Consider the following 72,089-nt stretch of genomic DNA (forward strand, 5'->3'; position numbering starts at 1 on the left):
TTGGTACATCCACACGTACCATGTCTGGATCCTATGGTAGCTAGGTCTAGATTTAATATTTTGAGGAACCATCACACTGTCTTCCACAGCGGCTGTACCAATTTACAGCCCCACCAACAGGGCACAGGAGTTCCCTTTTCTCCATAATCTTGCCAACACTTGCTAATTCGTTTTGTTTTGATTTTGGCTGTAGCCATTCCGAATGGATGTGCAGTGCTATCTCATTGTGGTTTTGTTTTTTTGTTGTTCTGTTGTTCTTGTTGCTGCTGAGTTTTTCCTTTTTTCTTTTTTTTTTTAACAGCTGCACCTGTGGCACATGGAAGTTCCTGGGATAGGGGTCAGATTGGAGCTGCAGACCTACGCCACAGCCACGGCAACACGAGATCAAAGTCGAATCTGCGACCTGCTTGCAGTGTGCAGCAATGCCGGATCCTTAGCCCACTGAGTGAGGCCAGGATTGAACCTGATTCCTCAGGATACCCTGTCGGGTTCTTAACCCACTGAGCCACAGCAGGAACTCCTCATCATGGCTTTCTTTGATGTCTGTTCCCTTAATGGCAAAGATGTTGATGGCCTTTCCATAGGCTATGGTTTGTGTATCTTATATGGAGAAAGTTCTGTTCAGGTCTTTGCCCATTTTTGAATCAGGTTGTTTTTGTTGTTGAGTTGTAGGAGTTCCTGCTATTTTTCTGGATATTCATCCCTCATCCCACACAAATTTCAGAAATTTGTTATCTCACTTGTGAAGTCATGCTCCCTGGGTCTAAGGGACGGGGAAGGGGTGCTGCCCTTCTGTCTGTTCCACTGTGGGACCCACTGTGCCATGAAGGCAGGCCCTGGAGACTGAAAGGTGTCCTGGATCAGGGAGGTCCAGGCGCAGCAGTCAGGCGTCGGGGAAAGCAGCTGCCCTATCTCACCTCCTGGTAACCACACGGACTCCGGGCTTAGCCCTACCTTCTGCTCTGGCTGGTGGTCTGAAAACAAGCATGAAACCACATGCAGGGTGTTGGAACACGGCTTCCTGATGTCCTGTGGGCCCCCGAGACCTCCAGGGGAACAAGCCAAGGGACCCATGGGGCCAAGACTCATAGGCAAGGCCACCTCTGCCCAGCTCTCCCTGGACGAGTCGCCCAGACTGGACAGTTCTGCTGACCCCAAGTCAGAAGGAATACATGCTTATCAATCTTCGACCACAAAGTTAAGGAGAAGCCTGTTATTCAGCCAAAGTGTGTCCATGCAGGACATGAAGTGAGGAAGGTACTGCCAGCTTGTGGGGTAGATGGTGAGTGAAGACCTTGCTTTCTTGCCATATCTGGGGCATGTGCAGTTGGCCAAGATCAGAGCATCTTATTGGATTGGTCTCCTAAAGAAGGAAGTCAGGTTCTCCCAGGTCCATCCGCAGACCCCCTCACTCTGCCCTGCAGTGTATGGCTCTCCCTAATTCTGATTGACACGGAGGATGGTGGGTGAGGCAGTGAAGTGCCATACCGAGACGTAAGAGAAAACAAGCATGATTTCCCGGTGAACAAACGAACTGAGGGGTGCAAAGTGCTGCAGGGAGTGTCCGTGGATGGTCTGCCCAGGATGTGTCTCTTTGGACTCTGGTCTAGAAGCATCCTCCCTGCCTGCTCCCACTGTGGGTCCCCGTCCCTGTGCAACAGGGAAGAACAAATCTGCCTCCATAGTGCATCTTTTACTTCAACCTTGGCATCCTTCTGCTTTTGCCTGGCGTTTAAAATGTTGCCTATAGCCTGAAATATACAGCACATTCTCAGACCTTTAAGGGCTAACATGTTTCCATTCAGTTAGAGATTAAAAGAAGACTGCTATTTGTCTTGTTGGAGGTTTTCAGGAACACCATGGCCTGACACATGTGGAGAGCTGCAAGAACTAAGGATTCCGGCACCAAGAAGTTTGCAACAACCTGCCATCCGCCCTACACACACATACCTTTTAGTGTAAAAGAAACTGGATTCTAATTCGAGAACGTTGGTTCTTTGGGCTATGAGCCCACCATCTTCTCGGACTGCTGGTTTTCCCAACAAAGTCACTCTTCCTTGTCCCAACCCCTCCTCTCAGTTCACTGGCCTGTTGTGCAGCGAGCAGCAGGGATTGGACCCGGTAACACCCATTTCCGTCATACATTAGCCTGTTAATTGCGAGCACGGGGCTGTCTGTTTGAGAGGTGTGGGAGTGACGGACCCCGGCTGGGATTCCCAGAGATCCTGTTGCAGGCATCTTTAGGATAAGTGCGCTCACAGCCCTCCTTAATGTGCTCCTGAAAGTAACAGTTACAGACGTGAACATCTGCTGCTGGATGTGTGTGCAGACGGCGCTCTCGGCTGCCTGCGGGGGCCAGGATCAAGTTTCGGGGTGTCCACGCTGCCGCAACACCACCCATCAAGCACTGCCTTGGAGAAGCCCCACCGCTTTGCTACTTTTGACTGCTTTTGTTAAAAAAAAAAAAATCAACCTCGGTTCAAAAACAAACTCAGACATTCTTCTGTCACAGACTGTGTCTGTTCCCAATTTCTTGTCCAAACAATGAAAAATATACAAGCACATTTTCCGCGGGACCCTTCCTGACCTTTTCAAAGGAAACGGCGCCCTGTACAGAGGTTGACGCGCTCTGGATGTTTGATCCAAAGTGGGGGCCACCTGTTTCCACAACTCACCGGGCAACTTCTGACCACACTCCCCAAAGCGGGGGCCTTGCAAAGCTGACATCCAGAAGGTTGTAGACCTAAGCTTAGGAAAACAGACATGCAAAGATATTTGAAGTGTTTAAGTGACTTGTGCTAATTCGATGGTGTTGACTAGGGAGATAATAGGTACCAAATTGAAATGGGCGATTAGACGATTAAATGTATTCCCCAGACCCTTATAAATACAGAATACAATTGTGTGTGTGTGTGTGTGTGTGTGTGTGGAGAGAGACAGAGAGGAGAAAATGGAATAGATACATAGATAGGCAGGATTTAGATTAAATAGATGATAAAGGTAGATAAGTATAGATGATGGATTGACAGATATATATGTAGATAGATGACATAAATATAGGTAAGTGTGTAGACGGATAGATGATATATATGAAAGAGGTGATATTATGATCACTTGAGGGTTGGCTGGTTGATAGCTAATAGATGTTCGGCAGATTACTAGATGGGCTGATGGAAAGATAGATAAATGGATGGATAGATAGATAAATAAAGAGATGGTAGGTAGAGATAGATATAAATAGAAAAATGGACAGATAGATACATAGATAGATAGACCTTCATAGATTGCCTACGTGTTTTGTAATTATAGGGGAGAAGATTCTAGAAGGCTTCTTGTCTTCAGCTGCTGCTTATTCTGAAAAAGTCTTAAGCTTTGGTGTTTCAGGGACAACGGGACCCAGCAGATGCTGGTCACCAGTTTTTGTTCTTTTCAATGGCCAATGGGGAAAAGCTAAGATTGGGGCCTTTCTGATAAACTTTCAAGTGCCCTGGTTGGGTTCCAAAAGATACGTTTCCGTCCAAAACCCAGGAACTTTTCAATGTGAACTAACTGGCAAAATGAGTCTTGCAGTTAAGGATCCCATATAAAAGGGACCTGGATGAGGGGGGCCCTCCATCCAAGGACAGTGTCCTCCTAAGAGACAGAAGAAGAGACCCAGACACAGAGCAGAAGCCACGGGAAGATGGAGGCAGTGACAGTAGGAAGGCGGCCACCAGCCCAGGGCCGCCTGGAGCCCCCAGACGCTGGAAGAGGCAGGAAGGACCCTCCCCTGGAGCCTCTGGAGGGAGCGCAGCCCTGGGACCCCTTGACCTCAGACGTCTGGTCTCTAGGACCAGGGGAGGATGGATGCCTATTGTTTTAAGCCCCCCCCCCCCAGGTATGGTCATTTGTTACAGCAGCTTCAGGACACTCATATACTGAAGTTTCCCTGGGGAGGAGGGAGCTGTCGAAATCCTACATTCCTGCACCCACCTCTGAACACACTGATGCAGGGTGTCCAGTTCAGGCACTGGAACCACCAGACAGCACCCCCCACCCGAAGTGTCCCCAGTGTCTGTTGAGGATCTGGGGACAGCAGGTGCAGCGGGTTGGACCTGCCGAGGGTCCCTAGGGGCCTCGAAGTCAGGGTCCCCAAGGCCGTCTTCCTTACGGGTGTGGACGTGAGTCTCCAAGAGCACAGGTCACCCGCTTTCATCCAGGTTCATGAGGTAGAGCTCGGACACGAAGCTGGGTCTGGGGGCCTCCAGGGTCCGGCCCTTTTCTCTCTGCCCCCAAGGAGGCTCTGTCCTTTCCAAGCCTGTGATATTGCTCCCAACCACAGGAGACCCCGTCTCCAAGGAGCCGAGGCACGTGACTCAGGATTCAGCTCTGTGAACTGAGGCTGACCCGCAGCAGTGCCGCTCTGTGCTGTATCCTGGCACACCCGTCACAGAGCCTCTCCAAATGCCCCTTCCTCCTCCACCAAGGGGGCAGCGTGGTGCTGCTCCACCGGGGACCCTCCTTGGGGGCCGAGCCCAGCCCAACATTCATTGAACATGCAACGTGGGGTGGTTTCCACAGGTCCAGCTGTGATCACGCAGGACAGTGCTTATTTGGGAAAACTTGCCATCTCCAAGATGCAGCATTCATGCCCGGAGCAGCCTCCGTATGCCCTCGCCGCTGATTGCTCATCTCAGAAAACAGGAGACCACCTGGCTGAAAGATGACTGTGCATGGGTCAACTTGGGGGGGTGGTATCTGTACATCTCTGGCTCAGGACACGTATCCAATGGACAAACGTAGGGAGAAGAACAGTCACAATGCCTCACAAAGGCTCATGCGCCCTGAGGTCTGTGGAATGACTGGCCAGTGGGGACCTGCTGTCCAGCACAGGGAACGCTACCCAGGATTCTGCGCTCATCCGTGTGGGAAGAGCATCTCAGAGAGAGAACGCATGTGTGGACATGGGTCACAGAATCCCTTTGTCATTCAACACAAATGATCACAACCTTGCAGATCAACTCAACCTCAAAAAAATGAACAAACAAGAAAGAATGGACTTAGCATGTCGGCCTCACGGATTTTAGGATTGAACTGTCCAGCCATTCCTGAGTTGCAGATGGTGAGATAAACATGTGAAGACTATGAATATCAGGCCTGCAGAAGACTCTGGCTCCGTCTTAGCATACGCCGATCTCAGACCCTCTCCGGGTAGCATCACGCTGTGTCTCCTGGTTTTTCCCTTTGCTTTTCACATACTTGGAGCATTCATGATCAGGACGTGTCGCGGCCCGTACTTGATTGATTTGACAGAATACCGACTGAGAGATGATAACAGGTTGAAAAAAAAAAACTCCCCACAATAGTTTGGGGCAAATCCTCAGGTTCACCCTCACAGCCGCTGTTCTTCAACCTCGTCGACAGCAGGTGGCTAAGCTTCACTTCCAAAGCGCTCGGAGCCTCTTGGCTGTTTGGCGGATTCCGTGCCCTGCTGCTGGCCCGTTGACGTCCATCAGGAGCTCTCGGGGACCCTCCTGGCCCCCCTTCACCAGGACCTCGAGCGCAGAACAGTCAGGGCAGGCGCCCTGCATCTGCCCTTGGGGCCCCCGGGCCGTGATTTTGGTCGTTCTGGTCCTGGTGGAGCGGAAGCTTGTTCGTACGGCTGAGATCAAGCAGTGGGCTTTTCTCCGTGATAAATTCAAGCCAATTGAATGGAATTGCCTCAATTGAATTCAGAGCAAGTCCCGGCCTGACCTTCTGCTGTGCGGTGCTCCACCGGCTCAGGGCGAGCGGGTGTGTGACATCATTCGCATGATTTGCGCATATTTATACGATTTGTCATGATTCTGTCTGTGGCGTCTGGGGGCTGCAGGATTTGCCTCCAGCCTCCTGTGAATCATGGATACAAGACTCACATGCGGGGTGTGTATGTGTGTGTGTGGTGGGGCTGTGTGTGTTGGGGGGGGAGTCTGCAGGACAGAAGATGCAAACCCTTCCATAGAAACAGAGAAGCCATATTGGTGACTTAAGGCTGCCGCAAAGTCAGCGGCCCCCAAGCCAATACAGATGACCCAGGGACACCCTGAACCGTGCACAGCCCGTCCACAGGTGTGGCTTCAGTGGTTCCCCTCTGGACACATTTGCAGGTACAGGCATGGAAGCTCTGAGTGTGTCCCTGCCAACCTCCAGGCAATGTCTCCCGGGGGCAGGGGCCACCTGCCTGTCCCTCCAGGATATCTTCAGTCTAAGCTGTGAAAACAGGGTTTCAGAGAAAACCCAGCATTCCCGGCTAGATTCCTGGCAAGACTTGACTTTCAGAGAAATGGCAGAGAACATCTCAGTGTAGTTTCGTCCCATGTGCTGGGTGCCGTGAGTCTCGGATGGAAGATGGAGTGGCTTCCTGCATGGTTATGGGCGGACTCAGGCACCTGTAAAGAAGGCTTATGGTTTGCAGGTCTTGACACCTGCAAAGTGGCAAATTTGTTCAGATCGGAGCTAAGAAATCCTGCATGTGGAAAAGATTCCAAGCAGACCCTGGGAATGCGGGGGAGTGACACCTCAGCAGCAGGGTCCTGCTTGAGTTTGGGGCCACAGAGGGATGCAGACGGGAGTGGATGGGACCTGAGGCAGGGGCAGAAACGGCCGGGGGACGGGATGGGGGGGTGGGGGTTGCTGGGGAACCTGCTGGGGCCCCTCGCAGCCGGCCCATGGCGATGGCAACCTCAGGAGAACTTTGTGAACTGGCTACAAAGGAGCGTCTAAAACCAGATGAGGCATGACGGAATTAGAGCCTTTGAGGCCGGCGTGGCACCCAGCCAGCCCCGCCAGCCACGGTTCCAATTAGATCCTGGGATGACCTCATGCGGAGGGTATGGCCGAATATTAAAAATTCCTGGGGCGAATGGCATCGGGCGGGAGAAGCGCCGCGGACACGTTTCCTTTTATTTCAACACTCGCTCCGCCGGCCGGCGCGCGCAGAGGAGAGGAAATTGCCAGGTCTCGGCTTCATGTTTTACTGAATGGAAGACAGATTTACAACACATGGGAGAAACAATTAGGACGGGGGCTCCACCGACTACAAAGCAAGGCAATAAATTCCCGTAATGAGGGGGAAAAGCCCAGGGCAGGAATAAGCTCCGAGCTGGCGGCCAGGGGTTGGGGGTGGGGGGGACCGGCAGGTTGCCGAGAGGTGCCGTGGGCAACAGATGGCCGCAGATTCCGCAGCCCCCTCCTCCACTGCCTCTGCGCCTGTTATTAAGAGACTCTCCCTGTCCTGGAGCCTCCAGCCAGAGATGTTGCCAGAACACACAGGTACCTCTGTGCTGTCCACTGGGTAAATCAGGGCTGACTTGGACATCGAGGAGGCAAAAGGAGGGAGGTGAGAGGCTGGGTGTTTGCAGGGGCCATTGGGATGAGCCTGAGGAAGATGGGTTTGCTTGCAAAGGGCAGTGCCTCTCAAGTGCACAGCAGCTGCTCAGAGGTCCCTCCAAATCCAATGCAAGGGGAATAGTACGCAGCCATGAAAAAGAGCAGAGCTTGGACACAGGCAGCCACATGGATGTACCTTGAATACACCATGCTCAGGGAGAGAAGCCAGACTCAGAAGGACACATAGCGTGGGATTCTGTGGATAAGAAACATCTAGAACAGGCAAGTCTACAGGCCAAGATGGGGTTTGTGATGCCAGGGGCTGGGGAGGGGGAGGGGCTGATTGCTGATGGGGATGGGGGACTCCTCGGGGGAATGAGAAATTTCTAGAACCAGATAGAAGTGGTGGTCATGTGACACGGTGACAGCATCAAAGGCCCCCTGGATTGTGCCCTTGAAAGTGGTCAGTTTTTAAGTGACTTGAATTTCTCTTTTATCTCTCTCTCTTCTTTTTACGGCTGCTTCCTTTTTGCATTTTAGGGCTGCATCCATGGCATTGTTCCCAGGCTAGCAGTTGGATCTGAGCTGCAGCTGCCGGCCTACACCACAGCCATGGCCTACACCACAGCAATGCCAGATCCAAGCCACAGCTGCAACCTACACCACAGCTCATGGCAACACTGGATCCTTAACCCATGGAGTGAAGCCAAGGATGCAACCTGAGTCCTCATGGATACTAGTCGGCTTCTTAACCTGCTGAACCACAACTTTTTTTAAAAAAAGTGCAGAAAGGGGGTTTCGTGTTTGGATGGCTGCTGGGAAGCTGAGTTCTCAGGATGGATGAGGGGGTCCCGGGGCTGTGTGGGTGATGAGCTGCCAAGGGTGACAAGGTCTGAGGCCACAGATCTGACCAGGGGCCTGGCTGGTAGAGAGCTCCATCCTATAAGACGGAACCCCTAACTCTGGCATGGCTGGGGAGGGGGAGCAAGGGGTCCCAGGCTGCGCAAACATGGGATGAAACACACTCAAGGAAGACAGTTGGAGAGTTAACCCTCCGGCTGCACAACGGAGGGGGTCCTGTGCTCTGGCGGGGAGGGGGGCTGGGGGCTTGTTCCGCAGCTTCCCTGGTTTCCACCCACCACGTGCCAAGAGCCCCCTCCCCCCAGCGGGACTGCTAATAACGTCCCCAGACATTGACCAGTGTCCACTGGGGGTAAAACTGTCCCTGGTTGTAAATGTTTGTCCTGGAGAGAGGTTTGTCCTGGAGAGAAGAGGTAGATGACAGGTAGGTAGGTCGGCAGAGAGAGAGAGAGAGTGATAGATAGATAGACAGACAGACAGACAGACAAGCAGGTAGATTATATAAATAGACATTAGCGGTAGATGAGAGGTAGGTAGGTCGGCAGAGAGACAGACAGACAGACAGACAGATAGACAGACAGATAGGCAGACAGATAAGCAGATAGATTCTACAAACAGACATTAGAAAGATAAAGAAAATAGATAAATATATGATAGATAAGGATATAGATACATAAAACCGGAGATAGATATGACAGTGATAGATGATAATGATAGAGATAGATAATAGATAGTAAATAGATAAATGATATAAATAGACATTAGAAAGACAGAGAAAATAGATAAATATATGATAGATATTGACGAATAGATAGATAACGATAGAGATAGATAAAAGACAAAAAATAGATAAAAGATATAGACCTTAGAGAGAGAATAAATTTTGATAGCTAAATAAATAGATTTGATAGGTAGGTAGACGATAGATAATGCATGATAAATAGATAAATGGTATAAATAGACATCAGAAAAATAGGTAGATAGTTAGAAAGACGGACAATCTCTGATGCCAGGTCAGGCTCCCTCCACCCTACTGACGTGGGGGCTAGAGGATTGATGGGGCGGGGGGGATCCTGTGCACTGTGGGGGGTTCAGCAGGGACCACACCCTCCCGAGGCCAGAAGGACTCTCCACCTCTGGTGGTGACAACCAACAAGGTCCAAGAAGCTGTTAGATGTCATTGCCTCGGTCGCAACAACATCCATCCATTAAGACACCGCTGGGAAGTTATTTTCAGAAAAGAGAACAAAAATGAGCTGCCCTTTGTCATCCTTCCTGTCCTGGGTAGGGCTGGGGACCCCACACGCAGGGCTGGACGTGGGGCTGTTCGGACCCCAGGGCTGAAGAGGCAGGTGGTATCTTGAGCCGGCTTCTGGCAGGCGGTTCACCCCTGGGGCCTTTGCACACCCTCCCCCCCCCCATATTACCCTCCAAGCCTGGCACCCAGGGAGGTCCTTGTAGGTGGGACATGAAATACCCAACACTCTTATGTTGGCTGCATGCACAGCAGGTGGACGTTCTCGGGCCAGGGATTGAACCAGCACCACAGCAGCTCCCCACCCAACCTCTGGAGTGGCAATGCCAGGTCCTTAACCCACTGGGCCATAGGGGAACTCCCATCAAATACTATGTAGCAAATTCCTTCCCTGCCTGGACCAGCTGGGGTGGATCTGTCACCACCAGTGCTGTCAGGCACACCGCAGCCTCCTGTCTGGCCACCGACAGGTGAGGAACGGCAGGCCAGGAACAGAGGTGTGCTGGCTCACCTGTGTGTGAAGCCAGGGGTTGGGGGGGCAGGGCACGTCTGATCCCTTATCCTGATGACAGCCTCTAATGTTTGACCAAACCCCTGCATCTGCACAAGGGCAGTTCCGAAGCGAACGTATGTTCAGACGTGAACAGAATGCCACTGTTGAGGCTGGCACTCGGCCCCGGGATCGTCTAGTGAGGGGCTTCCTTTCGAAGGTGGGGAGACGGAGGTCCCCAATCATTACACGACTTCCTTATCTAATCTCTGAGCCTGGTGCAAAGCCAGAGCTGTAAGCACAACATGGGGGGGGGCAGTGGGGGTCGCTGCCAAGGGGATTCACGTTCTGCATATTCGCACCAAGGTGAGTGCCTGCTGCCTGGTTTAGACCTTGTAGTCTCGGGACGGTACGGCCACAGGCCCCAAGACCACACTTGCTTCTGACACCAGCTGCAAACCTGGGTCCCCAAGACCGCCCTCCCTCTGCCACCACCTGCACACCCAGGTCCCCAAGACACCACGCCATCTGACACCAGCTGCAAACCCGGGTCCCCAAGATCACCCTGCCTCTGACACCAGCCACAAACCCAGCTCCCCCAAACCACCTCGCTTCTGACACCAGCTATAAATATGAGGCCCTCAAACCACCGTCCCTCTGACACCAGCCACAAACCCGGCTCCCCAAAGCCACCTCCCTCTGACACCAGCTGCAGGTGCAGGGGCTCCATGGCTACCCTTAGGTGTAAGACTTAACTTGGAGGGCCCAGGACTTGATGAAAGTTCTTATCGTCATATTTGCGGTTTATTTCAGTGACGGGATACGGATGGAAACACAGCGACTCTGTCCCGCCTGGGAATGGGGTTTCTGGGTACACCTTCTGGGGGACCCACCACACGGTTTGGCCCAAAGGCTGCCCCGCCTCACATTCCCGCCCGCAGGACCCAAGCGTCTTCGTGTCTGCACGGCCTCCCCAACAGTTGTTATTTTCCTGGATTTCGTGAGAGCCTGGCCTGGGGTAGGCACACCACGCCTTTGGCACCTGAGGAGCGCTTGGTGAGTGAATGAGTGACTCTAAATTCCACATGTCGCTTTACACGTGTTTAGGCTGCCAATCTCCAAATGCAGAATAAGACCAGGGGGTTCCAAAACTCCAGGACGCCTGTGGCAGGTTTTAACTTTGTCGGACGGGGGCGGGTCCTTTTTCCTTTCCTGTCCCTTCTGTGGTGGGGCGATTTTAGGGCAAATTCCAGACACGACATCATCTTCCCTGAATTTAGTTTAGGGCGTCCCTGGAGCAGATAATCATATCTTTGAATCGTGGCTACAATAGCCTATCAAGCTTTAAAGACCATCTATCTTCCCCTAAGACACACTGGAAATTTCTTTTGTTGTCTCCAAGACGAATTTTTATTTTTATTTTATTTATTTTTTATTTTTTTCATTCTCAGTGAATTTTATTACATTTATAGTTGCACAACAATCATCACAACCAAGTTGTATCGCATGTCCATCCCAAACCTCCAGCCCAGCCCCGCACCCCCCCAACCTGTCTTCTTTGGAAACCATACATTTTTCAAAGTCCGTGAGTCAGTATCTCTTCTGCAAAAAGTTCCTTGTGTCCTTTTCTCGGACTCCCCATGGAAGGGATAGCCTATGATGTGGGTGCCTCACTGTCTGACTAGCTTCATGCAGCCTGATCGTGTCTAGGTCCATCCACGTGACTGCAAATGCCATTCCTTCTTCCTTTTCAGGGCTGAGTCGTATTCCACTGTGCATATGGACCACGTCTTCTTTATCCACACCTCTGTCGATGGACACTTTGGGTGTTTCCATGTCCAAGACGAATTTTTAGATTTCGTGTCCGCACGTCAGCCATCCAGGAAGATCACCCCATCACATCTGACCAACTCTGACGTCTCTTGGCACAACGTCAAATGTATGAAAGTGAACTTCATGTAACACAGAGGAGGTGACCCTTTGGAAACGAGTGATGCTGTGGCATTTTGCACACGCACGGTTTTGCCATATTGAATGAATTCCCTTCCATTCCTGTCACCGTTGGTGCTGCTTCTTGCCTGGCCTCCTTGCGGGGGGACCCTTCCAGCTCCCCCCAGCCTCCTTGGGACATGACACGATCGGACTCTGATGGCTTTCGTGCCGATGGCGGATACGAGATGTCCCAACTCACCTGGTACATCTCCTGCCTGGACCTGGAAGCATTTTTCTCAGGAGCCGTGGTACCTGAGAGCTGTCAAGGGCATCTGGAGACCAAGTCAGCTTTTCTTACAGGAAAATCTTATACTGGTACAGCTATGGTTTGCTTTATCCAGGTATAGGCAATAGGCGACAGTGATATGCCCTGGACAATGCATAGGAGGTTAACATGTTATCAGCTTTTACATGGGGCGTATTTTGAATGGAAAAAAAAAATAACGGTGCCCCAACACGTTGCGAGGGAGATTTACTCAAAAGTGACTGTAGTGTCACTTCTTGGTGATAATGCACTCTTGGCGTCCCCACGGTTTAACCCAGTTGAGTTACATGATTTGCTTAGATCCAACCCCATGTAAGAAGAAACTGCAATTTCCCAGCCTCCAAGTCTGAAGGGGTTAATGCTCTTTTATGTTGGAGATTACCGTTTTATTACCCACGCGTTGCCCAAGACCCATTATCATAAAATCGAGAAATCCCATCACATTCCTAGCACACCCCCTGGCTCCCCCCCACCACGGGGAAGAGGAGAGATTTTTCAACACCAGCCACTCAGCCGCTTATGGGGGGCAATTCCCTGGGGACCACCGAGCAGTGTTGAGGATTAAAAATGAAAATGAAGGTTACGAGGCGTTGGTGGGGTTCAAGGAAGTCCGGCCATACTTCATTTGTGTGTGCGCTGAATTATCGAGGCCCTCCCCGCCCGCGACCCTCTCCAGCCATCTGCTTGTGCTTCTAAGCAGACGCAGCCCCGAGACGCCTGGCTCTCTTGCGAGGCAGCCTGCGCCACAGAGGTGGCTGCAAATTAAGAATGCCGTATTTTTTTTTTTAATGAGGGGAAGGCTGATGTGGGGCTGGGAGTGTTGGCTCTCCACCCGCGGGGGCTGAAGGATAGGGATCAAGCACCGACTGACCGATGGTCCACTCGGTGTGGCTTCTTCCAGGTGCTAAGTTCCGTCTGCAAGGAGCCATCTCCTGGGATGAGGAGGAGGGATCCGACCCTAATGACCTCACAGTCTCTAGCGTCCCACCTCCATCCACCCATCACAGTCACCTGCTGGGGTGGCTGTGCTCTGGCCTCGGTGAACCCCCCATGAAATCACCAGCATGTCTTTTCTGGCTTTCTCTTGCAATGCTGAGCCTAGGACCAACCCCAGTGGGCCATCGTCAGAAATGTCAATTATCCATGGATTTTTTTTTCACCTCTTAAAGAAAAGCATTTCTTTTCTTTTCTTTTTTTATTATGGTTGATTTACAATGTTGTGCCACTTTCTGAGGTAGAGCAAAATGACCCCCTCATACAATCTTCCATCCTGGTCCATCCCAAGAGACTGGACAGAGTTCCCCGTGCTGGACAGCAGGACCTCATGGCTTATCTATTCTAAATGTCATAGTTTGCATCTACAAACCCCAAGCTCCCTGTGCATCCCACTCCCTCTCCCTCCTCTTTGGCAACCACAAGTCTGGTCTCTGTCTGGGAGTCTGTTTCTGTTCTATAGAGAGGTTCATCGGTGCCATATTTTAGATTCCACATAGAATTGATCTCCTGTGGTATGTGTCTCTCCGTGTCTGACTTAACGTCACTTAGTATGAGAATCTCTAGTCATCCATGCTGCTGCAAATGGCATTGTTTTGTTCTTTTTTATGGCTGAGTAGTATTCCATTGTATATATGTACCACATCTTCTTACTCAGCCATAATAAGGGAAAAAATAATGCCATCTCCTTCTACTTTAAGTGATAGTCTTACTGAGTGGAGTATTCTAGGTTGCAATTTTTAAATTTTTTTAACTTATAGTTGATTTACAAGGTTGTGCCATTTTCTGCTGTACAGCACAGCAGCCCCGTCATACATATACATACATTCTCTTAGTTATACTCTCTTCCATCATGGTCTGTTCCAGGAGATTGGGTAGGGTTCCCTGTGCTGGACAGCGGGACCTCATGGCTCATCCGTTCTCAGCGTCCCAGTTTGCATCTACGAACCCCAAGCTCCCTCCCCCACGCCCTTGGCAACCACAGGTCTGGTCTCCATGTCTGTGAGTCTGTTTCTATTCTGTAGACAGGTTCATTTGCCCATATTTTAGATTCCACACACAAGTGATCTCATATGGTAGTCGTCTTTCTCAGATTTTAATCCAGCCCATGCAGGAGAAAGAGTTGCTTAACCCCCTTGTGCTGTCCCACGGTAAAAGGACCACAGACGGTGGGACTGGGGCCAAAGACCACCCCCACAGCTGCTGCCCCTCTGAGGCCGTGGGGGTTTCTCGTGAACCGATCATAGGAAGACCGTCTCGGCAGCAGACTAAGGCTTTCACTCAGTCCCGGGCTCAGCTCTGCCCCTCTGTGGGATCCTTAAGAGCCAAGTGTTGACATGCAACTCTGGGAATACGCCGTGTGGAGACAGGCATCACTGAACACTGAGTGTGTCGGGACTTAGGGGGTTTTCTTTCAGCACAGGAATCCCACTAAAAGGGTCGGGAGAAAGTTCACGTCAGGGAGAAAATCCAGCTCAAACAAGCAGCTGGAGCTGTGACGCCCAAGCAGAGTGGAGATGTGTTTTTCTTCCATCTGCAGCTGCCCCCATCCGCCCGTCTCTGAGGTGGCGGGAACCCACTTCTGTCCTTCTACCCACCACTTAGGAGGCTGAGAACCAGCTTCCCTCTCAGATGCGTGAGGCGTAAATGATGGCCGCAAATGAGGTTCAGTGCAAGCCCCTGGAACGGTTTCTTAGATATGACGCCGTTAGCACAAGCAACCCAAGAAAACAGAAATCAGGCTTCATCAAGATTAGAAACCTGTGTCATCAGACAGCTCTATCAAGAATCAAAAACACAGCCTACGGACTGGGAGAAAACACACGCAAACAATTTATCTGGTGAGGCGCGTGTCTCTGGAGGCTAGTAAGGAACTCTTACGATGTCCATCAACAGAGGAGTAGATTGAGAAGATGTGGCACATATACACAATGGAATACTACTCAGCCATGCAAAACAATGAAATCATGCCCTTTGCAGCAACGTAGTTAGACCTAGAGATTCTCATACTAAGTGAAGTAAGTCAGACGGAGAAAGACAAACACCATATGAGATCATTTCTATGTGGAATCTAAAAAAAAAAAAAAAAAAGATACAGATGCACTTATTGACAAAACAGAAACAGACTTACAGACTTTGAAAAGTAAGTTGGCTATTCGTCTAGTGGTAGGACTTCGTATTAGCTTGGTCTTCGTTCAGTATTCAGTTTAGTAGTCTGAGTAATTGGTTTAGTATTAGTCTAGTATTCATGCTTCATTTAATGTCCGCTTGATATTAGTTTAGTACTTACTATTGCTAATTCGTTTAATGTTAGTATTTAGTGTTAGTTTGCTGTTTGGTGTTATTAATTCATTTAATATCACCTTGGCCTCAGTTCCGTATGAGGTCTGCTCCCCCTCTGCTTAATTCCTACTCTTCCGGTGGCTGCACAGTATTGGTCCGCTTATCTGATTATCAGCTTGAACACGTGATTCTGGGCCATGAACACAGAAAGATCGAACATCTGGCTATTTCCCCGCCTCCCCCGCTCACCTGTGAGGTGCTTGTTTTCTGGTTCATGGCGTGATTCTTTGCGAGTTGTGTTTACAGCTGGAAGCAGCACACGCTTCCGCGTCTGCTTCCCAGCGGATCTCTTGGCGCCTCGCCGTACAATGCTGTCCTTTTATCCCTCCGTCCTCTGGGTCCCCCACCCGCCCCGGCGGGTCCCAGTGAAAGCTGAGTGTATCAGTACCATACCCCGTCTCCCCGGCGACTTCACACACGCCTGTCTTTTATGTGCGCTGGGTCTCGACCATAAAACCCCGTCCCTGCCCTCCTTGCCCAGGGTGTGCTGTTGAAATAGACTACCAGAGAGGGAATGAAGGTCTAAACGCTAAACCACATCGTGGGTGTGATTTTTGTGCAAACGCCGAACAAAGTAAGAAAAGCGTCTGACCGTGGGGGTGTTTTTCCAGCCCCCTCCTCCCCCTCCGGCCCCGTTCACATGGGCCCCCACTTTCATGATTATGTTGTTTATTTGGGGTGGGAGGCATTTCTAGGGCCAGGGCAGCAAAGACAGGGAGAAAGGGGCAGTGTTATTTCAGAGTGCAATTGAGGGGCCAGCCAGGGCTGCTGGGTCAGAGGAAACACTGCAGGTTTCGAAAGACCCAATGTTTTTAAACTAAAGATCCTCCAGAGTTTCTCCCTTTCTGGGTTTCATATTCGTAGGCTTTAAAAGCTTTAAAATGACGTGCAACTAGAGATTAAATTTGTCGCTTGGGGTTCCCCTTGCGGCTCAAAGCATTCATCCCTTTCAAGCAGACCATGCAGGGGCATTGAGCACAGTCACGAGGTTGGGCAACCACCACCTCTGTCCAGTTCCAAAACATTCTTGCCCCCCCAAAGAAATCGTGTACCCTTCAACCAGCCCTTCCCATCACCCAGGCGTTAGGAGCCACCCATCTGCTTTCAGTCTCCATGGATTCTCCTCTTCTGGACGTTCCATGTCAATAAAACCATGCACTGTGTCCTTCCGGGTCTGGCTTCTCTCCCTGAGCATCGTGGGTTCAAGCTCCATCCATGAAGGAGCCTGTGTCAGAGCGCCACTCCTTTTCATGGCTGAGAAATATTCCACTGTGTGTGGATGGACCCTGCTCTGTGTATCGATCCACCCACCCATCCATCCATCCACCCATCATCCAAGCATCTATCCCTCATCCATCCATCCACCCATCACCCAAGCATCCATCCATCACCCAAGCATCCATCCGTCATCCATCCATCTACCCACCCACCCATCCATCTGTCCACCCATCACCCAAGCATCCATCCGTCATCCATCCATCCACCCATCACCCAAGCATCCACCCATCACCCAAGCATCCATCTGTCACCCATCCATCTATCTACCCACCCATCCATCCATCCATGGACACGTGGAGTGTTTCCATATTTTGGCTATTACGAATGACTCTGCTGTGAACAAGGGTGTCCAACTATCTGTGGGTGACATTTCATCCATCTGTTGATGAAAACTTGAGCAGTTTCCATCTTTCAGCTGCTGTGAACAGTGCTGCCATGAATAATGGTGTACAAGTTTTTATTTGAGCCCCTGTTTTCAGTTCTTTGGGGCAGGGCATATACCTAGGAGTAAAATTGCTGGATCACATGACACATTCCAACCTCTCCTTTTAGGGGAGACTCCAAATGGCTTTTCATTGCAGCTGCATCATTTTACAACCCCACCAGCAGCATATAAGTTCCAATTTCTTGACATCTTTGCTGACTCTTGTTATTTTCCTTAAAAAAAGCTGTAGCCCACCTCATTGACCCCATTCATCTTTCCCTGTAGAGATCAGGAAACCAAGACTCAGGCACTTTCTCATGACCCAGGGCCACCCTGCTTGTGGCCAAAGCCAGGCATCAAAACTCCAATCACCTCACCAGTAAACTAAGAATTAAGACTACGGTGGGAAGAGACACTCATCAACATCCCGTTACTGAAGTTATTTGGGTGGGTTAAATGCCGGAGATGAGTCAATGTCCATGAGAAAACCCATAAACAGAGGGGGAGATGAGCAGGCAGCCAGCTGCCACCTACACGGCAGTTCAACTTGGGGGCCAACTCAGTCCTGAGTCTGACCATGATCTTCCCCAGCAGGAAACACAATCTATTTAGTTTCTCCACACAGCTCAGATGTGAAGGTCCCAAAGAAATCACCCAAGAAGCCCAAAGCTGGACCAGAATCTACATGGACTCTGCCTCCCACATAGAGCTTTCACTTCCACTCCTGCGTCAATGGTGTCCCCATGGGCCAACTGCATGAAAGATGATGCTGCATGGCCCCAGAAGAGTGGGTGATGGCAGTTGGTGCATCGAGGCAGGAAACTTTGAAGTTGACCATCGGTCATCACATGGACCATTGGCTATTCCTTTGCTGTCCAGAACACCGTCTGCCATGGTCAATGGTTGAATGCCGTCTGGGACTTTCGTCCCTGAGATCTTCTGCCTCCAATGGTTCTTCCAACCACACTTTGCATCTTAACACCCTTTCTCCAGCTGTGTCAAAGCCATTCATGAGGTTACTCTGAAGTCACGAAGGTCCGAGGACTCCCCTTTTGATCGAGGGGACATCGCCATTGGTCTGTCCTCTGACCCAATTTTACTTGACTTCAGACCTTACCAGGTCTGCCTCATTTCTTTTTTCTGCCCCTGTGATGACGTCTCTCTCCGAGGTCACCGTGGACCATTTACGACGTCTCTTCTCAAATGGAGATTCCCAACATGCTGCTCCATGTGTACACAGAATAATAGCAACCCACCAGAAAGAATGAAGTCAGACAGCTTTGAGTCTACGTGCTAGACCGCTGGACAGGCTGGTCATCTTGCTAACTTCGCTGGATCTCTTCAGGTATGAGAACCTCCCCATGACACTCCTGCATCTCCCTACTCATTGGACCCAACGAAGGCCAAATCAAGAACGGATTGACCTTATGGAGGCATACTTGGCTTTCTCTTCGATTCTTTATCCCCGTTTATCTCTTATTGGCTCATTGACAAGGACTCACAAGGTCTCTGGTTATTTTCTCTCTGCCCCCAGGTCTTCACAAGCTTCAAACACACTTTTAAGACTTCCTGCATGCCAACCTCTTAAGTTGGGTTGGCCCCAGGTTCATGTGGGGAGAAAGGTGTGTGTCTTCAGAGCATTCTACTGCCTCTTTCTTCTTCCTTTTTTTTTTTTTTTTTTTTTGATGTTGTTCACAGGGCCTTTTTGCTTTGTGAGCATGTGTTCACCAAGCTGCGTGCAAGCATTTGACCCTGAGAGGATGGATGAACTGTTCACACGGGGTAGGGGTGGGGGTGAGGGTTGGGGAGAAAGAATGCAAAAATAGAACTAGTTCAACGTGGTTTGAATAAATGATGACAGGGAATGAATTTAGAATCATAAGAAAGGCAGACATTTCAGGGTCTCAGAGGACTTGGGTGGACATTCTGGGGCATGGGGGCCAGGGGAGGGTGCAGAACCGATTAGCATTCTGTGAGTTCACATTTGAATTTTATTTCCAGACAATGTTCCAGTGTCAAGGCGATCCTTGCCAGCGTGAGCTTTAGGATAATTAAATTTCGCCTGAGAAACCTTCAAAATCTGTCTGCAGTTGACTGTCTGCTCTACCCAACTCCACTCAGATGGACCCTAAGAATGTGACGGGTGGTAGAAATTAGGGGATGCGGGGAGCTCCTCAAATAAAGGATTCGTACCTCTCCTTTCTGAAAGGGAATGTGCTGCCAGCTCTGGGGAAGTTAATGAGACTCTCTGACTCAGTTTACCTTTCAAGAAAGGAGAAGAGATACCCAACAAATGGCCACCCAAAGACCAGGCACCCACCAGGCATGCTGCGTTGAGTTTCTGGGGAGGCTGCCTCGGACATGGAGGTGAGTTCGCAGGGGGGTTGGGAGGGATGGAGTGGAAGGACACCCTGAGTGTGTGAAGGAAGCAGGGTTGGGTAGATGGAGGTGCTATCTTGGTTCAACATGAAAGAGACCCCCCTCACCCCCGCCGGTGGCTGGAATAGCATCTTAGGACCCCAGGTGGTGTCCCGCAGAGGAGATACTCTTTGGTGAGGCAGCTGCCTTCAGCTAAGGGCAGTTTCTGGTGGAGGAACTGAGCTGTGACCCAGGAGCCATCACGACACCCAGACACTGGGAAACTGAGTGGTGGACCCTGAAGGGCGGCCATGGCATGACCCTCCTCGGTGCCCAGGTCCACCCACCCCTTCCCTGGGATCCAGCCAAGTCCCAAAGAAAGCGAAGGCCATCTGGATAAAGCTCCCTGGGTTCTAGCTGTCTCTCTCTTCTGGGCAAACAAGAAGGAAAGGGAAGAGGAGCCATGGCTGGTCTAGACGCCGTTGTCATCCTCCTCCATGAACCATCCCAGAATGTCCCCTCGTGCCCGGCCACTTCTGCTCATGTAGGTGTCGTACCTTGTCGGACCTATCAATGTATCTATCATCTATCTATTTATCTATCACCTGTCAACTGACCTACGTTTTTATATATCTTGATGTCTACCTCCCTCTATATTCACCTATCTTTTATGTGTCATTCTATCTAATCTGGTTGTCTATCATCTATCAACCTATATAGATCTCCCTATTTCTCTGTACTTTTATCAATCATCTGCCAATTGTCTATCTACCATTTCTCCGTCATCTTCATTGGCTGTGTCTATGTATCTATGCATCTATCCATCTATCCACCTGTCCATCTAGAGCAAATGTACATACCATGTGCTAACAGCCATGCGTCACCAATTTCATCCACAGACTCTCACAGAACCGTCTGATTTCAGCGCTCTCTTGTCCACCTTTCTCATGAAGCCGCTCTTGGAGACTTTTTCACCATGTAGAAGATACTCGTGGACAGTGGGTGGCCCTCCGTCCACAGGGGCTCCAGCTCCAAGGGCAGAGAGAACCAACCTCTCCACCCCCACCCCCCGCTCGCGGGCCCCCTCCGTCTATGGTGATGCTCAGATGCAAAGACTGACATTACAGGGGGGAGTCACTGGGCATCGATAAACGTGACCCCAGGTCACAGGTCTACCTTGGTTTCTTTCGGCAAGAGCTGCTCCAGCCACCAGTGTTTTCTTCCAAAGTTCTGCCATGGGCAAATTATAAACTCCAATTCCGTGGTGTCTGGATGTGGCTCAGCCTCTCAGGAGACACAGTAAGCAGTGAGGGATGCCCTCTGGGACTAGTGGCAGGGACCTGATAACAAGAGGGAGCATCTCTGAGAGCCGTAGACTGTACGTTTGTGTCCAGGGTCGCCCGTCACCAGGGTGAGTGATCCTGACCCTCCAGGATGGCCAGGGAGTGCTCTCAGGTCCCTCGTGCGGACTTTCCCTGAAATGTGAGAGTCCTGCTCCATGAGTCCAGCTGACACCCGTGGGCCAGGCAATTGAGTGCACGTCCCCTGGAGCGCACAACCTGGTGGATGCAACAATGGGTTGGGCAAAAATTTCTCGACCCTTTCCCCCCTCCCCTCATCTGGAAACAGTCCCCATCTCCAGTCCAGTGGAGTCCAGTGGAGCCTAGAAAGCCTGTGTGAATTGAGGGTGGTGGTTACGCAAAGGCTGCTAGATATTCCATCGCCTGCGGTCATCAATCTTTTACTCGGCTCAGTAGTTATTTTTCTAATTCACTTCCAGATTCTTAATATTTATGGCTCCGTAGAAAGCAATGTGCACTTTGCCGGGAAGGAGGGGCCGGCGGCTTAATTTCGAGTCATCGTCTCCGCCGTCCTCCTTCCGAGGTGGGGATTTTTCACGGCTAACCCGTGCAGTTCCATTTTCTGAAATATGTAAACCAGGCATGAGAAGCATGGATGGGCACTTACGGCCGAGCAGTTCATCAATGTATTTAAGATCCCCGCTTATCGGCTGAAAGATACAATGTAATAAATGACGGTAGGGCTTGATTAAATAGCGAAACTCAGCCGAGGCATTTAATCAATCTCCAATGCCGTTTACTGGGAGCGAGAGTGGTTATTGCAGTTATGTGACAAGCCATAAAACGAAAAATAGAAAATACACTGGATGGAAAGTAATAATATTGTAATCAAAATGTATCTATTTTATACACAAGACAAATTCACAGAAAATAACTGCAGATGGTCACATGGCGCCTTAGCAGAGCTCGGGTGGGGGTCGTTCTCACCGAGGGGAGATTTTCTGGATGCCCTGAGATGAGGATAATTTTTATCGAACCCAAATCAGGGCCAAGAGGTGATACTGGGGTGCCTCCCCATGATGATCATTGGGAATCTGAACCCTAACCCTGTCTTCAGCTCCAGCACCATCACCTTGCTTAAAACAACCGTCCAAAGGGAGTCCTTCTGCAGGAATAAAGGATAATATTGCTGCTGGGGGTATGGCTTGCTTATTGGTCTAAATCCTTCAAGATCCTGTACGTGCGATGGTGCCAGTGTCCTGGGGCAGCTGTCACAAATGACCACAGACTAGGGACTTCAAACATCCCACATCTGTCCTCCTCCACCCTGGGGACCAGACATCTGAGGTCAAGGGCTCCCAGGGCTGCGCTCCCTCCAGAGGCTCCAGGGGAGGGTCCTTCCTGCCTCTTCCAGGTTCCAGGGGCTCCAGGCGGCCGTGGGCTGGTGGCCGCCTCCCTCCCGTCTCTGCCTCTGTCTTCCCGCGGCTGCTCCTCTGTGTCTGTGTCTCCTCTTGTGTCTCTTAGGAGGACACTGTCCTTGGAGGGAGGGGCCCCCTCATCCAGGAGGACTTCCTCTCAGGCCCTTCCCTTCCTCACACCTGCACAGACCCTGCTTCCTAATACTGTTCCATTACCAATTCTAGTGTTTCAGACATGAATGTCTTTGGGGGGGGGGCATTAACCCACGTGACACACACACATGGCCATGTCACTTGCGTGGCTCACGGTTGTCCTTGGAGGTAACACAGACAAACTCACGATATGTTTGTGTGGTTGGCTTTTCCCTTGTGAATCTGCCCTGGGTCACCACTGCGCCTTCATCCTGGCCCCAGAAGGACACTGAGGGGCCCACACCACACCCAGGTCCATGCAGGTGCCAGGGGCATCAGAGGGGCATGGTGCAGACCTGGGCCAGTCTGCTCCCTGGAGCTTGGAGTCTAGAGCTCCACAGTCCAGCCTAGTCCACCTCGACCACAGCGGGCCCACAGATCTCAGAAAACACTTCGTCTTTGGCCCATGAGTTTCACCGTGATTCCTTACACGGTGTTCTTGTGATAAGAACTAATGAGGACACTAGCTGTGCCCAGGATACGGCCGAGTAGATCCTGACGTGTGGCCAGCTGGTAGGTGTTCCTGAAACCAAGACCTGAGAGAAGGTCTCTGTGGTCCAAAGACGTTCCGTGTGCACTTAACCACACTCTGCGGTGAACTGAATGGCGTCTCCCCAAACTCGCCTGGTGGCACCGTGAACCCCAGGGCGAGTTGGTGTGGAGAGAGGGCTTCTAGGAGGTGAGGAAGGCTCAGTAATGAGGTCCTCAGGGTGAGGTCTTGATCTGCTAAGATTGGTGTAACCTTGCAAGAAGAGGAGACGCAGGACGAGATCTCTTACTGTCTCTGCAGCCACACATGGGCAGGAGGCCACGAGGGCCCCAGGGGGAAGGCGGCCGTCGGCAAGCTGGGGAGAGAGCTGCTCCAGGAACTAATCTGGCCATGCTGGGATCTCAGGCTCCCAGCCTCCAGAGTTGTGAAGACAAAGTGTGCTGTGTGAGCCACCCTGTCTGTGCACCTTTGTGAATTCAGCCCAAGATGATCAAGAGTTTCTGATGCAGGTAGAAAGGATGAAACCCATCTCAGGCCAACACGGCAAAGCTCCCTGGTGGTTGTCCATCACATGGGGGCAGGTGTCCCAAAGCTGACCGGCGGGCGAGAGGTCCTTTTTTCCAAATATGCTTCCCCTTGGTCTAGAGGCAACTGCGAAGAGGCTTCTCGAAGGGGCGTTGTGTGAGGCACGAGGTCCGAAGGGCTTTCGGAAGCGTGGTTCACGAAGAACACATCCCAGGAAACATTCTTTGCTTCGTTCAGCCTTTTCCATGCAAACGGAGCTCTTTTTACGACGGTGGAGCCGGAGTGCCCCAAACATCATAAGATGATTACACGCGCTCCGTTGCAAGATTTTAATAATTACGAAACATCTGAGTACAATTAGAACTTCCTCTATAACTTCTCAATTACTGCGAGCCTGACTCGTTTCCTCTTTGGACTCCAGATTTGCGAAACATTCTTGACGCAATTTAGGAGCAAAATAGAGCCCATCTCTCGGAGGCAGAGAGGCCTGGGGGAGGGGAAGGGGTTCAGGGTACACCGTGCACTGCACTTTCGGGGGCCGTGTGTCCTGAGGGCTTTCTCGGTAAGCACATCTTGCAAGAAGGACAGGGTGAAAGCGGGGGTTTGAGGTTCTGCTTTTTGCGGTTTAAGCTCTTAGCGGGAATGGGAACACTCTGCAGGGCCTGCCCTCCTGAGCACTGGACAGACAGGGAGGGGACGCCAGCGAGAAGGTCTGAGCGGACCTTGCGTGAGGAAGCTGAGCTTCGGATGAGGCTGACACGACAGACCCAACACACACTCACTCTCAGATCTGGCGACAGGAAGGTTCCAGAAGGACTTCCAAGATGTCTTCGGAGATGCCTGCCCAGAGAGTGGCTCCCTTCACCAGGGCAGGAAACATGGAAAGCCCCACCTTGGCGAACAAAGCAATATGTGGATTTCACTCTTCGCTCCAGAGGAGGCACTCGGTCAGTGGATGGACGCAGGGGGGCGGGAGGGGGGCGCTGAGGGATCCAGAAGCAGGTGCTTCCAAGCAGTCCTGGCGGGTGGCGTCCGAGGTCTGCAGACACAACGTTGGGGATGGGTAGGAGGTGCACAGAGAAGGGAGGACCATGCCCACAAGGCTGCACACACGATGCAGCGCTGAATTGGGAATCGTGGAAAGTCACCACCACCGGAAAAAACGAACAGTGATGAGAGTCTAAGCAGAGTGTTGTGTTACTGCAGATGTGATGCAAGGGGGTGAGGTCAAGGGCTCCCGTCGTGGCTCAGCGGTTAATGAACCTGACTAGCATCCATGAGCATGCAGGTTCGATCCCTGGCCTCGCCCAGTGGGTGAAGCATCCACGTTGCTGTGGCTGTAGCATAGACCGGCAGCTGCAGCTCCGATTCAACCCCTAGCCTGGGAACGTCCACATGCGCAGGTGCGGCCCTAAAAAAAAAGAAAAAGAAGGAAAGAAAGCAGGTGAGGTCAAAGACGGTCACTCTACCCCACGATGGATGTCCATGTCTGCCACCAAGAATGGGGACAACCCACAGAGGTGCACGAGGGACAGGGTGAGAGGACAGTTCTGAACAAAGGGCTTGGGAAATGGTGCCCATTAAATACCACACGCACCACTGTGATCTGGGCTCTAGAAAGTTGGGTCTGAAAAGCCGGGTTTAACGTCTCTGTTATTGGATGAGCTGCTGAATATGCATTTGAAGTCGAGACGCGGAGGCTGGGGCGCTCGAGACGGTGTGTGCACGAGGCCCCCCCAATGTGGATATGAGTTGAGCGCCCAGACGTTTAGGAAACAGGCTCCCCCATATAAGAGATTAGAGGGGAATTGAAGCAGGCAGGGTGGGCTATTTCCCTCAACCAGGTTGCATGAAAAGATGGATGTAAATGCAAATCAGGAATTGATGAAATACGGTCGCTATGCTCGTCGGCACGAGACGGTTGTTCCGAGACAAGAGCGGTTCCCCCGAGGACAGCCCTGCTTGGGGATGGTGACGATGCTGCGGGCTTTCTTCTTGTCTCCATTTCCTGCGACTCCTCGCCGGCTTCTGGCTCTCCATCAGCAGGCGGGAGGGACCCGGCAGCTGCTCTGCCCTAGAAGGAAGGAGGAAAAAGTTACTAGGGTCTCCCTTCCCCCTGGACATCCCGCTGTCCTCGCTCGGAGCCCCCACCCTGTCCTCCTCCTCGCTGAGACCAGGACCCTCACATCTCTCTCAGACTGGACGGTGTTTCCAACAGACCCATGGGCACAGCCAGGGAGGAATGAAACAGACAGGGGACCCACTCCCAGATGGGGCGCTCAAGTCAGATCCCTCTCTCTCTCTACTAAGAAACAGAAGCCAGCCTTTGGACACCTCCCTGTCACCCAGAGCCCCACTCTCTCAGACTCCCCTCTCTCCTAGGTTGAAATGCCCATCCCACACCTCCATTCTTATTTATTTACAATTTTGTTCTTTTTAGGGCTGCACCTGTGGTATGGGGAGGTTCCCAGGCTAGGGGTTGAATCGGAGCTGCAGCTGCAGGTCTATCCCACAGCCACAGCCGCGTGGGATCCGAGACACACCTGTGACCTATGAAGCAACCTGTGGCCACACCAGCTCCCTAACCCACTGAGTGAGGCCAGGGATTGAACCTGCATTCTTGTGGACAATAGGTCAGGTTCTTAACCTGCCGAGCCAAACGGGAACTCCTGCAACCTTCATTTTTATGGCTTTCATGCTCTTTTATATGTCCATAAACAACGCACAGTGTTGCTTTGGGTGCGTTAAAAGTCACATGATTAAGAAAGAAGCCTGTCTGAAAAGGCTGCAGACTGTGGGATTCCAGCTCTGGAGAAAGGAAACGGCTCAGTGGCTGTCAGAGGGAGGAGGAGGGAAACAGGGGGAATCATAGGTGATGTTTAGGGCAGAGAAATTCTCCATATGGCTCTACAATGATGGACACAGGTCCCTGTACCTGTAATTTATCAGCGTTGCCCCAGTGATTGCCGCAAAGGCAGCACAACCACGCAAGTTGTTGCATAAAAAAAAAAATGTCTATTCGTTTAAAAAAAAAGTTATATGAGCAATGAGGTCCTGCTGTGCAGTGCAGGGAACACTATCCGATCATGTGTGATGGAACAGGATGGAGGATAACGTGAGAAACAGAATGTATATGTATGCCTGGGTCACTTTGCCCTACAGCAGAAATTGATGGATCATTGTAAATCAACTATAATAAAAATTTTTTAATTTTTATTTATTTATTTATTTTTAATTGTCATTTCCCCAATATAATTTTTTTCTACTGTACAGCATGGTGACGCAGTTACACATACCTGTACACAATCTTTTGTCTCCCATGCTCAGGCTCCATCAAATGACTAGACAGAGTTCCCAGTGCAACACGGCAGGATCTCATTGCTCATCCATTCCAAAGGCAATAGTCTGCATCTATGAACCCCAAGATCCCAATCCCTCCCACTCCCTCTGCCTCCCCCTTGGCAACCACAAGTCTATTTTCCAAGTCCATCATTTTCTTTTCTGTGGAAAGGTTCATTTGTGCCTTATATTAGATTCCAGATATAAGTGATATCATGTGGTATTTGTCTTTCTCTTTCTGACTTACTTCACCTGGATGAGAGTCTCTAGTTCCATCCATGTTGCTGCAAAAGGAATTATTTCATCCTTTTTTATGGCTGAGTAGTATTCCATTTGTGTATGTATGTGTTATATACACAACATAAAAATTTTAAATGAATGGTCCAGGTTGTATCCACTGGGTGTTTACATTCCTTGACAATAAGATTTTATCACACGTGTTTTTCCTGGATGGATCCGTGTGGGTGTAAGCTCCAATCACATCTTCTAACAGTTATAAACCACTGAGCACATAGAGATAGCACGCATTTCGTAGCCCTGTTTTGAGGGCTCAGTGACGTGTGTGAGGATGGCCGGGCAGTCTCGGGAAGGGATGTAGCCCACACATGACATAGGTGGGGATTCAATGATGTTGCTTCGTTCTTGCAAACAGGTGCCTAGAGGGATGTCTCAGCGGCAACCAGGAAAAAGCTCTGAGGTCCACTGGGTCCCAGATGATTTGGGGGGAGTCTCACCTTCCCACCTGCCTCGGTTTTTTTTTTCCCCAGTGAGTCTCTGAACTGGAGGCTCTGTCTGAGTCCCCGCTGAAATGTATTCCACCGTGGAGGCTCAGAGCCACAGGTCCTGAGAAATACGCCGTGTTGAGTTTGTCCAGCGGGGATCCATTAAAGGGCTGAGACTAGAAGAGGTGGCATGTCCCAGTCCGTATGCAGGAAAAAAGAATGGCTCCAGGGTGGACAGAGGCGGAGACAGAGGCAAGGGTGCGCCGGGCGTGGGGATGGGAGGTCAGCCTGCTGCTGGGGAAGGTGGCAGCCAGGCCTGGACTGTGCCAGGTGGAGGCCGTGGAGGGTAGGTCGCCACCTGCAGTCTGCTGTGCGGGTAGAAGGGTGGACCTGGTGCTGTGACGAAGGTCGTGTGGATGGAAGATCCAACTAGTCCCAGGACGTGGCCTGGGCACCGTGGACCTTCACAGAGATGCCTGGGGAAAGAGACAGCGAAGAAGGGAACATCCAGAGTCCAGCTGAAGGCAGCTGAAATCCGTCGCCAAAGTGCACAGCGAGGTTTAGCCTGAGAGCCTACCTACGCGAGCCGCCACACTGGCTTCATTGTCAACGTCTTTCTGAGACCTCTGCACCCTTGCCAAGAATTTTAATGTCCCAGAAATTATCGATGGTAATTCCAGCTTAGAAGAATCTTCGCAAAATTAGAACTTGGATGCATCTTCAGAAAAAGGAAAGCCAAGCCTCACTCATCTCTCGGGCTGCTTTCCTATTGAAAAAGCAGTTCACATATTTGCATAGAATATTCTAAATGAGAACCATCTGCTCGTAATAAAGCTGAAACAATGCACGGTTGCCATAAAACAGAGAATCCGTTTATTAAAAAACGTTTGCATGAAAACTTTGCATGAAGAGATGTTTTTGCATGCGTCCTAAAACAGTCGCTTTAAAATAGTTAATTTTTTTTTTTTTTTGTATTCTACCACATCGAAGAAAGTTGCAGGCATTAAAATCCAACACATTAATTCTGTCTCCCTGAAAGCCTTCTGGCCAATTATAGATCAGCCCTGGGGGCTGACACACAAGTAAATCCACTTACTCTCAAGATGTGGGTATTTTCTTTTTTTTCTAATACACTGTGTGGCACTGACAGTATTGATCTGATGTTATTACATATATTAAAACTCCAAAACTACTTTTGAAAATATAATAATTCTGCAAGTTTTCAGAAACTTAAGAGCATTTTAAAAAAGAATAACCCATAACCCAACGTGGGGCAAAATTTAATTCTGTGTTATGAATAAAATCGTCTTTGGTCCCCCAAGAAAACCTTAGCAAAAAGAAAAAAAAAAAAAAAGCCTGCCAGTTTCTAGCAACTTAAGATAAATACCACGGCAAAGACCCTTCTTAGAAGCAGAATTAAAGGGACAGTATTGTTGGGATTAAATTTCTTCTGGAAAATTTGTGCTCCAGGAAATCTTTGAAATATGTCCAAAGAGTTGATTGGCCCATCTGTTGGAAGTTATCCCTCACGAGATGTCAAGTTGCCGTGGCATGCAGAAAGAGGAAAATGGGACCAGGAAAACATTACTGCATTATTACAATTATATCTGTCCGTCACAAATTAAGAGGAACTAATAAACCCTTCAGATATAGAGGAGGGAGAAGTAAAAGCCATTTTTGCTTTTCACTGGTTGCCTTCACATTGGAACTTCAATGCCCAGAGCTTCGGGGCTTGAAAAAGTCAAATTGAATACAATCCAATTAGGGTTAATTTGATGTCTCATTTGCGGTTCAGCGTGGTGATCCTGCGAGCAGGCTTACGAACTCAGAGCACACACAGAAATTCGCCTAAATTACCGCGTCTTGGGTGTAACCCTTTACACGGCATTTTTTTTTTCCCAACAGGCTTAACTTTTACAAACGTGTAAATGCTCAGAGGGGGGTTCTTGCGTCCAGAGGCCAAGCACCCTTTGACCTCCTCAAGCAAAGGGAATTGCCTCTTTTCCTGGAGAGACACCTGGTTTCCAAAGGGGGCTGTCCCAGAGCCCCCCTCAGGGCCACCGAGTTGGGTGGGGGGAGGGGAGAAGGTTCTCTTCACATCCTTCTTCTGCGTCTCTAATTTCGCCTGCCCTGGGGTCTTCTGACTGCCTGCCCTTCTGCAGCTGCTCAAGGACCCACGGATAGTACTCTTTGCTAGGGAACCATGCTAACAATTTTGTTTAGTTGGGTCACCACTTGTTGTCATCCACCAACACACCCATCCATTCACCAATTCATCTATTAACCCATCCACCAACCCATCCATCTATCCACCATTCACCCACCCATCCACCCACCCGCCCATCCATCCACCTGCCCACCTGCCCATCCACCCCTCCACCCACCCACCCATCCATCCATCCATCCATCCACCCATCCACCCATCCGCCCATCCATCCATCTGCCCACCTGCCCATCCACCCGTCCACCCACCCACCCACCCATCCGTCCACCCATCCACCCATCAGTTCATCCATCCATCCATCCATCCACCCACCCACCTATCCATCCATCCACCCATCCATCCGTCCACCCATCCATCCATCCATCCACCCACCCATCCATCCACCCACCCATCCACCCACCCACCTATCCACCCATCCATCCATCCACCCATCCATCCATCCATCCATCCATCATCCATCCATCCACCCATCCACCCATCCACCCATCCATCCATCCATCCATCCATCAACCCATCCATCCATCCACCCATCCACCCATCCATCCATCCATCATCCATCCATCCACCCATCCATCCATCCACCCATCCATCCATCCATCCATCCATCAACCCATCCATCCATCCATCCATCCATCCATCCATCCATCCACCCATCCATCCATCTACCTGTTCATCCATTCACCCAACCATCCACCCATCCATCAATCCATCCACCCACTCACCCAACCATCCATCCACCCATCCATCCGTCCAACCATCCACCCATCCACTCATTCATCCATTAACCCACCCACCGATCCATCCACCCATCCATCCATCCACCCATCCCTTCACCCACCCATCCACACATCCCCTCATCCATCCATCCACTCATTCGTCCATCCACCCATCCATCCACCACTCATCCATCTACCACCTGTCCATCCATCCATCCATCCTTTGCTCACTGGAAAATAAAGGAAACATCGTCCTCTTCCTCACGAAGAGCCCAATGTGGCCTGGGGAGAAGATCAGCAACATGATTCGAGGCCATGCAGGCAAAGCAACTGATGTAAAGACAGACTCGGGGCCCAAAGAGGCGTCCTCAGAGGCCCTGTAGGAAAGGCAGAATCACCAGCCATATCCTCACTCAGGCAATTAAAGGAGGAACGTTAATCAGGGTGGGATATGTGGGGGTGCAATCGGAAGGCTGATAGGTTTTTTTTTTTTAAATAAAATCTTCCCAGGTTGCATCAGAATTTCTTGTTAAAGCTTCTTCTTTAACTGACGACGCCTAAGCCTTGAAAACTGGGACCTTCCTGTGGGTGTCCTTTCCAGAAACCCCATCAGGAAGGCGACATTGGGAATTTCACAAGATTCATTGAAAACAAATCTAGAGAAATGGCTCGCGTCCCCCTCAAACCATGTCCCACCTGTGGTCCATGTCGGCAAGACCATCCGTGGGTGGGAAGAGGCTGCAGGACCCACAGAAAGGTGGGAGCACCTCTGGGCTTTTTCTAGCTTGACTGGCTGGGTCCACACACCCTGCCTCCCCCTCACCCCCAGGGCTTCCCCCAGAGCTCTGGGGGCATGCAGGGAGCTGGGAGATCACGCAGGGTGTGTGAGAACAAAGGGTGTCTACAGGTCACAACAGTCAGCAGCGTTTCGGCAGTGTCTTGGCTTCTCTGAAGAAAGCTTCCACATGACACTTTTTCGCCTTTCTCTCCCAGGAATCTGTGCAAGGGAAGGGCCCTGCCGCCGCCCCCAGTCCACGTGGCGCAGGGATCGGCTGCTGCCCTTTGCATGAGGTCACTGGCCAGGTGACTTCTGAGAGGCCCGATCACATGTAACTGGTGTGGTTTGCCCTCGGGTGAGAAAGTCACCCCCTGCCTGCCCCTGAAGGACAGTTTTGTGTCCCCTGACAGCCCAGGGCAGCTCACACTGGTCCAGCCCGAATCTCCTTTCCCTGCTGCCAACATGTGCTTTTCATGCCCCAGCTGTGCTGAGGGTTTGTTTCTTTCTTTCTTTGTGGTGTTTTGAGAGCCGCACCTGCAGCATAAGGAAGTTCCAGGCTAAGGGCTGAATCAGAGCTGCAGGTGCGGCCTACATCACAGCCACAACCACGCCAGATCCGAGCCACGTCTGCGACCTACACCACAGCTCACAGCAACACTGGATCCTTAACCCACCCATCATCCATCCATCCATCCTGGGTTCCTGGGTTCCAGCCAGATCCTTCACCCACTGAGAGGGGCCAGGGATGGAACCTGCAACCTCATGGATACGCGTCAGGCTCTTCACCCGCTGAGCCACAATGGGAACTCCTGCCCTGTGTGTTAACGCTGCTTTTCCAGGTGTTCACAAGCCCCCCTGCTCCCCAATCTGTCTAGCGTATGCAGTCCTGTGCCTCGTTGAGTCGTTAAGGAAACTACAGCACAAGAGCCCCTTGGAATCAGAGGCCGGCCGGCCGTTCAGCCACCTCCTCCTGAGCTGACACGGAGTCATTAACGATCCTGCCGCCACACTTGAGCTTTCAGACAGTTGCCGTGTAATGACTCCCGCTTCCCCGCTCTTTCCTCGTGTCGTGATGAGATGGCAAGGCCGGGCCCTGTCAGGTCCTAATGGAATTAACCCACAGCGGGCTGGACGGCTCCCTTGCCTGGCTCGCTGGATTTTCTCATCGCGAGATGAATTAATTTATCTGACAGGATGCAGGTGAAAATTCCAACGAAATGCCTTATGAGGGAATAACTCATTTAACTCAAAGGGCCCCTGTGAGGATCTAAAAATCGTCGGATGGGAATCGGTCCTTAATGCTCTCCTTTCAGAAACTAAGGGGCGCTCATCTCGGGCGAGGAAACAAGCCACCGTCAGCCCCGAGTTTTAAAGAGCACAGTGGGCAGATCCAACGTGTGGACAGGTCTGACGGATAATGATTGCATTTTTTTTTTTTTTTTTTGGCCCCGCTGGGTGTGCGAAAGTTCCCAGGCCAGGGATCGAATGCACGCCCCAGCAGCAATCCTAGCCACGGCACTGACCATGCCAGATCCCTAAACTGCTGAACCACCAAGGAACTCCATAGACTGCATTCTTTTTTCCCCTTTTTTCTTTTTGTCTTTTTATGGCTGCAGCTGCAGCATATGGACGTTCCTGGGCTGGGGTGGAATGGGAGCTACAGCTGCAGGTCTACACCACAGCCAAGAGCGTCACCAGATCCAAGCCTCATCTGTGACCTACACTGCAGCTTCTGGCAACGCCAGATCCCTAACTAACTGGGCAAGGCCAGGGACTGAACCTGCATCCTCACGGACACGGTCCTTAACCTGCTGACACAGTGGGAACTTCTGCAGGGTTTTCTTTGGAAGAGTTACTCAAGACGTCTCACAATGTAGTTGAAACCAGGTCACGTTTCTCCCAGATGTCCTGTCCGGGCCATTCTGAGGGAATTGATTAAAAGGACACACATTCCAGACTTCTGCCTTTATTATGAGAATATAGTGCTTGATTTCAAAAACGAGAGCCAGTTACCACAATGGGAGGAATAAATCCAGAATCTGGGATTAACAGATACTCACTGCTGTATATAAAATAGATAAACAACAAAGACCCTCTGTACAGCACAGGGAACCATATTCAGCATCTTATAATAACCTACGAGGGAAAAGAATCTGAAAAACTATATATGTGGGTGCAAACTGAATCCCTTTGCTTCACACCTGAAACTCACACAACATCGTCAATCAACTCTACCTCAATTAAAAAATAAAATGAAATAACATAGAAAACAGCACAGCTGGATGCGCCGTGGAGTTCTCCGAGGAATTCTCCGTGACACCGTGCAGAGAGAAATAGGCATCTCGCTATCATTCCGTGCCTGTCCTTTTGTCCTTCACAGCCTGGGAATAAAGAAACCCCCCAGAGGAGATCTCAGAGTGTGTTAATTCAGAACTCACTCTGGCAAGGGGGTTGGCCATCCTTTCTCACGCCGGGCAGGCAGTCAAGGAAAGCTGCCGAGTGGAAATGCGTAAAGAAAAAGCAAAGGTCATCGGCTCTCTGCTCCCTTCAGGGACGATGAGTCTGTGGAGGAAGTAAGAAACAGCATCTGCCCGTGTGTGGTGGGCCTCGTCTAATCAGTCGAGGGCGTGCATTGGAGGGAAAGTGGTGGAGACAAGAATCCGAGCTCATCTTTCCATGTCTACATCCTCCCTATGGGCTCTGTCTCTGTGGAGAACCTTGGCTGATACAGAAGATGTCTGGGGAATTTTCTTTCTTTTTTCCTTTTTAGGGCCGCACCTGCGGCATAGAGAAATTCCCAGGCCAGGGGTTGAATCACAGCTGCTGCTGATGGTCTACACCTCAGCCACAGCAACGCAAGATCCGAGCCGCATCTGTGACCTCACCGCAGCTCACAGCAACCCCAGATCCTTCACCCACTGAGTGAGGCTGGGATCGAACCCACATCCTCACAGATCCTAGTCGGGTTCTTAACCCACTGAGCCATGATGGGAGCCCCGTCTGTGGAATTTAAAGCAAGGGGTGTTTCACTACTGCCAGCACCCCATGTTAAGGCCCCAGGTGCCTCGCATCTCAAGAGGTGACCTCAGCAACATAGAATCATATCTGCACGGGGGCGGGGGGGGGGCCGCACAGCCCCCTCCCGGCAGGTCTGGAGGAGGTGGGTCCTTAAAGAGTCGAGCCGTTTCCTGACCTACCCCCACTTGAGCAACTGGAGAAATTCCGGCCTATTTCCATGCCACGGATTTCCAGGGGTGGAGGTGTGTGTCCATAGGTATTACCTGCAAGCTTCAGGGAGCACCCAGGGTGACGATAAGGCAGAGCCTCTATTCCCCCCTGCCCCATGGGTGAGGTGGACCTATTCTTCTGTATTTGGTTTTTAAGACAAATCTCTCCACGCAGTGCAGTGCCTTCTGCAGAAAACCTCTCCCTCTGCCCCTCTCTCCCTCCCCCTCTCTCTGTGTCTCTCTCTCTAGTTGGCTTCCTCTAATGAGCTGGAATGTAGAGAGCAGATTTCCAACATACGCTTTTAACTGAGACACAACCAGCCACCATCGGGGGCCCTGATATCTTGAGTCTATTTACCCACTTCCTCCGTAAACACAGCTGAAAATATATTTCATTCAGACATGTGCATTTTTTCCCCCTCCTCCGTGCCTCCAAAAAAAATGTCGGGTGCAAATGAAGCCGTAGGAAAATGAAGTCTCCTGTACGAATAGTTTCGGCCCTCAGCCCCCACCGAGCGCCGCCCCCTGACTGTGCGGCTGGGGGCTGGGGGGGGGGGGTCCATCAATTCTCGCGCGATGTCCCCATATGCACCAGACGCGTGTCCACGAGACAGCCACCATTTGAATTAAACCTTTCCTCGTCGGCGTACTGATTTTCTCTCCCTCCACGGACCAATAAAAGAAGAGTCGAACATTCGTTTCTCTACTAAACGCCGGTGCTTCTGTTCAAAATAAAATGCAGGCAGGCTTGAGCCACGCAGGATGTACATCATCCTCGGAAGAGGTGGGAAATGGGAGCTACCTGATAAAAAAAGATTCCAGCGACTGCATTTTTCTTAGATTGTGGACCAGAAATAAGCGACGTGCACGTGCACGCTTCTCTTTGGCTATAATTTTTGGAGGTGATTGCTGTTCAGGCATTGTTCCCCCTGGACGGAAACTACACATTCACGTCCAGCATGATGCCCGCATACCTTTCATGAACTCGAACACGCACTGTAAATAGGACTCCTTGAGACTGTAGGAAATCTTGTTTTCACTTTTTGTTCCTTCAACAATGCGGGCTCTCGGCTCTGCCACGGTTTGGACTTGATTAGTTAAAAATAGCCTGGGAACATTTCGAATTAAATGAAAATAGCAACTGTCACTTCCTTTTCATGATCGCCTAGCATTTGCATTTGTAGATTTCCCTCCGCATAAATTGGAAGACTCGGGCGGCCTTGTCAATAAAAATCGTATCAAGAAATGAATTCTAGGATGCAAATGATTTACCGGTTTGGGTTTAATTTTAGAAAGGCAGGGGAGCAAGGGGAGCGCCAGGCTGCTGTGGATGATAGGCTCTCTTGCCGTGACTGCTGGTTGTGTGAGGCCGTGGGTCTCGGTGTGTGTGTGTGTGTCGGAGGCGGGGTGTGAACACGCACATATGGGCGGGATGTGGGGGGCGGGGTCTGAAGAAGGACCCCCGCTCAGGGTGGACACTCACAGAACTTGAAGAAACCTGGCCACGCGGCTTTTGCCAGCCCCGCGCTGTACTCACCCCCACCCCTGGGCACAGACGGAGGATCTGGAGTTCCGTTCCTCTTTCCTAAAGGCATCTCTACAGGACACCAACCACCTGCGGCCTCGGCTCTAAAATTTGTTTTGAAGATGAGAATTTGTTGCAAAGCAACTGATACTTATTAGAGAACGCGGTGGACACACTGGGAGTTTTGCGTTTGTTTATGCAGAATTGCCATCGCAGAGCAAAACTAGGTGAGTGCAGAAAGCAATGCACACAGGAGGAATGAGACCGGCAGAATGCACGTGCCACAAGCACACGGCGGCACAGTGAGACACGCATTTCAGGGTTCTCCTCGCACCTCCCCCACCCTCCACCCCTGTTCACGTGGAAGGAGCCCCCCCATCCAGGTCTGGGGTTTCCCCTCTGAAACCACACAGCCCTCTGTCCGCATTGTCGCAATCACCCAAGGCAGCAACCCTTCCAACACCTGATTCCACGAGCAAACTCCTGGTCCTTTTTAAGACCAGGTGCCGAAGGCACCGAAATACGTGAGCCTGTCTCAGCCATTGAGTATGGGAAATCCACACAGCTCCTATTTTTCTTAGATGCCTATCTTTTTTGACATGGCCATAATCCCATTTTTGCCCTCATGTCTGTGCTTGTGCGATGATTTTGCACAGTGCAGGTGAAACGGAGTTTCAACTAAAGAACAACCCCCCTTGGCTAAGAAGGCAGCTGCAAGCCTTTCCAGCTGTGCTCGTCACTATATCACCCTTCTTGTAATAATGTAACAACTATGTGCCCTATGTCCAAGCCAGCAGCCCTGCTAATCAGGTACCCAGCATTGCTGATCAGTCCCGCTTCTGCAACCTCGCTTGCTCAGTTTCTTAGGGAGGAACACTGTCTGCCTGGGGATGAGGGAGGTCCAGGAAGCTTACGTGGGAATGTCAAGACCTCGTAGTGTATAAAAGTTACTGAGAACAAAGACCTGGCGCTCGGACTCTAGCGGTGACTCCTCTGAGCCCGCACCGGTGCTGAATAAACCTTGCTTTTCCATATCTCCGAGTGCTGTTTGTCTCCTTCCGTTGCCACCGTTTTTGCGGTTTCCACAGCACAGGGATTTTCAGAAATGCATTTTCAGAAATGGGAGTTCCGGTTGTGGCTCAGCGGGTTAAGGACCCAACGTAGTGTCCGTGAGGATGCGGGTTCAATCCCTGGCCTTGCTCGGTGGGTTAGGGATCTGGCATTGCCTCAAGCTATAGTGTAGTTCACAGAGGTGGCTCAGATGCAGGGTTGCTGTGCCTGTGGCTGTGGGGTAGGCCTGTAGCTGCAGCTCTGATTCAACCCCTGGCCTGGGAACCTCCATATGCTGCAGGTGTGGCCCCAAAAAGAAAAAAAAAATGTCTCCTGCTTATGAAATAGGGTTTCCATTTAGAGTTCTGTTAAGCTTCCCGCAGGCCCATGGCATTTGGGATATGGATTACTACAAGGTGTGACCCCACTGTTTAAGGTACCCCAACAACGTAGAGCACCCAAGCACAGAAGTCACCCCGCCTGCAGAGGGTTCCCCATCTCTGCTTCACCTGTGTTCCCCCCACTGCATAATTTTCATAGGGGCGCCTTTTTAAAATTTCTTCTTTTACGGCCCCACTTGTGGCATCTGGAAGCTCCCGGGCCAGGGACTGAATCCGAGCCTCAGCTGCAACCTATGTCTACACTGGATCCTTTAACCTGTCCCTGTCCCGGGGCTCAAGAACTCCTTAATCGATGCAAATTGATGGGCAAGACAGGAAAACCCAGGCCAGGCTTTCCAGGGGCTCCTGCTGCAGCTGGGGCTGGGGGAGCCAAACAAGCAACAGACTCCCTAGCTCGCTTATTGGCTGGAAGGGGTGGTGGTCCAGCGGTCAGGCCAGAGGCGGGGCGCTGTGTGCTGTGTGCGCTGGGGCGGGCTAAGTACCCGCTTCTGCTCCCCACCTGCTTCTGCTCCCCACGCTCTGCTTTTGCTCTTCGCTCTTCAGAAGTGGAGGTTGGGTTTTTCGTCCTTTTGTATTTTCTTTGCCCCAACTGCACATGCATGCTACTATTTTTAGCCCCTCAGAGTTTCTTTGTATTTTGTTGCTAGAAGAGCTGTGCATCCAGCTGCCAGCACTGCAGCCCCTGCAGCCGAGGGTCCTGGTTCCCAGGTCCTGGCTTGTCTCAAACCCACTGTGCTGGTGGGGGATCGAACCCTTGCCTCTGAAGGGACCCCACCCACTGCAGTCAGATTCTTTTTTTCTTTTGGGGGGTCACACCCTGTGGCATACGGAAGGCCCCAGGCTAGGGGTCTCATCAGAGCTGCAGCTGCTGGCCTGTACCACAGCCACAGCAACACGGGATCCTTAAACCACTGAGCGAGGCCAGGGATGGAACCCGCATCCTCATGGATGCTTGTTGGTTTTGTTACCGCTGAACCACAACGGGAACTCCAAGGCTTATGTTTCGAGTCCCTGCAGCTTGGGGAACCAGGCCGCCTAGAGGGGAGGAAAGATGCTCTCTGTTCCTTAACTGACAAGAAAGTGGGTCGCTGAGCTGCCTCCTGCACCTGTTTTACATAATAGGTTACTTTTAATGGCTCCTTGAAAACAATGTTTACAAATCCGGTAATTGCCAAATGTACTGCGCTAGCTCTTCCTTCGAATACGCTGATTTTTTTTTTTTCAAAGTCTGACCTACTCTCTTTTCCCTGAATTCCTTTCCTTGATGGAAAAAGAGGTCCTTTTAAATGTGATAGGGCATCACCCAGTTGTGTCAGGACCCATATCGTTAATGAGGTGTCATGGACGTGCACAGAGAGTAAAGATGCTGCATGAAGTCTTTTTCTCCCGAAAGGTCATGAGGTTCCTTGGCACGCCCTCAAACCTCACCTGTCAGTTTGGGGAGGGGGGCGTCAGAGACGCTGGAGGACAACCGTGATGGTTTGCTGGGGTTTTTTTGGCCGGGAAAGACCTGGCCCACCTGCTGGATGGGCACATGGGGGTTCAAAGGGGGCCTCATTCCAAACTGGTGCTAGAAGCCACAACTTAAGGATTTATAAATGGCCCGTAAGGGTCCTGGGCGGCTGTAACAAATGACCGCAAATGGGGGCTTAAAACTCAGGAACCCATCCTCCCCCATCCTGGAGACCAGACCTCTGAGGTCAAGGGTCCCAGGGCCACGTTTCCTCTAGAGGCTCCAGGGGAGGGTCCTTCCTGCCTCTTCCAGCTTCTGGGGCTCCAGGCGGCCCTGGGCTGGAGGTCGCCCCCCTCCCGTCTCTGCCTCTGTCTTCCCGTGGCTTCTGCTCTGTCTCTGGGTCTCCTCTTCTGTCTCTTAGGAGGACACTGTCCTTGGATGGAGGACTCCCCTCATCCAGGAGGACCTCCTCTCAGACCCTGCACTTCGTCCCATCCGCACAGACCCCATTTCTAGATAAGGTCCTGCTCTGAGTTTCTGGTGGACAAGAACTGAGGGGACGCTGTTGAGCCCATGACGGGTGAGAACCAGACTCAGGAGAGCACGGGCCTCCGGGGTTTTGCAGAGCTGATCCCCATCAGGACAGAAGCCCATCGCAAGGAAGGGTCCAGTGACACTGCTGGCAGAGGACAGCCAGCAGGATACCCCCACCGCCCCTAGGCTTCCCTCCTTCCTTCAACTGAAATTCCGGAAGCAGCAGAACCGCGTCTTTGCTGGAAGTGGAGCCGGTGCACAGCCGCCCGGTGTCCACTGAGCGGGAGACAGAGAGCGTGTCCAGAAAATCCCTGCCACACCTGTGCCCTCTTTATCGCCACACATCAATGAGAGACGGCATGTGTGTGTGTCCCCTTAACCGCCAGAGAGCCACCGCTTGTCACGAGGCAGTGAGGTCTTTCTTCCGCCAAGTAAGGGGCACCTTTGAAGCCGCCAGAAAACCCACACCTGTGGCAGGTATGGCATTTTCGGTCTGGAATGTGTGATCCTGTGCATCGATTTGGGAGAAGCATCTTGGAGGGTAAACCACGGGTTGGACCTGCCCTGCTGGCAGCAGCTGCCTGGGCTGCAAGCAGCTCTTCAAATAACAACAAACAAACAAACAAAGGTGCGGGTTGCAAAGCCTGGCGTCCAGGGGGTGAAAAAAGAACCTGGAAAGGCTTGTTTTCCCTGCAGCGGAAAGAGCACTGTGGTCCTGGGTTGGACTGTTCAGCGGCACGCGCACTGCTTCGTTGAGGATCAACACCCCCGACTCTTCGCCCGTCCACAAGGACGCTTTTCCATTGTCCCAGGTGCCTCTCAACGGCCAGTCAAATAAGATGCCCCACCACAGTGATTTCTCCTGCGTGGCCTCAACAATTTGTAGAAAAGACGGCGTTTTATTAAAGAGATGATGTTTTATTAAAAATGAGACGTATTCCATCTCCTGACAGCTTAAAAAGAAACACTTCCCTTCACCTGTTTCTGTTATTTTGCCTTCTTAGCGGCCAAGTGTGTGTCATCTCTTCATGTTCACATGTCTTTTTAGACATGTTTATTGGCGTGGAGGTAGAACGTTGCGTTGGTTTCAGGTGTAGAGCAAACTGAGTCTGTTGTACATGTTATTACACGTTCCTGAGTAGCGTTTCCTCGGCTAGACACCAGGTCCTTGTTGGTTATCCGTTTTACATATGGTCGTGTGTATCTGTGAATCCCAAACTCCTAATTTTTCCCTCCCCCAGCAACGTTTCCCCTTGGGGAACCATAAATTTAACTTCAAAATCTTTGAGTCTGTTTCTGTTTTGTGAATAAGTTCTTTGGCAGCACTTTTTCTTAGGTTCGTATATAATTGATCTTGTATGATGTTTGTCTTTCTCTGTTACTCATTTTTCTCATTTAGTGTGAGACTCTCTAGGTCCACCCGTGTTGCTGCAAATGGCTTTGTGTCCTTCCTATTGGTGGCTGAGTATGTCATTGTATATATGGGCCACATCTTGGTGATCCACTCCTCTGCTGATGGACATTTAGGTGGTTTCCATGTCCTGGCTACTGTGAATAGCGCTGCTGTGAGTGCAGGGGTGCGGGGAGCTTTTCGAATGATGGTTTTTTCTGAAGAGATACCCGGGAGCGTCTTAAAAAAAAAAAAATACACTGTCAGCTCCTTTTACAAATTCGACGACAAACAGCATGCTCTGAAGCTGGCCACGTGCAGGGAGGTTTGCACAGCCACCAGGAAGAGACGTGACTTACGGTTTCGCCCGAGATGCTACTCCTGGAGCACCTGTTATGGGCCAAGCCCGGGAATCCGGGTGATGCACCCTTGTGGTGTCAAGGTCAGGAGCAGCTGGGACGTCTCCAACCTGCTCAAAGTTAACAGGTAGAGAAAACTGGGGACGAAGACGGGGGAGACCACCCCAGCTGAACCTTGCATCAGGCCAAGCCCCCGTTTCTGATAAAACAGCCCTGAATGCTTCATTGTCTTGAACAATGAACCTGCATCATTCGAAATGAAGGGGGCCGGAATGAGGCTTGCAACGTACCTTAGCTCCCAAAACAATGATGATACAGAACTACTGTATTATCATTCAGCTGACATGGGTGGGAGGCTGTGGCAGCCGTGCCTGGGGCCGCACAGAGCTCCCCTGCGGGGCAGGCAGGTCCCTCCCACCTCTGTCTCTGTGAGTGCTCCCAGGACCAGCGAGCCTGGAATCTGCCTTCAGGTGGGTGGTAGGAACGGTTGAGAAGCATGAGGTCGATTTGGACGGGACCCAGCTGCCACTCAGCGCAGGCACCTCTGGTTGGGGCTAAGTAGCAGCGCCAGAACGCCCATAACCCTGTTTTATGGGGTGGGCCCCTCGCCCGTAAATCTCACACACGCGGCCCCAGGCTGCAGTCATTCGCAGACCTCCCCCCTCCCTCTCCGCCTCCGTGTCTCCGAGGGAGCGCCCCCTCCATCCCCGGCCCATCAAGTTTCCAACAACATGGGGACAGGGACAGGGACAGGCCAGTTGGGAGGGTGGCCAGCTCCTGTGTTTGTCGTCCCTGGACAATGGTGTGCGAGGAATGAATGGGCCAGGGGGCTGAGACAGAGAGAGAGAGAGAGTTTGAACAGCACGGAGGTTTTCTTGCCAAGAAAAGTCATGGGGATGCTGTAAAAACAAGCTGGTCGGAGTCACCTTGGGTTCTAGCAAAAAGGCTAAACTTTTTACCTGCATAGGAAAATTTGTCTGGCCACCTGGGGTGCTGGGGAGAAAGGGCGGCAGAAAGAGACCCCACCACTGATTCTCTTGGGTACCAAAGCATAAGTATTTGGAAAGTAAATGTTTCAATGAAAAGTCATAGATTTATGTGCCAGCACTGTTCACAGGAGCCAAAAGGTGGAAGCAACACAAGGGTCCACAGATGGATGGATGGATGGATGGATGGGGAGATGGGAGGATGGATAAGTAAAATGTGGTTTATCCACAAGATGGAATTTTATATACACACACACACACACACACACACACATATACAAATATACATACACACACACACACACACACATAAGTCTGTGTGAAATATATACATTTCAGATTCTTTTCCTCAATGGTTGACCACAGGATATGGAGTAGAGTGCCCTGTGCCTTACAACAGGTCCTTGTTGTTTATCTATTTTATACACAGTCGTGTGTATCTGCCATCCCAAACTCCCCATTTATTCCTCTCCTCACTTTCCCCTTTGGTAACCACAAGTTTCTCAAAGACCGGTTTTCAGATACCTTTCAGAGGGTAGACTCCGTCAAGTCTAAGAATTCCCCACCCGAAACATGAGAAGATGGAACCAGCTATATGTGTATCTAGGTAACGGAATCACTTTGCTGTTCAGCTGACATGAACACAGCATTGTAAGTCAAGTTCCCTTCAATTTAAATAAATAAAGCCACCATTTAGGGGGCAAAAAGAGAACAGGTCTTCAATGAAGCAAAAGCTGGTTGGTGGACCCTCATAGCAGCATTATTCACACAAGCTGAAAGGGGGAGGCAGGGGGTGCACATCTGGCTTTGCACGGACAGAGACTGCAGCCTTCTTTCTCTCATGAGGGGCTGTGTGAAAATGGTCCCTCCCCAAGGAGTTTAGCAGAGAGGGAAAAAAGCAGGCATTTGCTCTTGTGAAGCACCTTGATCAAGCCACTCCTGAAGCTGAATGCCTCTGATGTTTGCCTTACGTTAAACAAAAGCTTTCCATTTTGCCTTAACTGATTAAGGCTGGGGCAGCTCTGAGCGGTTTCCCAAACAGCCCTAATGGGTACACATCTCACCATCCTTCCTTCCGCAGAGCTTTTTATACCACAGCTCCTCCCTCTGCCAGAATGAGGCTCCCGTTCTGACACGATGGCTTCAAAACCTCCGGTGTGCCTCAGCAGCACCACTCACTTTGGGGACGGCTCGCCGAGCTAGGTGTTTGTTGTTTTCGGGGTGACATTTCCCTCAAAGGATGGATCTAACCCATTTTTGGTGGTGTTGCGGGGGCGGGGGGGTCCTCAGGAAGCCAGCTGATCCCAGGACATCCTCGAGGTGCATTCGTGCATGTGGAAATCCCTGGGCTGGAAAACGGATTCCGTATAATTTCTCACCAAGAATGCTGCCGCCCTGCCTCAAAATAAAAATAAAAAGAGGGACAGTGAAAACCTTGAAACGTCTTTCTGTCGTTCCGATTAAGTGAACGCGGAGATGAAAACAAGTCAGGGCACACACGTGGGTTTATCGCGTGGGCCTGAGTGGGGGGTCGGGACGGGAGAGAAAGGCAGCATTGCTGACGTGCTGCACAATGGGAATTTTGTGCCATTTCCATCCTTTCGGCCCTGGTGAAATCTGAAAAGGCGAAGGGGAAACCCACCAGAGAGGCAGTCCTGCCTCTGACACACACAGTTGGGGAAGCAACCCGAGCTTCCCATTATGCGGGAGTTCGATGGTGTGTGACGAGGGGGTGTGCGCAGAACGGAGTTATCCAAAGCCTCCAGAGTGTCAGAATTCTAGGTGGTGGAGAGCTAAGGGGAGAGCCTTTCCACGGATCCCTTCGACCCCAGAGGGACGTCGGCGGGGATGAGGCTGGATGTGGGGGACTCATTTATCACAAAATCGGGGAGGCGGTTTTTACCCTTTTCTGGTGGTGAGGCCAGAGGCGGCAGCGGTGGCGGGGGCGTTGCCTGCATCTCCGAGGCTCCTATTTTTAGTTTGTTCCGTCTATGTTTCGGTGGCTCTCTTTGACCGGGAGCGCCGAAGCCCAGCAAAGAAAGGACTGATTCATAAAGAGACGGCCGGCTCGCCCTCCCGGGCCGGGATCCTCATTAACACCCCCAATTGCAGGCGACTCTATTTTCAATTTGCTAAATGGCGAATAAAACTTTACAGCCAGGGTCTAGCGCATGAGTGGCAGCCAGCGGGTGCTGGAAGCCGCCACCTAGTGCCAACACTTCGGATGCAGGGGAGGGGGCCCAACAGAGACCCCTGCCTGGGGGGCCTGGGCCAGGGGCTGGAGCAGAGAGTTTTGGGGAGCCCAGAGGGCGCGTGGGGCAGGCCGTCGGGATCCCTTCGACCCCAGAGGGACGTCGGGGTGGCCAGCGGGGTGGCTGGCAGGGCAGCCCTCTGCGTCTGCCACAGGCAGGGAACTAGAGCCCATGTTTAGCTCAGGATTCTGCCCCACGTCCCTGCAATGAACACAGCAGGTAGCAAAAGCCCCCATGCAGGTAAGAATGACATGAAAGGAGTTCCTGCTGTGGCTCAGCAGGTTAAGAACCCCACATAGTGTTCGTGACGAGGCAGGTTTGATCCCTGGCCTCTCTCCGTGGATCAAGGATCCGGCATTGCCGCGAGCTGTGCTGTAGGTTACAGATGCAGCTTGGATCCCATGTTGCGGTGGCTGTGGTATAGACCTGCAGCTGCAGCTCCGATTTGAGCCCTAAGCTGGGAACTTCCATATGCCACAGGTACAGCCATAAAAAGACAAAGTTGGAAGGAAAAAAAAAAACAAACACATACACACACAAAGCAGAAAAGAATGACGGTAAACAATGAGATGGATGCTTGGCACGGGGTCCAATGTCCACGCCATGGTGGCCCAGCCATGGAGGTCCCTTCCTCTCCTGCTTCACAGCTGTGTCCCAGATCTAAAACATCCGTTCCCTGGATGGCAAAACCCTGGTTCAGGCTGCTTCCAGGGCCCTCCTGGTGTCTGTGGGCTTGGGACAGCGAGGGCTGTGGATCCCTGGAGGGCCCTGAGTCGCTTCTCCATCCGTCCTCCACCCACGCTGCACTGAGAGCAGGTTGAGGGTCTGCCCGTGATTCCAAGAAGGTCTGCCTGGCCCTACCTGGCGCCAAGGTGCCCGCACGCTGGCCAGCCAGCCTCTCGCCCTTCCAGAGAGGGCACTTGAAATGCAAAGACTCATTATCCAGCTGCCACTTAATTGTTATTTTGCCCAGAGAAAAGCTCGGAGTTTCTCTAAGAGGCGGGCAGGGGCATTGTCCTTTTGTGCTCCCAGGGGGAAAGAATCTTAAAAAATGTCCCTCCCTGTGTTTCCGGTGGCGAGAGCCTGCCATCACATTAAGTTAGGGCGCGGGAGTCAGGACGTCCGAGGAGGAGGAGGGGCGGCCAGGCAGCCTCTGGCTCGCAGAGACATCGGCGAGGGTTGCAAACCGCCGGCCTTAAAAACACTTGACACGTTGACATTCTCCCTGCTAACCGGGGCTGACGCCGGCTCGTCAACGGAGGCCCCTCTGATGCACCCTGACAGGGATCACGCCAGCAGCCGGATGGGAAGTGATGCCTGGCGTTGAGTTTGAGCAGGGTGAAGGCAATTGGCTTTCAGTTGCGGCCCGTGTCTGACGAGGGAAGCGAGGAAGTGGCTCACAGAACTTGTGTCCGCCTCATTTCCCCCTCCGTCATCTTGGAAATCGATGGCAAATTGTTTAAACCCCACACCCCCCAAAATACGGTGGGACGGAGCGCTCATTAGGAGACCGCGTTTGGATACGCCGTGGAAAAAAACTAATGGGCTCCGGTGATGGGTTTCAGATGTGAGTCTCTGCCAGCGCCAAGATGGCCAGGCAAACGACAAAGGCGGAGGGGGAAGAAAAGGCTGCTGTCATAAAGCTTGCCAGTAACGTCTCTTGCTCCCTCGCTCCCTCTCTCTCCTTCTCCTGTCTTGTCCTCCCCCAAGGATCTGGTTGCATTAATGAGGTTCTTTGCACGGCGTGCATGGGGCTGACCGTCCACATCTGGGGCGCGCCGAAAAAAATCCTTCCGCAGCTGGAGTGATGGGGCGCGGGCTGGCTCGGAAGTCTGCCCGGGGCCCAGGCAGATATGATCTCTGACAAGTCAGAGCTGAATTCCCCCAGCACAGACACGGCCGCCAACCCCCGCCCCCACCACCACTTCCTCGCCTGTTTTTTTTTTTTTTGTTTTTTTTTTTTTAATGGTCCCAAATGGGCTATTTCATATCTGAGCTGCAGAGTCTCCCACGATGCCAGAAACGGAAGATTGGTGCAGGAGCCACTGGAGACCCACTCCCCACCCCACTCCCCACCCCGCAGGTGAGCCTGCTGTGCTGACAGCCCTGGGGGGGACCCTGCGGGGTGCCCGCCTCAACCCCACCCCACGCCATGCCACCACAGAGTGACCTCCAACGCAGTGTAGGAAGAAATTAACGGAAGGATTTAGGGGGCTCCCCTGCCCGCCCTGTCATCCTCTTTTGGGGCAGGCACTCAATAAATAAAAAGAGAGATTAAATAGCTGCCTTTTGCGGTGCAGACCTGTTGACAAAAATGAGTAATGAAACATGGGAAGACCGTGTCAGAAGGAGTGACAGCAAGAGACGGCCGGCTTAGGGTGTCCGGCTGGCAGGGCTGAGACACAGGAGGCCACCAAGCTCTGGGGGCTGACACATGAGCCGACCTCAGAAAGGGGGGGGAGGACAACTGAAGGCGTGCATTTCCAGCCACATGATTCTGAGATCTTTGAACGTTAAGAGCGGTTCTGCATAAGAAGAGCCCACCGTGCATAAAACGGGGTCAAATCCCACTTGTCCGAAACCCACCTTGCCATCTGTAAGAGATGTGGCCCTGTCTTGCTGTCGTTCAACTGGAGGTCCTGCATCTACACAGAAAAACTCGCATCCTCCATCTAAATGTCCTGATCCCTGAGGTCCCATCGTGGCGCAGCGAAAACGAATCTGACTAGGAACCACGAGGTTGCAGGTTCGATCCCTGGCCTTGCTCAGTGGGTAAAGGATCTGGCATTGCCGTGAGCTGTGGTGTAGGTCGCAGACGAGGCTTGGATCCCGCGTTGCTGTGGCTGTGGCATAAGCCGGCAGCTGTAGCTCCGATCGAGCCCCTAGCCTGGGAACCTCCAAATGCCGTGGGGTGCAGTCATAAAAAGACAAATAAAGGTCCTGCATCTACACACCCTCCACCTGGGCGTCCTGAATCCTGTCGTATGAATTCCCCTCGTCACCATGGTGTCTTGCTCTTGACCCTGAAACTCACATTATTTGTTCCCAGTTGAGATTCACTTTCCCCCTCTGTCTCTGCAATGTCTGCACTGTCATTTGGGTGACTTCTTGGGAACACGAGCTGCAGAAGCTTTGTGGTCACAGAGGCTGCTGTCTCGTCCCTTCTCAGGGAAACTCCGGAAGAACTTCCTCCCCTCCCAGGGCTTGGCCCCCACTGGTGCCAAATATCCCTAGGATGATGGAGCTGCCGTCACCCACCCGGGCAGGCTAGTGCTGGGGCCCCTCCACTTTTCTGCGGGGCCTCCCTAGCACCCAGCCCCTCCTGGAGGAAACACCTGTCTCGGCCGTGCCCCGAGGCCACCCTCTGCCCAGCTGCCTCTGTCCCTCTTGCTCTGCTCAGAGGTCGCCTAGGCCAACAGGTGTTTTCTCTCAGCATTGCCTCTCGTCTGTACTCAGCCCAGGAATCCGGGGGCTGTGGGGCCAGAGGTCGCATGCAGCCGCGCGGGGTCCCCCAGGGGCCGGGGCTTACAGGTGTTTAATATTATCAGAGCTCATTTGCCGAAACGGTGATGGAGTGTTCTCCGCGGTCCCAAATAAATTTAACGAGAGCGACTTTCAAAGCCCGCTTATTAGAGAATCTGTTCAGTGGACGGGCGGGTTAACGGTAATTCGAGGAGGCAGGTGGACCCTCTCGGAGCGGGAACACATGCGTTCCGTGGCCTGGCCCCATTTGTGGTAATTTTGGGGTCTCATTTCCATTTGTAAGAAAGATAACTACTTACATATGGAAGCAATAAATAAGAGAAGTCATTAAAATTTCTCTAATTTAGGAGAAAAAAAAAAAAACTTAATGAAGTAATATCTTTGCCAGGGCAGGCAGACATGTAAATTATACCAAGGAACGAAACCTATTAAAGGGAATTGCTAGGTTGCTAGTCTTTTTTTTTTTTTTTTTTTAATCTAATGAATTTATGAATTGTTGGTTGTTGGGTCACAGACTTGGTTAATTTCCTTCGTGTTTAGCTCGGCAGGGAGGAGGGACGGCAGCTTGTGAAGCACGAGGGTAAGTCCCTTAGTTGGGTCTTGGGAATCAGGACAGAAACGGCCATCACGACGCCTGGTCCTCAGAAACGTGGGCTCATCGTCTGAAATGTGGGTTTGTTGGCTTTTTTTTTTTCCCCCAACATCTGTCAATTGTCATCAGAGATGGAAGCAGCAGAAGGCGGGGTTCACCTACGCCGACAGCCACTTGCTTTGAACGCTTACGATGGGGGGGTCTCACCGCGTCTGGTTCCCTAGGTCTTCCAGCAGGCGGACACACAAAGCAAGCATGACAGGCATCGAGGAGGGTCTGGGTGGTTGTTTTAGAACCCAGGGCAAGGCTGAGCAGAACAGAAATCTCACTGAACGGCCCCCAGGTGGCTGTGGGGCTAAAAAGGGAGAGTTCTCCTGTGCCACCGTGGCTCCTGCAGGGATGTGCAGCATCCTTGCGTTGAACGGGCAGGAGGAGGGCTGCAGAGTTTTTGGAGGCGTAGCCCCGCGCCTCGGCGCCCCGCGCCACGTCCTCAGGACGACTGTGACATCGTCTGAGGTGCACGGTCACCTCGGGCCCCTGTGCTTGATACCATGACTGGGAACAGTCAGCAGTGCCTCTGTGTCACCCAGCAACTCCGGTGACCTCCCGGGGACGTGTTCACCTGGGACCCGAGACACAAGCAAACAAGGCGCTCCGGGCTGGCCGCCCTCCAGGGTTCCTCCAATTCCCTGTTGTCTAACCCTGCTTGGAGCTAACGGGTCACAGCTTTTCTGAGAAGGCGCCTCCTGAAAGTCAGAAGGCACAACGGTCTGGGTGGCGGTCATGGGCTGGAAAGCCCCCCCTCCCATTCACACATTGAAGCCCAGACCCCCAGGACCTCAGATGGGGGTGTATTTGGAGACAGCATCTTTCAAGAGGGGATGGAGGTAAATGAGGTCATGAGGGGGGTCCTGATCCCCAGGATGTGGGGTCCTTAGACGAAGAGGAAGTCAGGACACAGACACGCACAGAGGGACGGCGCTGTGAGGACACGGGGAGGAGATGGCCATCGACACACCCAGGAGAGAGAGGCCTTGGGAGGGACCAGCCCTGCCCGCCCCTGGGGCTCAGACTCCAGCCTCCAGGACCTGGAGGGATAAATGCGTCTTGCTGAAGCTGCCCCATCTGGGGTATTTCTTCTGGCTGCTGAGCAAACTTACAGCCTGATACACCCACCAGCAGCCCTGCAGAGCTGCCTCAGCCACGTTCGGCTTATCCCAGGAGAAGGCACAGCTCGGGGACAGCGGTGCTGGCCCTGGAAAAGGGGTCCATGTCCCAGCTCGCTTTTGGTTGGTCTTGGTGAGAGGTGCACCCGCAACTGCGTGATGACTCAGAGAAGCAGAGGTTAGGAAGGCCGCCCAGCTCCATGGCTGCTGTCAAGCCAGAACCGGTGACACATGGCTGGGTGACGTCCTTGGCCAGGTTGAGAGGACATGTGTGGCTGCCTCCCTGGTTCTTCTGTGCCCAGACCCGTCTGCAAAATCTCCCCGTGGGCCAAGAAAACAGACAGGGAGCCCTGGTCTCCTGCCCCAAGGACCCCGGGATGTTTTTAGGGCGGCTGCTCAAGTTAAAAGTCCACCTGGAGGACCTCTGTCTTCACACACCCGCCTCTCATCCATGGAGGTACCTCTCCCCATCTTTGGGCTAGTGTGTAAATTTTACACAGCAGGGGTGCCTCCAACACGTGCCTCTATGTCCATGCATTCGAGGACCCTCAGATGTCACTCATGCCCCCCCCCATGACATTACACGGCCAACAGTGTCTTCCAGGTGCAGAGATGTCAGAAAATTCCCGGGAAAAACCATCTCCAGCCTGTTCTCTTGTGTGTCTGAGTGTCCATCCATGACCCAAAATGCAAGAGTTTTTTTTTGAATGACTGCATTTTTCATTAAAGTATAGTTGACTTCCGATGTGCTACACAGCAAAGTAACTTAGTTATACATATATATACATTCTTTCTTTTTAATATTCTTTCTCATCATGGTCTAGCCCAGGAGACTGGATAGAGTTCCCTGCGCTGGACAGTAGGACCTCATGGATAATTCTTTCTCCATGTCCGAGTTTGTATCTACTGACCCCAAACTCCCCCTCCATCCCACTCCCTCCCCCTTTGGTGAACACAAGTCTGTTCTCTGTGAGTCTGTATTTTGTAGACAGGTTCATAGACATGCAGGTTTGAATGAGAGAGAGGAGAGAGAGAGAGGTACAAAAACTGTGCTTTCTCCAATGTGGATTTTTGCAGCCAAAGAGGGTGCCTTGAAAAGGGCACTTTTCCTAAGCCCTCAGGTTTGGACAAGAAAACACTTCCTTGAAAAGGCAGGGGCCCAGAGGCTGGTGCTTTCGGGAGGAGCTGGGAGGGGTCCTGTGAGGGGCGGGGGAGGAGCCCCCCCCCCCAGACGCTTCCATCTTCGGTCCTGACCACAGTGGGTGTACATGGAAGTGCTTGGGTGGGTTTGTGTGAATTAAGACATTTATAGAGCCCCGGGCTCCCGTTACCTCTTAGCCGTCTTATTAAAGTGCCCTTAGCGTCCGCGTGGGGCTTGTAAACCTGCTGGGCCCCGCACCAATTAAAATAATAAAAAACAAGCAGCTGCTTCAAAGTCCAGGGTGTTAGGCACAGGCTCCTGGTGCGGGGAGTGGAGCCAGGGGAGGGGAGGAGGGGGGGTGGTAGGGCGGGGGGAGGGCAGGCCTGCCAGGGGAGCCCTGCCCAGAGGCAGGTGGGGATGGAAGAGGGCTTGCTCGAGCCTGGAGGGATGGACATGGAAATAGTGTCTCCAACTTGGAGCCTTTGGAGGGTCAGCCCTAAATAGACTTGAAAGCAAGAAATAGGGCCATAGACCAGATGTATGGGCTGTGTGTGGTGTGATGGGAGTGTCTACCCCTGACCTCCAGGGTCGGGGAGGGTGGGCTGCCCCCACACCCCTGATGACCAAGGATGGCGAGGACGTGACTGTGCCCACCTTCTGCTGGACAAGGGACACAGGAGGGAGGGATGGGCTGTCCCCTCTGGTTGGACAGTGAGTCCCTGGGGACAGTGAGTTCTGGCAAATCCCCTACCCCGTGACCAGTGGGTTCAGGCCCCAGGGATGGCATTGATCTGAGTCCCGGAAAGACACCGGTCCTACATGCCCCACCTGGTCCCCTCAGAGGTGCGTATCCACCACTGGACAGGAAGAATGGGTAGCAGCAGCCACACCACCTGTCTCCTTACTCCCCCACCTCCTTCCCCACCTGCCCTTCCCTAGACCTCACCTGCTGAACTCCAGTGACCCCACCACCAATCCCCCCAATCACCACCCCCCACCTCATCACCAACCCCCCAGTCACCAACCCCCACCCCATCACCAATCCCCCAATCACCAACCCCCACCCGGTCACCAGCCCCACACCCCATCAGCGCCCCTGCTCATCTCCCCTCCTGACTCCCACCCCCCTCAGCTCTTATATCCCCACCCCCCTGCATCTCCTCCACTATAGCCCCCACTCCCTCCCCCAACGCCCTCCCTCCACCCCCCAGTTCCCTCACCCCACCCCTCCTTTCCCCCCTCCCCCACACCTCCCTCCACTGCCCCACCCCCTTCCACTGCCCCCTCCATTGCCACCACCACCATCCACACCTGCTTAACCACAGCCCCCTGTCACCAATTCCCCAGGCTGAAGTCCGTGCCCCTTGGGGACCCCGCGCCCGTGCCCTTGTGGGGAAGGCTGGGGGCGGGGCTGACCCAGATCTGGGAAACCCATCGGAGCTATGGGTACAGCCAGGGGACAGGGAACTTCCAAGGAGAGCTGGTTGTCAGCGGGGAGGGCCATCCTGGCTGGCTGTGAGGTCTGGGCAACTCCTTCATCCAATCTTTGCGCTGCCTGCCACGCCCTTGACCCCACCCCCACCCCCCAGCCTTGCTCAGGTCCCGGTTCGTGAATATTTTTGCAGAAATGTTAATGCGAGGGTTTCTGATCCCCTTGCCACTGACAGGGGCACCTGGGGCTCCCAGCTTGCCATGCCTGTGAGGTCACGAGTGGGTCTAGGTGCGTCCTGACGCCGCAGGCCGGGATTCAGGGCTAGCAGGTGAAGCATCCAGATGTGTCCGGGGGCTCCGCGGTCCTGCCGTCTGGGTGCTGCAGAGGGCGCCCTCGCACACCTTCGCCTGAGGCAGCATGTTCCAGCCCCCGCATCCAGCAGCAAGCATCCTCACGCCCCAAAAAGGCAGGACCTGAGCAGTGATGGGGCCGCAGCCGAGAGCCAGAAGCGCCTAAGATCGGCCACAAAGGATCCAATCCCTTTAGAGCCTGGCGCAGGTGCACCGAGCCAACAGTTTTTGTCTGTTCTGTTTTTACTGATACATAGTTGGCGTCCAGTGTTGCGTGATAAGCATACAAGCTAGCGAGTCACAATCTTTAAAGGTTATGCTCCATTTAGAGTTATAATACAATGCGTGTTGACTCTGTTCCCCCTGTTGTAGGATAGATCCTTATTTACCTTGTAGCTACTAGGTTGCACCTCTTCTTTCCCGCCCCTGTTTGCCCCTTTCACCCTTCCCCCTTCCCTCTCCCGACTGGGAACCACTCCTTTGTTCTCTGTATCTGGAGTCTGCTTCTTTTTTGTTTGACTCACTAGTTAGCTGTATTTTTTTTTATTGCCCTTATAAGGGATAATAAACAGTATTCGTTCTCTGACTGACTTCATGCAGTACCATCATCTCCAGCTCCATCCACGTTGCTGCAAATGGCATGACATCCTTCTTTTTGATGGCTGAGTCATATTCCATTGTGCATAGGTACCCCATCGTCTTTATTCATTCCTCAGTCAATGGACATTTGGGTTGTTTCCGTGTCTTGGCTATTGTGAATACGGCCGTTGTGAACATAGGGGTGCATGCAACTGTTCAAATTAGAGTTTCTGGTGTCGCTGGGTCCTATGGTTGTTCCATTTTTAGTTGTTCGAGGACTCTCCATACCACTTTCCACAGTGGCTGCAGTGATTTAATTCCCAACACGAGGGGTCCCTTTTCTCCACATCCTCGAGAATGGTTTGTTATCTGTGTTCTTTTTGATGACAGCCATTCTGACAGGGGTCTCGAGGGTTCGATTTGCGTTTCCGTTATGATTAGCAATCTTGAGCATCTTTCACTTGCCTGTGGACCATACAGACAGAAGTTTTAACCAAAAACCTGCCCCAGGTGCTCGGTTGACCTTCAAGTTGGGCACCAAAGGAATTTGCTTCAACCGGAGCATACTCCCACAGTTCTTGATTTTTCATGACTGTACTCAGCAGTGCTGGATGTTCTTGCACTGACTCGGCATAGTCTGTATTTCCAGGAAATCATAGGCCAGTGTTTTCACAACCGTGTGTTTCTAAATATCAGATTTCACGGGATTCCCCCAGATGTTGACACTTAATTTCTCATGATCCTTGGGGAGTTTTCGCTATTGGTTTTCGTGATGGTTTTCTTTTTAAGACAAAGGTCACTTCGCAGTGGGTTCGGTTACCGAATATTTGGGGTATGTAAGCTCTGTTCTTATCCTGATTCAGAAAGGTTCTGAAAAGGTATAGATCCTTTTAAATAGCTGGAGTTTTCTTTTGTGGTTGAATATCTTACGTGTTCTTGATGGTGGCTCAGGCATGCTTGGGCAAAATGGGGATTTTCCAGGATATCCATCCATCCGTCTCTCTATCTATCCATCTACCCATCTCTCTATCTACCCATCCATCTAATCTGTCTATATCTATTTCTATATTTAATCTATTATCTATGTATCTGCCTATCATCTGTTGTTTATCTCTTTCTCATCTCTCATCTCTATCTATCCATCCGTCTCTCCATCTCTCTGCCTATTTATCACCTGTCTATCATCTATCTGTCTCTCCATCCATCCGTCTATATATCTACTTATTTATCTACCTCTGTAATCTATCTGTATCCATGTGGCTATCGATGTCTGTATTATTTAGATATGTTTTCCTCTGCTGCGTCTAGCCATTTCTATGAGGAAATGTGCTATTCCTCTGGCCTAAGTATTCGATTTTTTTCTGTGTCTCCCAACGGTTCCTCCCGTTTGTACTTGGAATGTTAATCAGACTGCATTGTGTGAAATACACGATTACATGAAGGATCTTGAGAGAAGGGGCTTACCCTGGATAGCAGGGTATTTCTTTAAAAGGAAAAGATAAGAGATGGGAAAAGAATCATGACTCTGAGAAAATGGGGGTGGGGGAAATCCGTGGTTTTCATGAAAATCGCCAAGTCTGTGCTTTTATCTACAGTGTGTGCTGATCACCACGAAAATTCCCATGCTGGTTTTATGGGACGATGAGAACTGTCATGCGCCCGACGACGGGAATGTTTTAAAAGCTGGTCTATCAGGAGTTCCCATTGTGGTGCAGCGGAAATGAATCCGACTGGGAACCATGAGGTTGCGGGTTCAATCCCTGGCCTCGCTCAGTGGGATAAGGACCCCGAGTTGCTGTGGCTGTGGTGGAGGCTGGCAGGTGCCGCTCCAATTAGACCCCTAGCCTGGGAACCTCCATATGCTGCAGGCGTGGCCCTAAAAATCTGGTCTATCATAGTTTAGAGATAATTGCTGTTAGTTCATGGCAATGAAGAGACTTTGAGGTGAAGTCACTGTGTGTATCAAACGAAGTAAAAATATATACATACATGCACATGCATGTCTGCATATATGTATGTGTGTGTGGTTAGATGGATAAATTATAAACGATGGAACGACAGACAGAAGATTGCCAAATAGATTGATAGATAAATTATAGGTGATAGATAATGATGGCGATAGGTGATTTACAAATAGATTGAGACAGATGGTACATAGGTAATAGATAAATTATAGATGACAGATATAATGGTGAGTGATTGACAGATAATAGATAGATGATGAATAGATGATGGACAGTTGATAGATAGACAATATATAGATAATAGACGATAAGTAGATGAGAGAGATATAGATAGACAGTAGATAATAGTTGGGTAGATATTGAATAATCATCCAAAGCAGAAACCGCTTCACCCCAGAGAGCTGACAGTCTCAGGATATGTGAGCCGTGTCTAGTTTATGAAGGATGTAACTCACATCAAAGACGAATCCCTCTTGAGTCATGAGGGACTCCGAAAGATGCCGAACCCTTGTTGCATGAAGCATGGGATTGTGCTGATGGCTGAGGCGGAGAAGCTCTGAGCTCACAAATTAAAGGAGATGGCTGGGTACGGCATGCACACCTCGAGGCCACAGGACTTGCACCCTCTGCAAATACACACTGGGGGCGCGCGGGTTGTGTGGGGACTGTGGGGGACACGCGGATTGTGTGGGGGATTGTGCAAATACACACTGGGGGCACACGGGTTGTGTGTGGGATTGTGGGGGGCACGCGGGGCCGTGTGGGGGATTGTGCAGACATGCTCAGAGCACACCTTGATCACAGTTGCATTTATAAACATCACCCCTGGGGGCCACCATGTGCACCTCTCTTTTGGGGAGGCTGTCTTTGCATCCTGTTACACTCCGAGTCTTTGAAAGGATATGCAATGACAGAAATCTATCGTGGCACGTCTAGTCAGGTGACGGAGGCTGGTTGGAATGGATGCCCGTGGGGGGGGGTAGAGGAAGGAGGTGATCGGGTGGGAGGAGGGTGCGGCTTGGTACGCAGTAGGTGTGTGCACAGTAGGTGTGGACAGCCTTCGTGTACCTTCCCAGAACCTTCTTCCTGTCCCTGGAGCTGCCAGGCAGGTTCCTGACCCAGAGGGTGCCTTTCCTCCTGAACAGAACTGAAGCCAAGCAAACCAAACAGGACTGATGGGCGTGGTGTCTGGTTTGCAGCGAGGAAGAGAGGCCAGGAGGGAAGCGGACCCGGGCTCACAGTGGATCCTGGTGGGGGGGGGGCTGATGGTCTAAATGGATGAGACGTCTGGGTGCCTAAAACCCAGGGGATTGAAAGTCACCAAGCATCTTCTGTTTTGAGGCTTAACTCTGGAGACGGAGGTGACGTAATTCACATAGAGACTGTTTCCAATGGGATGGTGCCACAAGAGGGACTTTGGGTCCCTTCTGGAGATTCGTGATGGGGGCTCGGAGGGGAGGGGCTGCCATATTGAATTCACCTCGTGACAAGGCCACCAGGGATGGAGAGGAGCTGAAGGGGAGGCTTGGGTGAAAAGAAGGAGCAATTGTTGCCAAAACTCAGCCTCTGCCCACCAGTGCAGAATAGAAATGCACAGACAGAGTTTGGGGTCCTAAGAGACAGAAGAAGAGAAAGACACAGAGGAGAAGCCATGGGAAGCATCTGAGAGGAGGTCCTCCTGGATGAGGGGGGCCCTCCCTCCAAGGACAGTGTCCTCCTAAGAGAGACAGACACAGAGGAGAAGCCACGGGAAGACAGAGGCAGAGATGGGAGGGAGGCGGCCACCAGCCCAGGGCCGCCTGGAGCCCCCAGAAGCTGGAAGAGGCAGGAAGGACCCTCCCCTGGAGCCTCTGGAGGGAGCGCAGCCCTGGGACCCCTTGACCTCACACGTCTGGTCTCCAGGATGGGGGAGGATGGATGTCTGTTGTTTTAATCCACCTGCCTGCTCTGTGGTCATTTATTCCTGCAGCCCCAGGATGGTCATAACCATCCCCCTTCAAAGACCAGCAAGAGAAACAATGCCTTTATTTTTCAGACAGATTGGTTTTTCCTACAAAAATCGCTCTGTTGCTGGAGGCAGGGCTCGTGGACCCTTTTACCAAATGGTAGAAAATTTGTCAGCTGGGTTTGCTGGCCTCCACGGGGCTCGGAGGGGGCAGAGGAGACACGGGATCCGAGATCGTGACGACGCGAGTTGGTAAACAGGTTTTCGTGTTTCCATTCCTGAGACACGTTCTGACGTATCACGTGTCAGCGACAAAACCAGCCATTTGAGAACCCCTGGAGGGCGAAGAGCCAGAGAGAAAACAGATCTTCCCTTTTTCTGTGGTTCTCTGCTGTTCTGATGTGACAGGGTCCGTGTCAGTCTCTTTGTGCTCAGTGGGTTATCACAGAGGCTCTGATGGTGTCCTGAAATAGCTTTCTTTTTTTTTTTTTTTTTTCCCCCACATGATATCAGATTATCTTCTTCTCCTGTGCAACTTGAGCAGGAAAGTTCCCCACATGGCTTTAGGCAAGGGCTCTGTGACCCAGAGGAAGGGCTGTGATTTCTGACAGGTGCCTGGAATCGAGAGCAGTCGGGGGGCCCCTGTGTTTGGACCTGGCCTCTCCCCAAACCACAGTCCTGGGACCACGTGCTGCAGGCACTTAGGGGGTCTTGCCCTCAAGACATGGACTAGACCTTGCCCTTCTGGAGGTCTGAGAGGAACGACACAGCACCTGTAGGAGGGAATCCCACGAGACCAGCCAGTTGGCCATCAGCCCCTGTGGGCACCAGCCCTTTGGCAGATGGCGAGACATCCCTGGTGGGTTTCAGGGTCCCCGGAACTTTCACTGTGAACCTCCCGTTGCATTTCATTCTGATCTGCAAGTCTCCTGAGACTGTATTTTCTTTCTTTCTCTCCTTTTTTTTTTTTTTTTTTTGTCTTTTTAGGGCTACACCTGTGGCATATGGAGGTTCCTAGGCTAGCGGTCCAATCGGAACTGCAGCTGCCAGCCTACGTCACAGCCACAGCAACACATGATCCAAGCCGCATCAGCAACCTCCACCCCAGCTCACGGGAACGCCGGATCCTCAACCCACTGAGCGAGGCCGGGGATCAAACCTGCGTCCTCATGGATCCTAGTTGGGGTCTTAACGCACTGAGCCACAACGGGAACCCCCCCCCTGTCTTGATTTCTGTTCTCATAATAGTAAAACATATTACCGCCTCCTTGCTGTACAATGCCTGCAATGAGAGCTGCCTCTGAAGTTAGGCTGTTGAGACATGGGGTGTTCTGAGTCCATCAGGTCAGCATTGCGAGTCTAGCCGTGGAGATTGAATCCTCATCTGCCAAGGAAGTCAGGCTGGGTCCAGTCATTCACACGGTGTCTGGGCCTTCCCTTCGGATGATGCTCTTCTGAAAGGACACCTTATGCTCTATTTTTTTTTAAATGGAAGCTCAGATCTGCCGATATACAAATATATAAATAGTCCATTAAGAGCTTTAGATAAACAAGATCTGAACTGTACGTAGTATCAAGTGGTTTTTTAAAAGTCTATAGTTGATTAAAGACAGTATTTACTGGAATTTTATAAATCCCCCCAGTGCGTTATAAATTAATAATTCGCTATATTTATTTGTGTGCCGCCTATGTAATTCGGTCAATTATTAATGAATACATTTATTGCCTATAAACAGGAAGATTTCCGTCTCATAACATGAGCAAGGCTTCATGTTAATATACTGAGAAGAACACATAAATAATGGAAGAAAGATAGAATAAATGATAGCCTTGGAGAGGCCAAGCCTTTGTTTTCTTTTTTTTAATTAAAACAACTTTTTTATTGATGTGTAGTTGACATGCCATCCAAACATTTGGTTTCCTTTTTTTTTTTAAATTTATTAGTGTTGATTTACAGCGTTGTGCCAATTTCTGCCATAGAGCCAAGTGGCCCAGTCATTCATAGACGTATATGGTTTTTCTTATATTTTTTTCCATCGTGGTCTATCCTCAGAGACTGGACAGAGTTCCCTGTGCTGGACAGCCGCACCTCATGGCTCATCCATTCTCAGTGCCGTAGTTTGCAGCTACTGACCCCAAACTCCCCGTCCATCCCACTGCCTCCCCTTCCACCTCTGGCAACCATGAGTCTCTTCTCCATGTCAGTGAGTCTGTTTCTGTTCTGTAGACAGGTTCCTCTGTGCCATAGTTTAGATTCCCTAAGACGTGATGGCGTGACCAAACATTTGTTTTTATTCCAATGCTTCAAAGCCATACGTAAAAAGGCAAGGAATGGATCAGCAGCATGGCAGGGGTTTATATGGCTTGTCGTCCAGACGGATTGGAGGCTCACCGTACCTTCCAGAGCAGGCAGGCAAGGATATTTCTGTGCTTTGGCTGCAGTCGGAGCAACGAGCATAGATTGGGTGGCTGGGAAGGGCTGACGCGTAATGCAGTTGTGGCACCTGACCATCTGGCAAGGAGGGGCCAGGACCCTCAAAACCAGAGCTGTACCTTGTGACCCAACCACCCCACTCCAGGTACGTACCCAAGAGGACTGAAAGCAGAGTCTCAGAGACGTATTTGCACAGCCATGTTCCAAGCTGCCCTGTTCACGGTGGCCAGAAAGTGGACACAGCCCTAGTGCTTGCGGATGGATGAAGGGAACAGAATATGGTCTAAACAAACAATGGGGGAGCTCCCGTTGTGGCTCAGTGTGGCCAAGAACCCAACTCGTATCCCTGAGGATGTGGGTTGAATCTCTGGTTAAGGATCAGGCATTGCCACAAGCTATGGTTTATGTTCAAAGACATGGCTCGGATCTGGCGTTGCTGTGGCTGTGGTGTCGGCCGGCGGCTGCAGTTCGGATTTGACCCCTGGCCTGGGAACCACCATATGCCGTAGGTGCGGCCCTAAAACCAAACAAAAAAGAACAAAATCATGCCATTAGTAGCCACGTGGATGGACCTAGAGATGATCTTACTTAAGTGAGCTCAGTCAGACAGAGAAAGACAGATGCCACAGGATGTCCCTCTGTGTGGAATCTAAAATCGGATACAAAACAATGTATTTATAAAAGAGAAACAAACTCACAGATTTGAAAAGCAAGCTTGGGCTTACCAGAGGGGAACGCAGGGTGGGTAGGAAGAAATTAGGAGGATGGGACTAACGCATACACACACTGCTGTATATAAAGTAGAAAATTAACAAGGACCTGCTGGACAGCACGGGAAACACTCAGTGTTCTGGAATAACCTCAATGGGAAAAAAGAGTGAGAGTTCCCTGGAGTTCCCATGGTAGCTCAGCAGTAGCAAATCTGACATGTATCCATGAGGACGTGGGTTCCATCCCTCGCCTCACTCAGTGGGTTAAGGATCCGGCATTGCCATGAGCTGTGGTGTCGGTCACAGAAGTGGTTCAGATCCTACGTTTTGCTGTGACTGTGGTGTAGACGGGCAGCTGCAGCTCTGATTCGACCCGAAGCCCAGGAACTTCTGTATGCTGCAGGTGCAGCAGTAAAAAAAAAAAAAAAAAGGAGCAAAAACATCCCCACCTGTATCCCCACCCTTGTGTATCTGGAAGCCTTTCAATGCCCAAGTGTCGCCTTTTCTTTCTGTCTTCTTTTTGCAAGGTTTGATCGGTTGGCATTCTGCTTGGTTCTGGCTGTTGTTGTCTTTCTTTCAGATAATGTTAATGAATTTTGTCCTTGCTGGGTGAAACGTTGATGTTGATTCTGGGCAGCTCCCTGAAGTGGGGAGTGACCCTGGATCAGGCGTGCGGTGTGGGCACCGTCCTTGCTGTGCGGTCCCTTGGCACCGGCCACCCCGGTTTCCAGGAGAGGGACTGAGGGAGTGGCTGTGCCCAGGGGGTGGTACAGGGCGATGGGAATGGAGGGAAGGCTCCCTTCCCCTGGGCACACGGACCCTGCGAGACAACCCTCCCACACTCCCCGCTGATGGGTCTGGAGACCCCAGGGGAGGCAGACATGAGGATGTTTCCTTCTGCCCTGACTGTGCCCAATGAGGATGCCAGGGTCTCCTCTGCCCTCACTGCCCAGATCATGAGGCCAGGGGATGAAGAATGCTGAGCAGGGCTGGACCGCAAGGAACCAGGCATCGGGCAATTGCCAGTGATGCCGAGGCACTAACACCTGTACTGTCTCCACCACAGACACAGTGCCCCTCTCCTGAGAGGACCAGCTGCTCCCAGGGGCCCAGAAGGCCCCTAGAGGAAGGCAACGAGAAAGAGGATTGGAGCGTTCCAATGTTAACGGTTGTGCCCTGGGCACCTGGTGACATCGGTGATGGGAAGTGGTCTCAGATCTGGCAGGAGCTGGGCTGTTACCCAGGCCACCACCTGCTCCTTCTGGCATCAGCTCCCTGGCGAGGTCTTTGTGGACACAGCACCCCCCCCCAACTCCTGCGAGGGATGCCCCTCCCCCGAGCGACTGGAGATACTGGAGCCCCGGGCCTGGGGTCCCCCGGCGAGGGACGAGCCCCGTTTCTGTCCCTGGGCGGGCACTCAGAGGACGCGGGTCTTCCTCCCCGTCCTGGGACCTGGACACCCCTCGGCGGCGGCAAGGTGTTAAGAAAGCTGGCAAGGCTCTGGCCAGCGTGGAGGGAAGAGGGCTCTGCTTTCCCAGAAGAAGTGCCCCCTGCCGTCTGTCCCAGGAACGGGGGCGGGGGTTGGGCCAGGAAAGACGTCATCGGGGAGAAGGCAGTTTCTGTTCTCTTTCTGATTTAAAAAAAAAACTGGAGAGAAGGAAGCCATGAAGGACGTGACATGGGAGGTGGGCGCACAGGGTGGTCCAGCCCAGTGGGTATAACACATGGTTTGTCTCCTTCCTTCCTTCCTTTTTCTTTCTTTCTTCCTCCCTCCTTTCCTTCTGTCTCTCTCATCTATCTCTCAGCATTTCTCATGTATCTAGCTAGGTAGCTAGCTCTTCCTGTATGTGTGCATCTGTCTGTTTACGTATGTATGTATGTATCTGTCTATCTATCTACCTGTCTATCCCATATCCTGTCATTTACCTATGTATCTACCCGCAAATTCATCATCTATCTTTTACTCCTCCCTCCCTCTCTTCTCTCTCTGTTTTTATCTATCTATCCATCTATTGTATCTCTCTATTATCTGTCTATCTAAATATCTATCAACTGTCCATCCATCCATCCGTCCATCCGTCCATCATATCTATCCATCCATCCATGCATTTACCCCCTATGTACCTACCTATTTATCTATCATCTATTTTTCTCTCCCCTCCCTCCCTCCCTCTCTCCCCTCTGTCTTTCCTTCCATCCCTCCTTCCTCCACCACCCCCTTCTTTTGTTTCTTTCCCTGCAACCTGGTTCTCTTCCTGATTTGTCTGCATCACTTTGGGCCAAAAGAAACAGAGGCAGGTCTTGTAAACTCATGTGCGGAGTTTACAAATCTATCTTTGGTAACAACCGAGAATTGGAACGGCTCGGGCGACAATAAGGTTGATGGTACGCCAGAGACCCAATAAGTCCAGGATGACTGTTCCAAAGGAAAGAGAACCCAATGTCTTAAAAAGTCACAAAAACCATCCCCCACACACAAACGTGATACTTATCATGATCTAAGCTTATCGGATGGGGAAGGAAGGGAGGAATGACAAAACACATGGAGGTTAACTCAGTGTTTAGGTGGGATTCTTCTGATTGGTCCCTTCTCTGCCATGGGCTAAAGTAGAGAAACACGAAAACACAAGAAGGAAAGCCTTTAGGATTCTGGCACACAGGCAAATTCCACGGTGGTTGTCTTTGCAAAGGGTTGTGGTTTTCAAATACGGCAACTGTCTCAAAGCTGCAAGGCAGGTCTGTGACCCGAGCTCCTTGCCTGTCTGTGTCTCAGGTGAGTGGAGCTCCTTGCCTGTCTGTGTCTCAGGTGAGTGGAGCTGCTTGCCTGTCTGTGTCTCAGGTGAGTGGAGCTCCTTGCCTGTCTGTGTCTCAGGTAAGTGGAGCTCCTTGCCTGTCTGTGTTCTCAGGCGGAGAAGGACATGGTGTGGATTTGGGACCCTGCGTGTACGCAGGAGGAGCTCTGGGCTCCAGCACACCTGGAATGGGGTCTGGGTTCCCTGAAGGTTAAGGAGGCTGACCTGCCCGCCCGCAGAGGTAACGGTATTCTTTCAGATCATAAAGGTTTAAATTAAAAGGGGCTGAAAAGTAACAAAGTAACTGTGAGGTCCACTGAAATAGAGATTCAGTTTAAATGGACAGCAACCTCCTGCACTTTTATTGTCCACACTAGGGTACTCACTATCCATCTGCTTTTCTGTCTGTGTAACTCTCTTTGTAACTATGTGTATTTGTGTATCTATGTCTATTTCTATATGTCTCTATCTATTTACCATGTACTATTTACCATCTGTATATGTAACTACCATCTGCCTATCTTAGCTACTATCATCTATCTCTTTCTTTTTATATAACTATCAACCTAGCTATTTATCTATCCCTATGTACCCATATCTATCTATCTATCTATCTATCTATCTATATCTGTATCTAGATATTAGATCCATGTATTTATCATCGATTTATGTAACTATCTTTCTGTTCTTCTATCTATATATCTATCTATCTTTATATATCTATATTGAATCTTCATATATCTATATCTCTCTACCTATAAATCTACTCTGTTTCTATCATTTATCACTGATCTATTGATCTATCATCTATCTATATTTATCTATATTTCCCTTTCATCTACCTATCGGTATTATTTGTCCATTCATCAGTCTAATTATTACCTATTGAGCTATTATTGATTTATCCATCACTGTTTATCACTTCTCTAATGACTGGCCATCCATCTCTCATCTGTCTGTGTGTATCTATAATTCTTTGTTATCTATCTCTCTTATCTGTTAATTTCTGTCCCCTATCTATGCATCTATCTGTCTGTGGCAGTGGTTTACAACCAGAGTGAGTTTTCCATCCAGGGGACACTTTGCAATTCAGGGGACAGTGCTCCCACTGGGGGGCAGGGTAGCTGAGGCATCTGGAGGGTGGAGCCTTTGGATGCTGCTCAGCCCTGTCTGCTCACCCCCTACAGTGCCCAGGATGCTCCTGGGTCAGAGAAGGATCCAGCCCTAAAAGTCACTCGTGTGGTTCTGAGAAACCCTGACTTGGACATGGCTTGCCCCAGCCCCACCCCCGCTGTAGATTAGCCACCTCTCGGAAAGGTTCCTTTTCTACCATGTTCTCTGACTTTTCCCTGTCAGGCTCCCCCCTGACCCCCGTATAAAATTCAGGCTCATGGCCCCTAAAACACTCAGCACTCAAGCCTCCAGGCCTGTCTTTACGGGAACCTGAACCAGGAAACCATTCACGTGGAGCCTCAGCTTGGGGACCCAGTGGGGCTCTCTGGGGGTTTAGGAGCCCCTCCTGGTCCCCCACCACCCAGTCATTGTGGGAAAGACAAGAACAAAAAAGCAAAAACAAAAACGGGGACCCTGCGGAGGCCAGCTGGGCCGCTTAGCCTTTGTGAGAGCTCTTTCTTATTCAAATCTGCCTCTGCCAGCTCCTGCCCAGAAGCTCTGCACTCCCTGCTTGGGCGTGGAATTTTGCAAGCGGCCCAAAGCCTGTTGGCTCCCAGCTCGGACACAAGGCGAAGCTTTTCTGTGCCCAGTGTCACCCCAAGCCCGTCTGTTTTCCCAGCGGAAACCCCGATGGTGTCTTCCAGGGAGCCCCCATCACCTGTCGGCATCCACCGCCGGCTCGTGGGCTCTGACGGCCTTCAACCTGACAGTCTTATACTGGTTCTCACGCTGTTGCCAAAACTCGGGCCTCTGTCCTCTATTGCTGAATAGAAATGTGAAGACAAGAGTTTGGGGTAAAGGAGAAAAAAAAAAACCACAGCTTTACTGCTTTGCCAGAGCAAGGGGGACACAGCAGGGTCATGCCTGAAAAACAGTGCCCCTGATTGGGAGAGAATGGAAATTGGTTTTAGGTTTAGGAGGAGAAAATAGGGCCACAGATGAGGATCAGGGTGGGTGCAAGCCTTCATTCTTCTCCAGAGCTGGTGTTTTGTGTCCCCAGGACAGGTCCTGGGGGTCCCTCCTCTCTGGCTATCATTAGTTGGGGGTTTAGTTCTGCACAAGAGCTCAAAGGCTTTGTTCTGTGTGTATCCCTTAAGGGGAACCAGGACCTGCCCCCAGGTGGCACTGAGGTCCCCTGCCGGCCCCTCCCTGGTCTCTGCATCCCCTCCCTTCCCCGATCAGCACCTGTGGGTGCCTGCCCTTTGGGGCTCAGGGAAGGGCCTGAAAGCTGAAGCTTATTCCCTAAAAACAGGACATGGGGGACCCAGAGAGGTTTGTGTGCCCAGGAGCCCACAGGGTCCTGCTCAGTTTCAATACCATGGCACAGTTTAAGGACGCCCGTCCACCTCCTTTCTTGGGCGACGAGAGTTGCATCCTGGCAAAGATGCCCGGAATGGCACCCCAGGACCAGGCTGGGGGAACCCCGCTTCTCAGCCCATCCGTGCTTGCCCTTGGAGGAAGTCAGAAGTCTGGGGTAGGGGGGATACCAAAGACACAGCCGATGCCTCTGCCTTGGATGGTCTGCCTGGCTGGATCAGGCAGATCCCCAGCCCCAAAATGAATTAGGCTGCGTCTGAGGCCTTCGATGATCATTTGCTTTGCACCCCATCTCTTTCCGCTCCCCCACAGGAGCACAGCTGATGCTGTTTAAATGATAATTCAAAGAATTCCAATGACCTTGGTGTGTTTATTTCCTCATTGCCAGGCTCAGAGTCCAAAGGACATCATCCCACCCAGAACGGCCGTTTCATCAGGTGCACAGACCCGGATTCCAGGGCTCAGCCTTTGAAAATCGGCCCATTGCCAAAAACAAACAAACAAACAAACAGGAAGTGTTCTGCCCTCTCGAGCAGTGTTTGCGCTTCCTGCAAATCAACGTGAGATAGGCACCTCCGGTTCCTAAAAGTTATATTCCTCAGTTCCTCGTTATTCTTTTAGAAATGAGTACTTTAAATAGCCTAAAGCCCTTCCTTGTGCTTCTTCCTGGCTTAATTGCACCTGAAACACAGTCACCCATGAGCTACAGACGAGACATCCTGAGCACGACAGCTGATGGGTCACAGATGATAAGCATGATTTTTTTTTTAGGGAGTTGCTTAGATTGACCTCATCTCTGATCAATATGCCCTTTTTGCAAGTTGTTGTTTCTGTTTTTGCTTTTTTAGGGCCACCCCTGCCACATATGGAAGTTCCCAGGCTAGAGGTCGAATCCCAGCTTCTCCCACTGCCTGCACTATACCTTTCTCTGCTCCAAACTCCCCCATTTCTCTTTCTTTGGCCCCACGGTGGTGCTTGGGGCCCACAGACCCTCCCCAACGCCTCAAATTCCCCCAAACCAGGTGGGAAGACCCTAAGTGACCTCTGCTCTCCCTTTCCCCGAGGACCAAATCTTCTTCCCCTCCAACTGTCGGGGTGTGGAAAAGGGAATTGGGAGCTTGACAAGAGTGAAGCCATCTTGCTGCCACTGCCCACCTTGGTGAACTTAAGGTGACTCATATGCGGGCTCTGAGAAAAACAAAGTCATTAGGACTTGGGAAACTCCGGCCCCAATGGTTCTAAAGAAAGTCAAAGTAGCTAGATTGTGCTTGAGGTTAATCATTAAAGTAGCAATATAAGACTTTGTTACTATGCATACAGCTATGCCCATTTCTGTACCCTGCATGTAACTAAAGATTAATGTAGCATGTTACACAGGAAAGCAAGAGCTATAAATGCATCCTCCTCTTTTTTGCTTGGGGTCCATGACTGGGAAGCAATTCCCCATGGAGCTGGTGACATAATAAAGCTGCTCTCCAGCGCCCTCGAGCGTCCCCTGCGGTGATTTCTGGGAATTCCACAACACAACCGTCCTCACCACTGGGGTAGAGCCACATCACCCTCCTACACAGGTCGTATTTTTCCAGGATGGTCTCTTCAGATCTTCTGCCCGTTTTTTGATGACCTTGTTTGAGGATTTTTTTTGAGATTGAGCTGCAGGAGGTGTTGGTATATTTTGGAGATTAATCCCTGGTCAGTGGCTTCATTTGCAAAGGTTTTCTCCCATTCTGTGGGTTGTCTTTTCGTCGAGGGTTTCCTTGGCTGTGCAGAATTAGGTCCCATTTGTTCACATTTGGTTTGAGGGGGGTGGTTCATTCTTCTAGGAGGTGGATCTGAGAAGATGTTGCTGGGGTTTGTGTCAGGGAGTGTCCGGCCAATGTTCTCCTCTAAGAGTTGTACAGTATCTGTCTTTACATTGAGGTCTTTAATCCATGTGGAGTTTATTTTATTTTTGTGTATGTTGTTAGGGAATGTTATTTTTCTCTCTCTCTCTCTCTCTTTTTTTTTTTTTTTTTTTTTTTGGCCTTTTTAGGGCCATACCCACAGCGTATGGAGGTTCCCAGGCTAGGGGTCGAATTGGAGCGACAGCTGCCAGCCTACACCACAGCCACAGTCACATGGGATCCGAGATGCCTCTGCAACCTACACCACAGCTCATGGCACTGCCGGATCCTTAACCCACTGAGTGAAGCCAGGGATCGAACCTGCGTCCTCATGGATACTAGCCAGATTCATATCCGCTGAGCCACGATGGGAACTCCAGGGAGTGTTCTACTTTCACTCTTTTGCATGGAGCTGTCCAGTTTTCCCAGCACCACTTATTGAGGGACTGTCTTTTCTCCACTGTGTGTTCTCACCTCCTTGAGGGTAGAGTAACTGACCACGCGTGTGTGCGTTCACCTCCGGGTTTTTGTCCTGTTCCAATCCCGGCATCAAATGCTGACTTAACCATTCCTCTGAGTCCTCCTCTCCTAGGAAGGCTCCCACGTCATGTAAAAGGGGACATTTCCCTCCTTTTCTTGGTCACTTTGTCAGGTGCAGGCAGTGACCCTCCGAGACTGAAGGGACACTTTTCTCTCTGCAGCGGTGGTGACCTGGCAGCGCTGAAACACACCTGTACTTGGCCCTGCCCATGGGTTTTGATTTCCTTGGCCTGAGGGTTGGGATCCCTACCAACGCCCCTGGCAATTCCATTGTGGCATCAAGATTCAGTAAGTCAGAAAGAGAACAACAAATACCGTATGATCTCACTTATATCCAGGATCTAACATATGGCGCAAATGAACCTTTCCACAGAGAAGAACATCATGGGCTTGGAGAACAGACTTGTGGTTGTCAAGGGGAAGGGGGAGGGAGTGGAATGGATGGGGAGCTTGGGGTTCATGGACGCAGACTATTGCATGTGGAATGGACGAGCAATGAGGTCCTGCTGTGTAGCACTGAGAACTACGTCTAGTCACTTATGATGGGTCGAATTAGAGCGACAGCCGCCAACATACACCTCAGCCACAGCAACACTGGATCTGAGCTTCACCTGTCACCTACACTGTCGTTCAGGGAAGTCCTGGATCCTTAACCCACTGAGCGAGGCCAGGGATTGAACCCATGTCCTTATGGATAACAGTCAGCTTCTTAACCTGCTGAGTGGCCATAGGACCTCTGTGATTTTTTGCAGAAGGAAGGACTAATGGAAGAACCTGGGGTGGAGGCACCACTCCCCCACCCCCACCCCCCGCCACCAGCCAACACATGCACACAAAGGGAGCCTGTTTCATGCTTCCCACTGCATGTGGAGCCCAGGCATGTTTGCTGCTTTCATCCCACTCAGGATGTTTTTCCTGTGAATTTGTTTTTCTGTGGAGACGCGGACACAGCGTCTGTGCAGATGCGGGTTCCATCCCTGGCCTTGCTCAGTGGGTTAAGGTTCCGGCGTTGCCTGGAGCTGTGCTGTAGGTCAGATCTGGCATTGCTGTGGCTGTGGTGGAGGCTCCAGCTGTAGCTCCGATTTGACCTGAGAACTAGGAACTTCCATATGCTGCAAAAAGATGAAAAGAAGGAAGGAAGGGAGGAAGGAAGGAAGGAAGGACAGACTCCCAAAAGTTGACCACTTGTGAGCTGACTCAGTGGGTTGAACATCCCCAGGCCACCGCAGAAAGGCCCTGCCCAGTCAGTGATGCTCAGCACCTCCTGGACAAGCTCATTGTCTTCCGATCTCCAAGGGGAAAGCTCTCGGGGGACACAGACAGGACCCTGGGTTTTGGCCTCTCGATGGTGTACATCTTCCCGGAAGCCTTTAAGTGCCAGCCGCCCCTTCCAACGGTGTCCACCTTTTCTCGTCGCGGGCAGAGCTCACCGCTTCTGCATCCCACCATGTCCCCAGGGACACAATCTCCTCTTCTCAAATTCCTCCTCGGCTCCCAGAGATTCTGGGTTGTCCGTTCTGCTCACCTGCGCAGCCAGCACAGATGCCCAGCTCGGCTGGGACAGTGACAGGTTCATCTCTGTCCATCGAGAGCCGGGAAACCGGGAGAAACAGCCGCCGTCGAGCAGAAGGCAGCCACGCTCGATGCTTTTCCAAGGGTCTCTGATGGTCTAGTGTATCTGTGTTGTTCTGAGGGATGTTTCTGTCGGTTCTGCGAACGAGGCTGAAGCATCTGTTAGACGTGTTCTCCCTCCTTTTTCCTCTGCGTGACATGTTTAAACTTTCTTTTTCCCCTTTCCCTTTGGCTTCGCTCTTGAGACGGGGCTAAATCAAACTCCTAAGGGAGGACAAATTCCGGGTTAATGGGAATCCATGCTCGTTAAAATAAAGACCGTGTGACATCTGCTCTGGATTTGCAGGGGGCTCTGTGCAGAGGGCCGGGCTCGGGGGGTAGCTGTGTCGTGGGTGACATCTGGCATAGCCTGGAGTGTGCGTGGCCTGAATCCGAGGCTCCAGACTCACCTTGACTGTGGAGTCGCGCAGCGCAGGGCCTTCGGGGAGACTGCGGAAACCAGCTGGGTGGCCTGAGCATCGGCAAGAACCTTCAGGATCCTGGCTTCTTCTCTGCGGTTCAGAAAGACTCACCTTCTCTTGCGTCTTCATAGCCCAGCCGGACCCTCCCTGGGAAACCACAAGTTCTCCAGAACAGAGCAGGAACCAGAGAGCCAAAGAGACTCCTCACCGCGAAAGCTGATACAACGACCCCTCTCCCCCACAAATAGGAAACCCCTTGAGCGCCCCTTCACCTATATTTTAAAACACCTCCGTTGCCAGGTCACGTTTTCTAAGACGCGGCCCAGGGTGAAAGCACACACTGCCCGCCCGGAAGAGGGCCTTCTCCAGTGAGTCCCAAGTGTTGAAACCACGTACCAGCCCCTGAGTCCTTGGGCTGGGAAGGAAAAGACTTCGCCTTTCCCCTCCCAGGCCTCCCTTCCGTCTCAAAACGCTGACTCCAGAGTTCATGACAAGGAGACATGGTGACAGCTAAAAACGAGTGAAAAGTCTCCATGATATTCAGCTGGCCCTTGGCCACGACCTAAGTCGAACCGGCTTTACACACCTGGTCTCTTCCTTGCTGAACTGTTTCTGTCACTCATGGCTCCTTTCTATGTAGAGGTCTGTGGCACGGGGCTTTTTTCCCTCTGAAACCCTCCCCAACACCCCTTCCTTGGTGAGCCATCTTCAGGGCACAGAGAAGGGCAAGGTGCCATCCCCCCACAGACCACCAGGCATCGTCCCCGGACCCCCTGACTGCGGCCGTGATGACTCTGAAGTGACCTCTGGAGGGAGCAGAAGGCAGGCTCCCGCATCCTCATCAGCAGCCCTGGTTTGCAGCTCAACCTCGAAGAGCCCTTGCTGTCCCCTCTCAAGGGAGGACCCCGTTTGGAGGGGCTCCCCTGCCGGGGCCTCCTGTGTCCGGCAGAGCCATAGAGCTGGTCTTTCTGCTTCACCCCAACTCTGCCTCGGAGGCCTCATGGGGGCCGCTGGACAGAGGCTGCATTGTAGCTATGGTCTGAGCTCTTCAGATTCAGTTCTGTGATTTCTGGGGACACTTAGCACGTGCCACAGTCTCTGGTGAAGAGTAGACGTGGCGTCCGCAGGTCTGTCCGTGTCAGGCATTTTTTTCATGTTGGAGGGATTTTGAGACCCAGACTCCACCAACCTCCGTTTTCTCCGTGGTCACGGGGATGACGGGAGGATGTTTCTAAAATCCCTCGGCCCGTAACGACCCACGGAGCTCATTAACGGGGCACGGGGGTCTGTAACTCCCTCACCTACCAAGGTCAAATTGAAATCTGGAGTGTGTTGGCTCGTTCGTTAGAAAAGTCGGCGACATCACTCCTTGCCGTTCCCGAGAACAAGGTGACAGATGAGCTAAGAAACAATTAATAGGTTCATAAGTTATCTGACGCATCGATCTGGAGGCTGGACTCTGTCCATTCCTTTAGCCATCGAGATATCTGATTAGGATCGACCCAGTCCTGTCACGTGAATTCCGACGGATCCTGCTGGCAGAGGGAAGAACAGAACGGCAGCCACACCCCAATACACAAGTGTCCACCCTTACTGGCAGGTGGGTGCTCGGGGTTGCTTGTTTCTGGCCAGTAGACGTTCAGGTTTGATGGTCACTCACGGGGCTGGGGCTTGGCGAAGGTGAGGAAGGCTTGGCCTCGGCCACAAAATGTGGGGGGTGAAATTGCTGCAAAAATGCACTCTTCAAGGCAATATCCTGGTGCCAGTTTTTTTTCTTTTTAGGGCTGCACCGCACCTGCAGCGTATGAAAGCTCCCAGGCTAGGGATCAAATCGGAGCTGCAGGTGCCAGCCTCCACCACAGCCACAGCAAGCTCATGGCATTGCCGGATCCTTAATCCACTGAGCAAGGCCAGGGGTCGAACCCGTAGCCTCATGGATCCTAGTCGGTTTCATAACCTGCTGAGCCAGGAGAACCTCCGATGCCATGGTTGTAAAAGAAGTTCATACAAAAAAAAAAAAAATTTCAACATTTTAAACAAGACAGCGTCTTCCCAAGGACAGAGAAT

The sequence above is a fragment of the Sus scrofa genome, unplaced genomic scaffold, assembly GCF_000003025.6.
Source record: "Sus scrofa isolate TJ Tabasco breed Duroc unplaced genomic scaffold, Sscrofa11.1 Contig1537, whole genome shotgun sequence".
Classification (NCBI taxonomy): domain Eukaryota; kingdom Metazoa; phylum Chordata; class Mammalia; order Artiodactyla; family Suidae; genus Sus; species Sus scrofa.